The following is a 72,089-nucleotide window of genomic DNA, read 5'->3' on the forward strand; positions in this document are numbered from 1 at the left end:
TCAATTTCGACGAACTTAACAGTCATGCACTGATTTTTTTATATTTTTTTTAGACTCAAACAACTTAAAATCGATACGATGCATATTTGTATATACACTTATTTAAAGATAAGACATTTCCATTAAAATATTAATACGTTGAAATAAAATGGAATATTTATCCATTTTACTATTTGACTTTTTACCGAAATCGAATCTCCTATGCTACCTACTTGGCCTTTTCCAAGAAGCTACGTGGCGAATTAACAGTTACCATCTCCTCCGCCATTTGTCACAGCAGATAAATTAATCTCTCTTTCAAATTTAAACTTCGTCGAGCGCACATTATAGGATTTTAAACCCTCGTCAATTTTAGTATTTTTTTTGAAATTAACCCTCGTCAATTTTAACGGTCGGATTTTCCAAAAAATCGTACTCCCTGTTTCGTAGCTTTTCCTCGCGATCCCAACTTTCGCCTACACAATTTAACAAAGTAAGCATATGTCATTGCTTCTGCTTTTCGATTTTCAGGTGCGCTTGCGATCCTTCTTCTCTCAGTCTTTCGCAATTTGACTGTTACTATATTATTTGCTGTGTATGAAAAAGAATTGAGAGATGTTGAAGTCAGAAACGAGATTAAATGCAGAAGAGGAGAGAGTTATGATAGGGTTTAGGAAGAGGCATTTCGATTATTTGATATCCTTTTTCTGAAATTACAATAATTTCTTACAATGACAATTTCACAACAGTCTTGCGCTTAGACTAGAGATTTACTTACTTTCAGATTCTGGTATTTCAGTCATTAGGTTCTCTCTCTCAGCTGCGATCAGCCAAATCTTCTCTAGCTGACATAGTCATTTTTCAAAACATCACATGATAATATTCATAATTTAAACCGAGCTCATCGCAAAAGATGCATGGAAAAGGTTCTGCCAGAGTCCAGTTTTTCTGTATAAACAACTCTTGAGTTATTCGGTATGAAGTATATCAACCTATAGTGTATATGCATGAATGGATACTTCATACTTAGAAAAGATTTTATATCTAGTCCAATAACTGCAGATTTATGAGTGGCAAGTAATGTGTATATACACATATATTTTTAATCTGAGATCATCGTAACAAACTCACATTCAACTCTAGAAGAAATGAAACATGCTATTTTTGCCAAATGCACCACAAAGAATAATGGTCTATACCGTAAGGGTCTCTTACATAAAGCATTAACTAACAAGTAGTGTTGATATCCAATGTCTTACTACTGTGTAAGAGAATATTTTGTCTACTTTCTAACCTCAAGCACTTACTTCAGTTTTGGGGTTTGGTTGATGTGACATAGGCCTAGTTCTTCTATTACAGGTGTGGTATTGCCTTCTATAGTTGAAAATCCACCTGACTCATTTTTATAACTTTGCACATTTTTATTTCACATTTTTTCCTGGCTGTTGCATTGCATTTATCTTACTCTTTGCCGTGGTAAGTAAAAAACTGAAATTAATGGATTTTTTGGGCAGGTCTAGTCACCTTAAAATGTCAGACTGTCAAAGCAATGTGCTTTTGCGCATGCAATCAGCATTTGGATCTCTTCTATATGAATTGCAGGTAAATATTTATAGCTCTTAGTTACAACTTGCTTATGCAACCCCCTCTTCTTGCCTTTTCACCATTTGGAAAATGCATATTGTTGTGATGTTCTTGAGTCCATTGCTTGATTGGATGGCAACTGTTCTACATTAGTACCAGTGCCACTGTTACAGAATTATATTTTTATCATTTATGGTCTTCTGCTATGCCTGTCAGATGATATGGGAGGAGCTTGGGGAATCTGATGATGAAAGGTATAGGACGTTACTTGAACTTGAACAAGAATCTTTAGAAGTGTTCAGAAGAAAAGTAGATCAGGCAAACATGTGTAGAGCTCAGTTGAGGCTGGCAATCGCTGATGCTGAAGCAGAACTTGCTGCTATCTGCTCTGAAATAGGAGAGCAACCAGTGCATATCAGGCAGGTGAGCCTTTGATCTGATCAATCAGTCTATATATTGAATCTATCTTCTCTTATTTTTTTCACTGCAGATGTAATCTTCTCCAACATCAACTTGTCGACAGTGTCAAAACCATCTGAAGCTTCTATAATTTCAGAAGTTCCACATTGGCATGACTACCTATCTATATAAGCTAGTCACTGTTTAATTCTAAACACCACTTTCAGTAAAGTGAAATAGAAAGACTTGGTGGTCAATGTTTTGAATAAGATTTGGCTGAACAAAAAGCATATATAATGCTGAAACAATTCGATAGCTTTCATTTTATGTATTTTGTTTGCCAATGAAATGGTCTTTCTTTATGCAGTCTGATCGTAATCCTGAAAGCTTGAAGGCTGAACTCAGATTGATCCTTCCAAAGATAGAGGAGTTGAGAAAGAGAAAAAATGCGAGGAAAAATCAAGTGTCTGAGGTCCTAACTGAGATGCAGAGTATTAAGACAGAAATCTGTAGCTCAGATGGCTTTTCTTCAAACGAACCAGCAACCAATGGAGCTGATCTTTCTACAAAGAAGCTTGAGGAATTGCGCAGAGACTTGCAGGCACTTAGAAAGGAAAAGGTTTATATTTCCCACTTTTGCACTCAATTTTAATTCTGCATTTTGCCTCTGGTATATTTTATGAGTGATCTTTGTGTGTAGAGTAAGCGTCTGAAGATGACACTGGACCGCCTGAACTCTTTGCACTCTCTGTGCGTGGTGCTCGGTTTGGATTTCAAAGAAGTTGTCAATAAAATCCATCCGAGTTTAGCAGAAGCTGAAAGCTCAAAAAATATTAGTAACCGTACTATAGAGCAACTGGGAGATGCTATAAAACAACTAAGAGAGCTTAAATTACAGCGAATGCAGCAGGCACGCATTTTTAGACTGCTTATTTCTTAGTCTCTATTCCTCCATAAAACAGCATTTTATGACTGTTTTCACATTGCCAGTTACAAGACCTCACGACTTCATTGTTGGAGCTCTGGGACTTAATGGACACACCAATTGAAGAGCAACAGATATTTCAGAAAGTTACTTGTAAGCTAGCTGCTTCAGAAGACGAGATAACAGAGCCTGACATGCTTTCTATTGACTATATTAATTATGTGAGTCAAATGCCTCATTGTTACTCCTGGCTTGGATTCTATAGGCTGAAAGGTGGTACACCAGAGTGGTAGTGAGCAATTCCACTTTTAATTTTCCAGGTCGAGGCAGAAGTTTCTCGATTGGAAGAGTTGAAAGCAAGCAAGATGAAGGAACTTGTTCTCAAAAAGAAGGCAGAGTTGGAGGCTATTTGTAGGAAGACTCATCTTACTCCAGAAGGAGATAGTGCAATGGGAATAGCAAATCACACTACTGAATCTGGTATTTACTTGTGATCAATATAATGACAATCCTTTCCTTCAATATAATTCCTTATTTTTCTTACTAATTTCTTGATTGGTAAAAGGATTTGGTGATGCTGCTTGCGTGCTTGATGAAATTGAGCTTAAAATAGCTAGAGCTAAAGAGGAGGCACTTTGCAGGAAAGAAATTCTCGAAAAGGTTGAGAAGTGGATGGCTGCATGTGAAGAGGAAAGCTGGCTCGAGAAATATAATAGGGTTGGTCTTATTTCTTGTTTTTAGAGATGCTTTTTTGTACAGCTGCTTAAATTAATCATTATATTCCTGTAGGATGATAATAGGTATAATGCTGGGAGAGGTGCTCATCTTACACTAAAACGTGCTGAAAAGGCTCGTGCTTTGGTCAACAAGCTTCCAGGTATATAGGCATCATACATAAAGAAGCCTTCTTATGCAGCAGTCTTATGATTAAATCACACAATTGATTGTAATGCCTTTCCTTTTCCTATTGCCGTTCTGCTACAACAGCAATGATGGATGCATTGGCTTCAAAAATCATATCTTGGGAAAATGAGAGAGGAACTGAATTCATTTATGATGGCGTAAGTTCAAGTTTGAAATGTAAATTTTCCACTCTCTTTTTCATTTATCAGGATAAATTGACTTTTCCTTTCATCGTCTTTTTCTCCCTTGTCTCTATTTGTAGGTTCGTCTGTTTACTATGCTTGATGGTTATAAAGTTCTAAGGAAAGAGAAAGAACTACAGCGGAAAAGGCAGAGGGTATACATTTTTACAAGGGTTAATGATAGGCTTTTACCCACTCTCAGAGACAAAAACAAAAATATCCACTATAAAAGAAAATTATCAAAACGACCCATTTTGAGCTTGAATTACTTAATAGATTCGAAACTTCATCTCGTTTTTCTATATTATTTAAATCGCGAACTTTGTTCAACATGTTCGACCAATGCAAGTCGAGCATTAGTGGTAAACGCACTAATGCTCGACATACTCCACCACTGCAAGTCAAGTAGTCGAGTATCAATGGTCGAGCATTACTATAAATGCACTAATGCTCGACATAATGGTATAAAAGTCCTAAATGAGTATATTTTGTAAAAGATGAGTATTATTTAGGTTGTCTTTCAAAATGGGTAGATACCATTTTAACCCTTTTTACAATCTAGACTTTCATTTTATGCTGGCATTTAAATTGTAGCTCAACTTTTTTCTCTCTCTCTGCATTTGTTGGCATTTTGTTTTACTTCAGGACCAGAAGAAACATCAGGGACAGTTACTAACAGAGCAGGAAGTTGTTTATGGTTCAAAGCCTAGTCCCATAAAGAACTCCAATGTGAAGAAAGCGCCGAGATTATCATATGGCGGGGCAAGTGATAGAAAAGTCTCTCTTTGTGAACCTATGCTGCAGACTCGTTTGACGCCTGCAGCGAAAGCTACCCCTAATATTCGGACCACCAAGAAAAATGAGTATATAAATCAGAACAGTTGTAAGGATGATAGACCTGCAGCTTCCTCATCGGGTAAATCTTTTTGTTATTTCCAGCACATAAATCCTTTCTTTTCCGTCTTCCCGAGCCTCTGCAAGTTCACTGAATGGTGATGATGAGCATTTCCAGGAAGATAGAGAATGTGATCAATGAATATGGAGAAAAAAAAAAAAAAAGAGCAAAGGTGAAAGCTGATTATATGGGTACATTAAATAAAAATATTTGTAACTGAATCATACTACAGAGGTGACAGATCCTAAACAGTGAGTGGTTTTATGTTTTTTGTAAATTTGTTTCCGGTTCTTGGTTTGCAGTTCAGAGGAAAGGTCTGAATCGGGCTGGCATTACTACGAAACATCATTCTTCCAACTTAGCAAATGCTCGTGAAGCAGAGCGGCGATTGATGCGAAAGCCTTTCTCTCCTCTTTTTTCTGCAACTCCATCAAAATCAACTGCAGCAAATGTCATGGAAGACCTGAACAGAAAACACGATGAGTTGTGTCGGAAGCTGCTTACAATCAATAGGACCCCTCCCAGTATTACCTCAAGAGCAGGGCAAGAGAACATAACACCTCAGAAGACACCCTCAACGGTATCCATTCCAATGCAGACAGCCATAACACCGGCTTCTATCAAGACGGCAGCCATTGCTCGAGTTGAAGAGGAGCTCGAGTACTCGTTCGAGGAGAGGAGAGCTCGGTTTGTGCTGCCTAGAGCACCTCTGATGAATGTGGCACGAGTTTAGAGATATGAACATTGCCCCATGCGTCTTAAGTTATACTGAGTCATTTGCTTCTTTAATGTTGTGAATATAAGGTCGGTTTTACTTTTCTCTTCTTGTGTGCATAGTGTACAGAGGCTCTGGAATTTGGATGTTGTCGTGTTGATGCGAGTTTCCAACTCCAACATTTACTTATAATTTTATTTTTTATTTATTTTGGTGCTGAAACATTTATTCTACTTGTCTATGATGGTATTAGTTATTAACATGTGAATGCACAGAAATTGAATGAACAATATTAAATTCAATATTATGGATATTACAGCATCAACTACGTATAGTATAAATTAATCAACAAGTATGATGTATGCTATACATTTACAATTAGTAGAATGATATGATATAATTAAGTTCATAACATATTAGTGTAGATGATATATTAATTGGTAATAAAGAAAACAGCATAATAATATATAAAAAATGCAATATATTTGTAGCAACTCATTTTTGGCACAAATGCTATGGGCAGTTAAGTTTTCCGAGAGCTAGATTGTGTGTACTATATCATCTGATTACTTTGAGTTTGGTGTGCTGATTGGAAGTTATTGTAAAGAAAGACAGCCGTGATGCTAATGTGTTAAGCTCTCTAACTCTTAAGATCATAAATAAAAGCAGCCATTTCAATCACCCGACCATCCAACCTCTTCAATATTTAATTAATTTCTTTCTCTTCCACATTATTAATTTTCATCCAATTCAATCACATCTATTAAATAAGTAGACAGAAAAAAAATGAATATAAAAAAGGAAAATTATAATTTATAAATAACTTTTATATTTTATTATAATTATAAAATTACCATTGAATTTTGAAATTAATTTCAAATTAAAATTTTGACTTTTGAATAATATAGATATAAATGGTGTTGAAGCCGGCGATGAAGCGCAGTCTGTTGGTATGACGCTTCTCCTCCAATCAATAAGTCGGAGATTCGAGTCACCTAGAATGCTAGAGTCACCTAGAATGCTAGAGTGTAACAAATTTTTTTAAAAAATGGTGTTGAAGCCTTAAAAAACAAAGCAACACGATCTTAGCTTAGTTTTGAATCTTTAAATATGAATTATTATTATTAGTAAACCTTTTGATTGTCACACAATATTGGTCAAATACCTTAGAGTTGAAGGTTTATTTTCACATAATATTGGTCAAATACCTTAGAGCATTTTCAACAGAACTCGCGAAATAGGCGCACGCCCGAGAGAATGTGAGGTGAGCATGCATGTGCGTGCTCGGTGCAAAGAGAAGAGAGGTAGTCACGTGGGGTTCCATCCAATGAAAAAAAAGGAAAGAAATATGACAAAAATCTGCCGCCAAGCCCGTCGAGATGGAGCTCACTGCTATCAAGTCGGTGACTCTTACGGAGAGGCCCACTTCCAAGTTTTGAATGTGGGCTCGCGGCTAAGGTTATAAATGAATCGAATATTTTTGCTCGATTCGAAATTGTGTTATTCGTATTCGAAATTATTCGATAACAAATATTCGATTCGATTCGATTAGTATTCAAATACTTATATGAAATTATGATATTCGATTCGATATTCGCATAGATGCATGATTAAATATTTAAATATTATATATATGTATATATGTATGCGTGTGGAGGGGCTAAAATAAATTATGAACTAATTTTCACCATTTGATTGTAAATTTTATGGTGGATTACTGGATTCATCACTTTATTGGATGAATTTAATTTTATATTCATCAATATCTAATTATATATATAAGAATTATAATATTATATGATAATTGACAATTTTAAAAAGGGAAAATGCAAAGAATCATAATATACATGCATTAAAGTAATTCCCCACAATTTAAAAAGTAAAACTTTACAATTTATAAAATCAAAATTTTAAATTGAAGTCATTCTTTCATCACAAGTCGCACTTCGTCATTGCGATTGTAAACTAATCAAATAATTCGTATTCGATTCGATATTCGAATTTTGATATTCGTATTCGATAAATATTCGATTCGAAATATAAATATTCGATTCGATTCGATTCGGTTAGTATTCAAATACGAATACGAAATTATGATATTCGATTCGTTTACAACCCTACTCGCGGCTGGAAATGCTCTTATCCCACGTGATTTACAAATTTCAATAAAAATTCTGTTTCATTCCAAACAATATTTCGTATAAACCATTTTAGGTCAAATACGTTTATATGCGGCCATGAATCAACGACATCGTCAGTTCAAATAATCCAAATCATTAGTATAGTTGTATAGGTGTGTCGATTTAGCTATAGAATAATTATTCCCTAAAGCAAAAGTCTAAACTTTGAATTTATCATTTCATAATTAAAATATGTACTCTATATATATATATAGGGAGAGGTTCAAGAAAGAACCATAAATAAAAAAAGAACGGACAATCATTTTCAGTCATTCGATCATCAAGATCTACGATGGATGCATCATCTTGTTGGATGAATATAGAATCTGGGTTCGAATCCTGAAGGGAGCATTTTTTTAAAAAAAAATTTAGTGCATTAGTTTTAATAGCGAATGTATTAATTTTTACAGTGAATGCATTAGATTTGATGGTTCTCCCGTTCTCACAAATAATGTAGTTCTCTCTAGAACCACACTTATGACATGTGGCACATCAAGATGCATAAAGGCATTTCAAGGCAAAATCTGGAGAGGGGTAAAATTGGAATGTAATTTTCGGATTTAATAATTAAAAAAATATATATATTTTTTAGATTTTCTCAAAATAGATATATTTTAGATGCATATAGTTTCCCATGAAGATGCATAAAGTTTTCACATGAAATGCATAACTTTGAACATAAAAATGCATTTGATTTTTACAGTTTTGATATTTTCACCACCCCACCCCGCACCACCCCCCAACCCACCCCACACCACCCCCCAACCCTCCCCATTACCACCCCCAAAATAGTCATGTTTCACATGCATATAAAATCAAACAAAAGTGCATAAAGATTTTACATAAAAATGCATTAAATTATACAAAAAAAATGCATTTCATTTTAATAAATCTGGTATTTTCGCCACCCCACCACACCCCTGCCCCACCCCCACCCCCCACCCAATTTTTTTATTTTTTTTAAACTGATTTTCTGACCACTGACCCCCCACCCACCCACCCCCCCAAATTTTTTTTTTCAAAACTGATTTTCTGATTGTTGAGTCGCTGACCCACCCACCCCTCCCCCCCGCACCCCCACCCCAAAATTAATTTTTTTTTAAAAAAAAAAACTGATTTTCTGACCGCTAACCCCCCACCCACCCTCCAGCCCAAAAAAAATTATATTTTTTCAAAAAATGTAATGCATTTTTGTGTGAAACTCTATGCATTTTTGTGCGAAAGTATATGCATTTCTGTGCGAAAGTATATGCATGTAAAACATGTAATTTTTTTATGCATGTAAAAATCAGTTTTTCAAAAAAAAAAAAATTTTGGGGAGTGGGGTGGGTGGGGGGGTCAGTGGTCAGAAAATTAGTTTTTGAGAGAAAAAAAAAAATTGGTGGGGGGTGGGTGGGTGGGGGGGTGGGGGTAGGGGGGGTCAGCGGTCAATAATTTTTTTTTTTTTTGGGGGGGTGGGGGTGGGGTTCTGGGGTGGGGTGGGGGGGTGGGGTGAAATCTTATGCATTTTTATATGAAACTTTATGCATTTTTATATGAAAGTTCATGCATTCTCGTATGAAACTTTATGCATCTAAAATATACCTATTTTGAGAAAATCTATTTTTTTTTTTAATTTCGAAAATTACATTCCAATTTTACCCCTCTCCAGATTTTGCCTTGAAATGCCTTTATGCATCTTGATGCGCCACATGTCATAAATGTGTGGTCTAGATTTGGATCTACGGATCTATTATAAGCATAGGGATCCACATGAATGTAATACCCGGGCTTTTGATGACGTGTTTAATTGCTTGAGTTTGAGTAATTAGGGTATAGATCCCTTGTTTGATTACTTGTACAGAGATGAGGAGTTATATGAAGTTTTCTTGTTTTTTTAAAAAAGATGTTGAGATGTTCTTTTGATGATGTTTGGATGATGTGAGATTTTATATCCGTAATTGAGTTTGAGTATTTGAATAATTCGAGATAATTATTTGAATGAGAACGGTGAACTCAGAAGTGAAATCTGAGTCCGTTAAGACGTTTTTGAAATTTTTGACTTTTTGTCGATGAATAGTAAAATACGGCTATTTCGTCTTTTTGTCGACTTTCAAAATCTTACGTGCACGTCGTCGAGAAATATTCTTAGTTTTTCGATACGAGTCCAATAATGAAAGTTTTTATTTTTGGACGACGAGTGAATAGTAAATCGGGATTTCTCGATAAACGAACCGAGCTCGTTTATCAGAATTTCGAGAACGGGTATGCGTTTTCTATATTTATATAGAATTACGAGTGTAATGAAAGTGAGTAGGAGTTGAGAGGGCGAGTAACGAAGAGTATGGGTAGTTAGTCGTTAAGACGAGACGAGACGAGACGAAACGAGATATTTAACGACTAAATATCTAACCTACCCTACCCTTAACCACCCCCCAACCGCCCAAACTCATTTCCCCTCACTAACTCACGTTGATATCAGTCAAACACTCTAAACTCACACACACAACACCTAAAACACACACTATTTACACGCATAACACCATTTTAGCTTGAGCTCAAGCTTTTGAGCTCCGTTTTGAGCACCGAGACGAGCGCCGATCATCTTTTCGATCACGTATCTAAGTAGGTAAGATCTCTACCTACGTTTTGATGGTTTTCTTTTCGATTTTCGTCGACGTCGAAAAACGTCGATTATCGACTTTATTTTGAAACGACGTCGGATCGTCGTGAAATTTTAGTATGTTGTTCTTGGGTAGATGTTGAGCATGTTTAATGAAGGGAGTAAGAACGGAACGAACCGTAGCTATGAAACCCATGAGGGCAGCCCCGTTTTTCGTCCGTTAGCTTGTCTTTCGATTTTTGTTTGATCGTTTTGACATGATATTTGTGCTTAGGGGCATGCTAGGATCGATATATATTAAATTCGTATTTTTCCAAGCTCGAAAATTGTATAAATTTTTAGAATATGATTATTTAAATTCGTGAAGTTTGGGACGTTGCATGATGAATATTATTGCATATATGTGTTCTACGATATCACATGAGCATGCTAGATTAATTTGGGAATTTTCGAGGAATGTTAGAAACGAGAAGCATGAGGACCGAATGGTTTGATGCCCGGATGTGAATATTTGATTTTTATTTGAATGATTTGAGTTTATATGTGTTTATATTTATTAAATATCGCACGTATAATTTACTTAGATTAATTTGAACACCGAGGTTCAAATTTGATGAAGGCCGTGAGTCATAAGGCCAGAGACGAGCGATGCTCGATTTTAAGTTGAGATATGTGGCGTCTGTGAAGTCATGTAAGTGAACTAGCAGTGCATATGAGTTAATGCAATGTTAGTAAGACTTTATGAATTATTTGAGTATTTATGAGATGAGCATGATTAGTAAGTTATCGAGGTTTTTGAGTTGCATGAGAAATGCATATAAAATGGCTAAGTATGAGAAATTAGCATGGATTAGATTTATTAGTTTAAATGAGATAAATAAGTTAGAGAAGCATGTTAATTAATTAAAGTTGGAATTTAGTATTTTATTATGAGCATGATAAATTGTTAAGATATAATTTATTATTTGAGTTTGATATCGATTATGTGTCTAAATGGAGTGAGTGTGAGAGTTATGATTAACGCACATAAATGTTGGTATCTGACACTCGAACAATTGGTTTCGAGTATAAATGATAGTTTACTGATAAAGAGTTTTGATGATTTTTGAATTGTTGGGTTGCGTTGAAGAGATGTCAAGATGTTAAGTTTTGAGTTGAGAGACGAGTTCACGTAGTGAGATTCACGCGTTGAAATCTCGTGGCTGACATTATGTATGAATAGGTCATGCCGAAATTTTTAGTGAATACTTTGATATATCATCAAATAATCATTATAATTTCTTAGTGAAATTAGGATTTGAGCATAGTCAAAAGAGAGATGAACATTAGAGATACTAATGTTTCATAAAAGAGATTAGATTATTAATCGAGTTTTCTTTAATTACTTCTCACTGATTCTTCATAACGATGAAGGTCCTTTTGGGAAGTAACGACTTGAGGGAGAGAGTGACGATACTCATTGATACAGAGACACAACGAGGTGGGCTTTCTTAAACACGTATATAGAGATCCCCTGCATGCAGGCCTCTTATACGAAATGAAATGAATGACATGATATAATTGTTAAGTTTCGATTTTATGAAAATGATCAAATGATGGATGGTTCTTTATGAAATGAAATGAAATGAAATGAAATGAAGGGAATTATTATATGAAGGATGTTATATTGAAGTTATTGCATTGCCAAATTTTTGATGTTTTGGTATGTTATCTATCTGCTTGAGATGAAGAATTCGGTCCTATGCTAGTGTAGATACTAGTAAGGATTTGTGTACACTGAGGTGGTCGTGAGTCATCGAGCGGGTTGGCCGATCACAGTGCTGCAGAGGGAGGCCTCCCTCTCAGTACTTGATGTTATAACAGATATGATACATACTTGATGAGAAAAGTCTGCGCAGACAACTTTGAGGAAATGAAAATGAGTTTAGCTAATACAAGGCCTTTCTACAAATTCCTTGTATTATGCATATGAAATGGCAATGACAATATTTACAGCTTTATAAGCATGAGATGAGATGAGATGTTTGGCATGTGTTCACTGAGTGCTTTTTGTACTCAGCCCTGCATATGTTTTCTAAATGTGCAGGTTGAGCTGATGTGGTGATGGTGCTGCAATGAGCGGAGTTTCCAGGGTTGTTAATAAATAGTTAACCTGTCTAGAATATGTCTTCATACATATGTCTAGCTACTTTCCGCTGCAAGATGTTGTTGATGTTATAGTATGTTATGTCATACTTTGAGTCTTAAGAGAATGGTTTCATCTGATGTACAACTTGATTAATGATATTTATTAAGTTTTTATGTTGTCTTTCATAGACTGTTTTCAATGGAGTATTAATGAGTAAAAATGACGAGTTTTATCAAGGTGAGTAAGTTTTACGGTTCCAAATGACGCCCCTTTCTTCCCCTTATTCTTTAATCCCATCCTTAGTCGTAGATCACTCGTCTTAACTATCCTTAGTTAGGGCGGGCTGCGACAATGAACCCAACCCTCTATATATATATATATCTATATATATATATATCTATATCTATATATATATATATATATATATATATAAAGTAGATTTATTTGATGGGTTTTGTCAGTTAATTTTTGGTTGATTCGGATGCAAGCCCCTATCATAAAATCTTCAAAATTACATACCTCGATTCAGGGATGTTAATGCAGCCCAAAACCCGTGGGTCGACCCGAAGAACCCGATAAAATTAGAGAGTTAGGGTTGAAAAATCGCAATCCGAAAAACTTCCAGCCCGATTAGCCCGCACTCGACTAACCCGGAACCCGATAGGGCTAGCCCGAAAACCCGGTGGGCTGACAGAATTGTGACTGATGCATCCAGTTACAACTTCTGCTATGTTTAGATCTATGGTATTTGCTTAAATATATATATGTAGCCTTATTAAAAAAAGTGAAATTAATTAGTTAGAATATATATGTGTGTGTGCAATCTCATTAAAAAAAGTGAAATTAATTACAGATTTTTTGTAGAAATTGATTATTAGTATCTCATTAGTTAGAAATTAATTATTAGTATCGCATTTTAAATTGATACCATTTTTTTTTTCTGTCAATGAGACGTGCATGGCAAATCCACTAATTATTCAGTAATAATCCAGATTGATTCTAATGCATTGATACATGTTAAATTTTACAATCCCATTTTAATATAATTTTGTTTATGTAATCTTGAATATCTTATATTTTTGCATTTCATGCTTTGCTATATAATTTATATCTTTAATATCTATGTATATTTTATACATTATACATTAGATCATTATGAATAATAAAATACAAATGATAATTTTATTTTTACGCCTTTAACCTGATTAGCCCGATGGGCTAGCCCGAAATCCGAAAGTTTAGGGTTAGGGTTGAAGATTTACAACCCGAAAAAATCTCCAACCCGATTAGCCCGCACCCGACTAACCCGGAACCCGATAGGGCTAGCCCGAAAACTCGATGGGCTGGCCCGATTGACATCCCTACCTCGATTCAACTCGTTGCTTTATTTCTTTTTCAAATACAAATCTCATTACTTGAACAGTTGAACTCCACCAACATGCTTGAAATAGCAGCTACAACTACAACTACAACTTCCCCCAAAAAATAATTAAAAAAACACTGCTTCGTGGGCTACCGGTTAGGCTAACCGGCAACCAGTTGATGGAAAACTAAGGGACATGATATCTTTATTTTCTTCAGTGTTTCTCTTTTAAAAAGAAAAATCGTCACCCTTATTCTTTATCCTTTTGTCTTTTAATTTACAATTTTCTTTAGAGCTATGTAAGCCATCCGAGTTGTCATATGTTGTGATTTTTAAAGTGGCAGCGACAGTAAATTATAGCTAAATTCGAGGGCACATCTTTTAGAAAATGGTCAACTTTTATTTACCCAAAAAGACAAAGAACAGGTCAGAGCTTCAAAATACTTACAATACCTCCAACCTTAACTTTACAGCTTTAAATAATTAAACTGCCATTTCAATATTACATGATAATAGTACCTTTTTTCCCGTATTTTCATATCTATATATTCCAATTCATTTAACTTGTCCTTTAAAAAATCAAATCTATTAAATTTCCAAGACGGACCTGAAACCATTTTATTAACCGTAATTAATACTCCGAATTTTCATATTAAAATATTTTTGCTGACCTAATTAATTGGTTTATATCTAATCGACTCCAACATTATTATGAATTTCTTTAATTTTCTTCAACTTTATTTCCTTCCTCCACCTTTTATTTCTCTTACAAAAACCCTAATTTCATTACAGCTCAGAAAAAATAAAAGTCTGCAAGAAACCCCCAAAAAAAAAAAATACAAACTTTTTTAAAATTTCCATTCCATTTTCTGAAGCTACGTACTTCTCTGCAACGCCAGAGATTAACCCTGTGATTAGTTAAGAAATCACGGTAAAAATAGACTCTTGCACCGGAGCTCTGCTGCACTCAACTGATCTTAGAATATTCAGCTATGATCCTTGAAATACAAAATTAGCAGAATTCCAGAATTGTGTTTTCTGTGACTTTTCTCATTGATTCATGCTCACTCTCTACATTCTGTAAATTCTATTTTGCTTAGATTTTACAGTTAGCTCTGAGTGTTGGAGCTGAAAAAGATCCCAACTTTTTCCACTCAGTGAGCCTAAGATTAAGTCTTTTTGAGGGTTTAAGGATTTTACAGTTGAACTGTCTGTTTTAGTACATGAATGGAGGAAAAAGAAGGGTTGAATGGTGTTGGTGTCACTGTGAAAGGTGATGAAGCTCCCGAGAGCTACAGGGTGGAGTCGAGAATCGAAAGCTCGAACCCAGCTGGCGGATCAACCGCCCCTCCCACGGCGGCGGAAGGGAAGAAGAAGAGGGGAAGGCCAAGAAAGTATGCAGGGGATGGCTCGATCTCGGCATTGTCTCCTATGCCGATATCGGCCTCCATTCCGTTTACCGGTGACTATTCCGCTTGGAAGAGTAGTTCCGAACGACCTCTCAACTCTTCAAAGAAAAAACATAAATTGGAATTTTCGAGTCCAGGTATGATTTGTAATGTTAATGTGTTGATCTGTTTTTTTTAATTGATATTTATATAGATGATGCTTTGTTGCAATTGTTGCGAGACTAGATTGAAACGAAACGCACTTTTTATTTTGTGGGCTGCATTTTGCTGAGTGCTCTGTTGTTTCGGAGTCAACTTTATATGACATATGCTTATCCAGTTTTGGATTGGGACACTTGTCAGACGAATTTAGGTTGTTTAGTGATTTTGGCACAATGAGTGAAAAATTGCAGAGAAATCATTGGTGTTTGTTTTCAACTGATGTTACTTGAGCTGATGTGACAAGGCAAAAGATCTGTCTTTACTCAATAATTGCAGTGTGCATTTGGCAATCGGAGAATAAACAACTCCAATGAGTGAAGGATGATGTAACATGTGAGTCTGACCCCATAAAACAGTTTGGCTTTCTTCAGTTTCAGAATAGACTGTGTTATACTCGCAACCAAGAAGTTTAACCGTAGAGCATACCCCAAAGTCGTTATTTGCGCCTCTCTTATCCTTTTATGATGTATCTATTTCATTCTCTGCTCCAAGCGAGCCTCTAACCTCGTGCACTTTTTGCATCCGTAGACATCAAACCGGAGTATCTTTCTTCTGATATCGAGAATAAAGCATGTTCACCGGTTCTAGAATGGGGAATGTATGTTTCACGTCTAATGCACATTGGGATTAAAATACTGAGGGACTGAATCTGTTGGAATTCCTCTGGCTACTGCCGGATCTGTAAAACTGCATTATCTTGGTGCAGTTCTGAAAAGTTAATGAGGATTCATAATGTGACACCTGTGTATTTGGATAAGGTTGCTTTCATGGTATTCCAGTTGGTGAACAAATCTGTTAAGTTGACTTCCAGTTGAACACTTTTCTATTGTCCGGGTGTGTCTCGTCCTTGAAGTGTGTGGGATAGATCATAGAAGTATTTGGCAATATCTATTACCTACAATAGATTTTAGTACTTCCCAATTGTTCTTAAAAATTTCACAATTTTCTGAATCTGATCCTGCAAATGCCTTAATGTTTCTATATTGTAGGGGGCGAGACAGCATACTCAGTAGGGGGAAGTTTTACACCTCATGTGATTACTGTTAATGCTGGCGAGGTACTTCTGATTATGACTAATTAATATTACAGTATTGATTTAGTCTCTTTACACCTCAATATGTTTCTCATAACAACTCATGTGATTCTGTACATATTTGATTATGATAAACAATATCATCAATATCATCTTTAGATGAATAAAATTCATGAAATTGGAATTAAGATTAATTACAACTAGGGGTGGTGTGGGAGGGTGGAAATATATTCTCTTTAGGTCCTTTACTGCAGTAGTTAATGTTGTTGGTGATGCTATTTTGATGGTTAAAAGAGTTGTGCTTATCGACTTAGTAAGAGCGCATGTCTTTACTCAATCCAAGAAGTATACCTTATATTGTAGCATTTTCCGAGGATCAACCAGAGTTCCTCTTTACTTGCTGCTCTACCAAGAAGTATACCTTATACTTTGGTGAGATATTGCACTATTTTGTGGATTTTTTGTAAGCTGTATGATTCATTAACTGAAGCTTCAATGACGACAACTGCCTTGTAGGGGAGAAGGATGCTCGAAGGGGAACGGAGTGGAGAGAGAGGGGGAGGGTGGTTTGGGGATAAGTAGCGGTCGGAAAAGATTCTCGTGAACTAGTAGAGTAGTGGCTTTTTATGAGAACATTATAATACTTTACGAGGTTTGTATCAAGTAAATACTTCATTGTAATTGAGTAGTCATTGCTCGATGAGTAGTAAAATATTAAGTCTTTGAGTTCTGGATGCCGCATCCTGTTCTGTTTCTCTTCCTGGAGCTACTATGCCTGAATAAAATTTGGAAATCGTAATATCCGTACCCAATTTTTAGGAAATAAAGGGGATTAGCAGTTGATGAAGATGGTCTTTCATTATTATTGTGATAATATTATGATCTTGCAAGTCGCTTTATCTCGTATGTCCCAATTTTACTAACTTTTAGCTTCACTCTTTTATAACAGGATATTAATATGAAGATCATATCTTTTTCCCAACAAGGATCTAGAGCAATTTGCATTCTGGCTGCAAATGGTGCCATCTCAAATGTTACATTGCGTCAATCTAATTCTTCGGGTGGTACTTTAACATACGAGGTAGCAACTGCTCGCTTGTATACTGAAATCACATTCTAATTAATATACAATATTGCTGGAAGAAATAGCATTCTACTTTTGAAATATAACTATATTGCTTTCCACAGGGGCGTTTTGAGATACTTTCTCTGACAGGATCTTTCATTGCAAGCGATAACGGATTGACAAAAAGCAGATCGGGAGGGATGAGCGTTTCTCTAGTGGGCCCCGATGGTCGTATATTTGGAGGAGGACTGGCTGGGATGCTTGTAGCAGCTGGCCCTGTTCAGGTTAGATGATTTTTCCATTTGAAAATTTATGTTATGAGATAATATTCAATCTGATGAAACTGGTGTGATTATTTTAATGATTGGCATAAATCGGGCATTCGTAATCAAATGTTTCTACAGACATTCAATTTAGCCTGTCTGCCAATACATCAAAATAGATTCTTCAACATTTGGTATTTACTGAGATGTCTTGCAAATTTGTACTGAATCTTGAAAATGCAACAAACAGGTTGTTATCGGCAGCTTTGTTCCTGGAAATCAGGTGGAGCAAAAGCCTAAGAAGCCAAAATATGAGCACACAATTTCCTTTGGCGCCATCCCTGCTAACCCAATTTCTGAAGAAAGATATGAAGCAGGCTACAGCAGAGCAAGACCAAACCTCACCTCCTCGGCTTCATTTCATGGCGACAACTTGCCCTCGGTAAACTCTGAACATAATGCTGACGATTCTAGAGTGCAAAGCCATGAAATAGCCTGCTGATCACCTCACATGTGTATCGTAGCCGTTTTTCATTAGAATTACGGAGTTTAGGGTCGTGCCTTCACGCGGAGTGTCATCTCAGAGCAAAGCATGATTTGCCTGTCTGAATCTGCTTTCTCTTTTTCCTAGTTTAGTTGCTGAGTTAGGAACTTCTGCTGGTTTGCAACATGTAGTAATCAAATTGGAGACACCATTTTTAGTTCACAATTCCAAGAAATTACATTATATTTAGGATCTTACAGCAGTCTGCACATTCTCTGATAAAAATACTAGATTATATTCTCATTCTTGGATACTGCACCTTAGTTTAATACTACTAGTTTTAACTTACAACTCTATGAACCTCAAAATCTTGAAAAAACATGTGACTGCTTCTAACTTTGTCATCCCTCCACCCTTTGTTCATTTTGTGAATAAATTCTTCCACTCTTATCTTCAAATCTTCATCGTCTTTGTCTTTGTCTTCGTCTGTGCCTGCTGCCTCAACCAGTATACCAGTAGCCTTCTCCGGTAAAGAAACTGAACTATGCTCTCCATTTTCATCGACGATGGAGGAGATTGGTTTACGGTTTTGGTTGTTATTCGACTTTGAGCTGCTGACGACGACGGCAGCGACGAGGAGATTAAATAGACAGAAAATCATGTGGGAATTGGAAGCTGCGAGGCTGATCAGCTCAAATGTGGACTGCAACATTATTTGGGATTGTGTTTTAGTTAGTGTGGAAAAAGTGAAGTGTGGGAGGATTTTGTGACTACAAATAGGCACTTATTTTTGTCAAAGCTTTGCTTTGAAGGAAACAAGAGTGTGGGAGAAGCTAGTAATTGGATACTTGTTGATTGAGGTGTGAAAGCTCTCCTAACTTGAAATTTTGAATTATTATTAGTGGTATATAACATGAACTATATTTGGCAGCATTCGAGAAATTGAAACTAGTGTTTGTGCAATAATTTCACTTGTTTCTGAAGTATTTAGTGATTTGAAGATGATTTAAAATTGACTACCTAATCCACTACTAGAAAAAGGCAAAAGGCTACCAAAAAATTTGTAGCGTCAACACAATTATGATCCAAGTGCTATTACTGGGAGAAGGGTTGGTTATTAATTCGGCATTTGGAAAAGGGGGGAATATATTAAGAGCATCCGCATCGCCTACATGATAGCGGCCTACTCGTGTAAGGCGATGCAGCCCTCCCTTACACGAGGGCTACACGTTCTAACGTGTAGTCCGTTCGGCCGTTAAAAATAGACACGCGTCATTAAAAAAATAATAATAAATAAAATTCGAATTTTGAATTTGACTGCTTCGATTTTCGTGATTTTTTGACCGTTCAATTTTTTTTTCTTTTCTTTTTTTCTCTTCTTTATATTCTCTTTTTTTTCTTCTTCTTCTTCCTCACTTTCTTCCTTCACCTTCTTCATCTTCCTCACTTCGTCCTTTCTTCCTCTCTCTACACCCTCCATGGATCCACACAACCCAAATTACTATGACCTAAATTGGTGTCCCGATCTATCCGACGACTATCATCCCGATTTGTTGGGATGTAACTTGGGGGATGCTCCTTCATCTGGCGAGGAGATGCTTTCGGCAGCCATAGTGCCGCCAAACCGAAGAAAGGCAGCCGGAGGAAGGAAATCACCCACAAGATCCGGCATGACAGGCAGGCGCCGGTGGCGGAGGAGGAGGAGGATGACGGAGGAAAGACTGTCCGTCACACCTACACCCCGGAGGAGACGGATCTCATTGTCCAAATTTGGACGGAGGAGACAAACGACGCCATCCGTGAGACAAATCAGAAGGGGCACGAATATTGGAAGAGGATTGTCGCCCGTGTCAACCCCCTCATCGGCGCCAACCTCAAGCACCGCCAGATTCAAGGGCACTGGACGCGAGTGGCCCAAGATGTGCGGCTCTGGGAGAGTATTTGGGTGGAGACGCGCACCCGGTGGCCATTCGGCCATTCTGACGATATGCTCCGGGACAAGGCCCAAATCCTCTTTAAAAGTCGGACCGCAAATAAGGCCTCCTTCAACTACTGGAACGCGTGGAAAATTCTCCAGCACAACCACAAGTTCAAGTCGATGTACCTCGAAGGGGACGTGCATTCCTCCAAAAGGACAAAGACTACAGAGGAGGGCGCCCTCACCACCTCGGCGTCGGGCGAGGAGATCTCGTCTGCCCGGCCGATTAGGAACAAGGCGGCGGCGAGGGCAGCAAAAGCGAAGGGGAAGGGGAAGACGGCAAGCTCCGAGCAATCATCGAAGTACAAAGAGGCATTGGAGCGATCCGAACAGAACTTGAAAAAAATCACCGCCGAGTATGCCAAAAAGAACGAGCTCAAGGAGAGGGAGCTCGATATGCAACTCCTCAGTCTGGATACATCGCATATGAGCGATGCACAAAGGATGGCCCACGAGCACATGGTCCAAGAAATGCTCAAGCGTCGTGGGCTTATCTAGACTAGGATTTTAATTTATGTAAATGTTTTTAATTTTTTTATGTAATTTTTAGGTTTTTTATTTTAATGGAATTTTAATTATTAGTAAAATGTGTTATTTAAATTTGAGTAATTAAATTTAAGTGAAAAACATAAAAATCAAAACTAAAAAAATCATGTAGGCTATCATGTAATCTCAATGCAGCCTCTTTACATCATGTGGTCCCCCCCATAAAATAAGCTATCATGTAAGCTATCATATAACACCAATGTGGATGCTCTAATACAATATCTAAATGGATTACTAAACCCTAATAAACTCTTAATTAACATATTTTTCCCTTTTCAAATGCCGAATTAACATATTTGAAATTGAAGGGCTGATTAATAATTTTGCATTTTTGGAGGGGGGGGGGTAATCTATATTATATACTCCCTCCGTCCCTGAAATGACTATCTCTTTGGGGGCGGCACGGGTATCAAGGAAAATTGTAAAATGTATTGATAGTGGAGAAAAATTGTTATAATTATTATTGGAAGTTGTAAAAATGTGTTATTTGAGGGACGTCTCAAAAAGAAAAAAAAGGAAAATATTTCAAGGATGGGGAGAGTATAAAGCAGGAGTTTAACGGTAAAATATTACCGCCTGTTTTTTAAATTTTAGTTTTCTTTTCTACTGTAACTATCTTTCGCTATTCATACGACAAAATTATTTTCGCCTCTCTGGATATTCCTATATCAACTTTAGCCAATCTATGTTGGCGGTGCTCACATTGGCTGGTGCATGGACACATGCATAGGGGCTGCTACAGGAGATTATTGCTTATCAATAACAGAAAGATAGTTTGTTATGATTTGCGTTTTATTCTTTTAGCTTTTAGCCGTTTTTGTGGCACGTGTATAACAGAGTTTTCTTCTTTCTTGGAGAGTGATTCATTCCTTGTATAGTGAGTGAGTTTTAGAGAATTTACAGAGAGAGTTTTCAGTGCTAAGCGTAGCTAATATGAGCTCGAAGCACTAGTTCTGTAATCTGTAAAACAAATGAGTAATAGTGAGATTTCCATCTGCCGTGGATGTAGGTCGTTAGTGGCCGAACCACGTAAAATTGCTGTTGTCTTCTCTTTTGGTTTTGCTTTGATACATTGTGTGTGATTCGATTCTGTTAAGCCCTACAAAGTGGCGCCGTCTGTGGGAAGGGCGTGACGAAGGAATCAATCTCACGGCGGATTTTACAATCAATTCAAATCTGTGGCTCTCAAATCTTGAAAGTATGAGTTCGGCAAGATTTGATACTGAAAAGTTCAACGGCAATAATGATTTTGCCCTTTGGCAAATCAAGATGCATGCGCTTCTGGTGCAGCATGGCTTAGATAAAGCATTGATGGCATCATCTGCATCTAAATCCAAGAAAGAAGATCTCTCATCGGAGCAAAAGGCGAAGGTGGAGCAGATCGATAAGAAGGCTCGAAGCATGATTATTCTATGCTTAAGCGACAAAGTTTTGCGAGAGGTTTCGAAAGAGAATTCAGCCGCTGATGTATGGGCGAAGCTTGAGTCACTATACATGACCAAGTCCCTTGCAAATAGGCTCTACATGAAGAAGCGGTTACACTCAATGAGATTCACATAAGAGAAAAGTCTGGAAGAGCAGATGGAGGAATTCTGCAAATCAATCGATGATCTAGAAAATGTAGATTCAAAGATTGATGATGAAGATAAGGCGATTCTTCTCTTGAATGCCTTACCTAAAAGCTTCGAGCACATGATGGATGCGATCATCTTTGGGAGAGAAACTCCCATATCCTTGGATGAAGTGTTGACTGCTCTGCGTGCAAAGGAGCTGTAGAAACAGAATGATGGTAGGCCAAATGCAGCATCAGAGAGCCTTCGCATCAAGAAGTTTAAGGGCAAAGGCAAGAAACCAACTGATGATTCTAAGAAAAAGGATCAATCAAAGGCAAAAGATACTGGGGGAAAGGAAACAAGAAAATGTTTTGAATGTCAAAAACCTGGACATTTAAAGAAGAATTGCTACATATGGAAGAGGAAGATACAAGAATTGAAGGGAAATCAACCCAATGCTACTGATAATATTCAAGAAGAAGCAAATGCAGAGGTTCTTAATATTGTTCAAGGAAAGGCTGAAGAGCATTGGATCCTTGATTCTGCTTGTACATTCCATATGTGCCCAAGGCAAGATTGGTTCTATGATCTGGAACTGAAAGATGGAGGATCAGTTTTACTTGGCAATAATCATATTTGCCAAGTGAAGGGTGTTGGGAAGATCAAATTCAAAATGCATGATGGCACTGTCAAAATAATCTCTGATGTAAGATTCATTCCAGATCTTAAAAGAAACCTGATATCCTTAGGAACTCTTGAATCTAAAGGCTGCAGATGATAATCATCTGATGGAGAGCTGCAAGTCTGGAAATGAGACCAGGTGGTGATGAAAGCTAGCAGGAGACATAGCTTATATTACTTGGATGCTAAAGTCTTAACAGCAGAAAGTCATCAGAGCCAAGAAGATGAGTCAGCAAGGTGGCATGCCAGGCTTGGGCATGTCAGTGATAAAGCCATGAATGAGCTGCTCAGACAGAAGTTGATTAACCATCCAAAGGCATTCAAGGTGACAAATTGTGAGGTGTGCATTCTTGGGAAAAGCACCAAATTACCCTACCCTAAAGGCAAGCATACATCAAAGGGACCACTGGACTATGCACATGCAGACCTATGGGGGCCAGCCAACTCACCATCCATGGGTGGAGCGAGGTACTTTCTGAGCATAATAGATGATTATAGTAGGAAGGTATGGGTATTTTTGTTAAAACAGAAGTATGATGCTTTCAAGTTTTTCAAAGATTGGTGCACTGAAATGGAAAATCAGAAAAGATTAACTCTTAAATGGCTTAGGACAGATAATGGTTTGGAATCTTATCCAATGAATTTGAAATGTTTTGTAAGGATAAAGGCATAAAGAGACACAAAACTGTTGCATCCAATCCACAACAAAATGGAGTTGTGGAAAGGATGAACAGAACTTTACTTGAGCGCATGAGATGCATGCTTATAACATCATGTTTACCAGAAAAGTTTTGGGAGAAGCTTTATCCACAACAACTTTCTTGATCAATAAATGTCATTCTTCTGCTGTTAGGGATTGAAGGTGCTCACATTGGCTGGTGCATGGACGCATGCATAGGGGCTGCTACAGGAGATTATTGCTTATCAATAACAGAAAGATAGTTTGTTATGATTTGCGTTTTATTCTTTTAGATTTTAGCCGTTTTTGTGGCACGTGTATAACAGAGTTTTCTTCTTTCTTGGAGAGTGATTCATTCCTTGTATAGTGAGTGAGTTTTAGAGAATTTACAGAGAGAGTTTTCAGTGCTAAGCGTAGCTAATCTGAGCTCGAAGCACTAGTTCTGTAATCTATATATTATATAAAAAATCAGTACAACGGTAATTTTTTACCGCCAAAATTTCTCTCTCCCATTATTCTCTAAATTTAACCAACTTCTCTCACTTCTAACCAATTCTCTCTCTCTCTCTCTCTCTCTCTCTCTCTCTCTCTCTTTTTTCTTTTCTTTTTTTTTTCTTTTCAAGTTTTCAATTTTTGTTTTCTTTTCTTTAATTTTTTTACATTTAAAATTTTTGTTTTTCCTAAAATTTATACAGTTAAATTAATTAAAAAATTTAATACGCATATCAAATTAGATATCATTGCATGAGCTTTAATTTAATTTATAAATGTATATAAAAAACTTTAAAATAAAAAGACGACATTCAAATTAAATTTTTTAAAATTAATTAATCTCTTTCTTTCTCTTATTTTATAAAGGAAGTTAGCTGAAATAGAAATTTTATTAAAAAAGAAAGAAAGAAACGGGACCTAAAAACCCATGAGAGCACAGAAGCAAACAAGGAGTCAGATCACAAATGAGCCACGAAAAAACAAAACAAAAACAGACGAAAGACACCCGCAAGAGATCAAAAATCTAAAAGGTCATCCTCATCCAAAGAAGCTTCATCGTCCAACATATCACCCCATTTTTTCAGTCATCCTCATCCAAAGGAGTCGGAGTATTTTATAAAGGAAGTTAGTTTTTCATCTTTTTTGTTATTTGCATAAACTATTTTATGAAATCATGGAAATTATGTACATTTTATTATGCAAGACTGCAATTATTTTTATTACTCTTTTATTTCAAGTTTTTATTTTATTTTTTCACTATATTCATGTTTAAACTTGCATGATTTTTTCATAATTTCTTTTTGTGTTATACTTATGGTTTTTTTATTGTTATTAGTGTAGAGAGATACGAACCATGGTGCATTTAATTATTTTCATATGTTTTGTCGTATGATGATTGCTTCAATAGATTATTTCGTATTGGCTGTATATAAAAATATGAAATTTAATGATATACAATTGAGTTTTACATGAGTTTTAATTTTAATATTTTTTTTAAATCCAACTTGGTGTAGGAATTTATATTGGTTTATTTTATAATTCTTTAATCTAATAGAAAAAAAAAGATGAATTCATAGATCTGTAATTTATTTTTCATGTAAAAAAAGTAGAATTGATCATATGATTTATATTTATTTAATCTAACAATAACTTTTTTTGTAATATATATATTTTTAAATGCGATAACTTTATAAATTCAATACAATATATATTCTCACATTCTTACGGAAAAATATAATTTTCACAAGAACCAATCCATATATAAACTAGGCATGTAAATAATTTTCATATAATATTTGAATCCCCTACATTATGAAGAATGTGTATTAAAAGATTATTCATAAAATTATGTGTATTAAAATATTTTTCATAAAATTTAAGGATATTTTTATTTAAAATTTATCAACCTTCTTAAATTTTATAGTCTGAATACCTCTTAATTTCGATGTCCGTCGTGCATCGCACGAATGGGCGTATACTAGTCTGTAAAACTAGTGAGTAATAGTGAGATTTCCATCTGCCGTGGACGTAGGTCGTTAGTGGCCGAACCACGTAAAATTGTTGTTGTCTTCTCTTTTGGTTTTGCTTTGATACATTGTGTGTGATTCGATTCTATCAAACCCTACAATCTAAAAACTATTTTCGTCTCTATTTTCACTTTAGCCAATCTTATCCCTTTTCAATTTCTTTTTTGAATTTCTTTTTTTACTTTTGCTTTCTAATAATTGTACCGTTTGATCAATGATAAAATAATTTTTGTATATAAAATTAAATATAAGAGATAGATGATAAAATTATTCATTAATATCTTCATCCTCATTTTTTCATTTGTCAATTGTACTAAAATAAAGGCAAGACAATAAACTATCGAAAAATAAGAAGAAAAATAATCCTTTTATTGATAAAAAAAAAATACAAGAAGAAAAATAGATTACATTATCATGATCTGTGTATATTGCACGAGAGGACGTAAAAAATATGTCGTTGAATTTCGATGCTATGCTCTCTGTGCATCGCACATGCGGGTGTACTAGTAAATTGTAATGATACAGAAGTTTTGGCCTCAAAACATTTCAAATCATTTGAAGCTCGGAATGATCAATCTTTTATTTCAAATCCCAAATTGTTGCTTGGCTAATAGCTTAATACATAGTTCAAACCTTCAATATACAAAATTCACTGTCTTGTATATTTCAACCAAGTGACTTTTGTCATGTGTCTTTATTTCCGTAGAGATTGTATTGTTTGTTGGGTTAAGTATAGTTTATAGTTTTTGAATTTCAATTTGTAGTCACAATTTTAATTAATTTTGTATATATTTTGAAATTTGAATTTTTTTTTAATTATGATCACAATTACGCCGAAGATGTTGCAATAGTTATTTTTTTCAATTTACACCTAAAATGATGATCAATCACCGCAAAATTAGAGCCTAATTTATTCTACCCTAAAGGAGATTTTAGAGCGGGAGATAGTCCATTATCATCATAGCAGCATAGTGATCGAAATCACGTTTGAAAGTTGGCGATGTTCCTACTACACTAGGTAGCCCATCGTCAATAGTAGGTTGCATTAAATTTCAAGCGCAATTCCAATCTTACTAGTGGTCTGATGACGATGAGTTACATACTGTTAGAAATTTGTTTTAGTTTAAAATACATTAGGCTCCAATTTCACCGCAATTGACCATTGTTTTAGGTGTAATTTGGCTAGAGAATAATTGTTGCCATATCTCCGGCGTAATTATGGTCATAATTAAATAATTTCTCAAAATTTATGGTACACAAAAAAATATAATTTAGGTTACAAACTAAAATTTACTTAAAGTTCTGGTTAGAAACTATAACTAACTCTTGCTTGTTTCAAAAGGTTAAAATTAATTTTCAACTCGTAATTGTATTGTAACTGAAAGATTATCCCAATAATGAGAAACACCAAATGCAAGATTTCCCATAAATATCTTATTGATCCTGTGAGTGTGGGCCTTAAATATCTTCTGAGCCCTATTAATTTGAAGGAAGGCCCAGTTAGGTGGCCTTTAAAGAGAAACCTCACATCGAATACTTTTTTTCAGCAGGTAACATGAAAAATCCAATTATATCACCACTGTATTGGTTAATGGTTAGTAAAAGATAATAACCAAAACTTTGCCTCCGATTCCAAGAAAATAAGTATTTGCACATTTGTGTGTGTCCAAAAGCATCTGCAACAGAAGAGGGGTGCGTGCAAACACTGCCGGAGGCATGCGGCGAGCCCAACTGTGAGCTGGGACTCGCGCACTCTAGAGCTCTGTGGCTAGGACAGAGGGGCTCACCTGCGAGCCGGCTCGCCATTGTGGATGCTCTAAAGACACTCCAATTTAACTATTCACGATCTTTTTCTTTCTTTAAAAAAAAATAAACTTTGTTCACAATTTTTTATTCGGGTATTTTTTTATTCCATATTCTTATAATTTATTATCTCTTCGTCCCTCATATAATTTTCTAATTTTTAATTTCCTTTTTTTTTTTTTTTTTTTTGATCAGTTCCAAAAACATTGCTTTCTATTTTTGGGCACTCATCACAATTGATTCTTCATTTACCCTTAATTTTCATTTTTTCAACACTCTTATAATATTTTTTTCATAATTTTCAACACACTTTTATATTAAAATTTGTGTCCCTCTCTCTTATGTTGTTTTTCCGGGAACGGAGTATTTGGTAAGAGTCTGGGTGGGTATAATGTGAAAAATAGTTGTATTATTCAAGTTTTTTTATAGTTTTAATTTTAATGAAGATTAATAGTAACTAAGTGATGTCAGATCACTTTACTTACATTTTATGTTTAAGTTACTTTTAAAAGACTAAAAGAGAATACGCTTTTAATTTTATATTGCATATATTAAAACCATCTAGCTGATTCATAAGTTGGAATGAGTGTTATATTAATTAAATTGAAGTGGAGTATCAAATAATGTGGATTTCTTTTTGTGGCGAGAAAAGTTTGTGATTGCTATTAAATGCGCACTTAAAGTAAACACCATTTATATATAATAAATCATGAAACATACGTATAAATAAGAGTAGCGTTATTTGGACAAAATTTATTCAGAGATTAATTACTGTAAAAATCAAATTTAAAAAGGATTTAGTAAGTTTTATTATTTTCTCGACAATGTAGTTTTTGTAATTTTTTATTATTTTTTTGTAGTTTAAAAATAATAAAAATTAAAAAGATTATTAAAAAAATTACAATTTGGAGAAAACAATAACATTAACTAATTTTTTTTAACTAAATTTTTTAAATAAATTTATTTTTTTAATGTATTCTACCATATTTCGTTCGGACATATTTTGTCCAATAACATTATTTTATAAATAATACAGTATGTATATAAAAAAGTTTGTAAGAATTTAAAAGGGCGTTGACATTCAAACTCCATGGCAACCTGCAGTTTTGCAAGCGGAATGCTTTTTAGAGTGGCTAAGTGGAGATATAGGTGCAATAATACTCTAATTTTCAACCTCACTTTCCTTTTTAGTTAAGCTAAAATCTGTTTACCGACAGAGCAAAGAAAACGGGAAATAACCAAATCCTATTTCTTCATAATAACGTAGCAACTGTTTCTCTCTTTATTTAATTTTAATAATACTAATAAATTTCAATTGATTAAGCTAATCTTCTTCAGCAGTAATTGTCTAATCATGCTGTGGGAGCCTCGGTAGTATTTTAATCAACCACTTCATTAAATTTTATGGGCTGATTTAGCTAACAACTTTTATTAACATTGCTTACACTTGTCCCACTAATTTATTACACGAAATTAATTAAAGCTCAAACCAATCGACTCAAGCAATATTTTGTGAAATATTCCAAAAGTTTGATGGCGTGTTTGACATTCGTGTGAATACATACCACTTTTTTCTAATTAATAATAAGTTTGATTTCCATTACCATTTCTGGTGTATTCTTAAAATCCACATACTGATTATCAAAACCTAATGAATGCTCAAATACTCAAAGGGGGGAGATACCACATGCATGAGTGATGGTCAAATAATTTTTTTTGGAGGTAATAATTGTAGGCGTTTAGTCATCATTCTAGATCATTATCAATTATAAGCAATAGATTCTAATTTTAATTTGAGGGTGTCTTCTCTTTTATGAAAAATCGTGGAAATATACATTTAACTTATTTTATATTCTATCTGTTCATAAAAAAAAATATTTTTTTTTATCATTTTGGGATGTCCATAAAAAATAATCTATTTTTATTTTTGGAAATTATCTATCACATGGTGGGTCATATTCTCCACTCACAATGCAATTAATTATTATTATAAACACTCCTTCCGTCCCACGAATCTTGACATGTTTTCCTTTTTAGGTCGTCCCACGAATCTTGACACATTTCCATTTTGGGTAACAATTATTACATTCTCTCTTCTACTTTATCACTTTTATTACTCTCTCTCTCTCTCTCTCTCTCTCTCTCCTACTTTATCACTTTTATATTTTATTAACTACACACTTAAAACACTAATCTACAACTTCTCGTGCCGAATCCAAACGTGTCAAGATTCATGGGACGGAGGGAGTACTACTTTTAAGTGAGATCATTTCTCCACTCATAATACAATAATCATTTTATTAAAACATGTGTCGTCTCTTACTAGGACTATTTTTTATGAATGGATTGAGTAAATTTTTATACTCACTCCGTCCCATTATATATGTCTCATTGATTTTGAGCACGGATATTCAGAAATATATAATTAGTAGATAAAACGGGTTGATGAAAATTATTTAAATATTAGGTATAGAGAGAGAATATGTTGCCAAAAAATGAATGAGTCATTTGTAATGAGACATCCCCTTATGAAAAAGTTGGACATTTGTAATGGGACGGAGGGAGTATATTTTTATACAGTGAATAATTTTTTTCAGATTTAAAAATAAAAATAAAAAGTTGGAGCAACTTATTTCCCTTATTTTCACTCTAATTTATGATAATATTTCATGGAGTGCCGGTGTGATAATATTTTCTCATATTTTCCTCCCTAGAGAACATAAGATAGAAAAATATGATTAATTTGTTTCACCTTTTCTTATTCTTCATTTTATCATGATAAATTTACAATTAAAGAGAACACATCTTAAATTAAATTGTCATTTGATTATAACTAGCGTGTAACCCATCAAAAAATTCGATGAGAATCACTTATATTGTGATTTATAATTACTTTACATTATTTTTATAATTATAGCATATGAAACAGTCTTTACATAAATCATTTGTTTAATTAATTTAATTTGATCAAATTAAATTGATGATACATTTTATATGATATTAATGCGTTAATAAAATATTAGAATTTTATTGAAAAAATATAAATATATTTTTTATATAAATTTATATTAATGAACTTTCATAGAAAGTTGACGTAGGATTAGAGAGTTTAGAAAAATAAGAAGAAAAAATAAATAAAAAGAATTGATGTAGGATATGATATCAGATTGATGAGCCTCATTCGTTGTTAATCGTATATAGAAAAAAAAACTATTAATTTTGTATATATTTTTTAATTTTTTTTATCAGAAAAAGTAATTTATTAGAAGAGAAAATGGTACCAGAGGTACCACTAAATTAGACAAGAACAAGAGGAGTTTCACAAGAGAACCAAGCTTGAGAGCTAATTTCCTTAGCAAGTAGTCCAAAAATTTTGTTCCAACTCCACATCCTCACTTTCACTTCTTCGATCACGTCATTGATCTCCCAATTCTTGCCCTCAAATCTGCTCTCGTTACGTCGTTTCCACAACAGCCAACTGGTACAAACCCAAACTGTCGCAAGAAAAAGTCGACCTTTCTTACCTTTGTCAAGATTTGTGAACAAATCGTAGTGAGCCTCAACCGATTGAGGCCATGCTGCTTTTATTCCCAGCCACCAATGAATTCCAATCCAAACCTTTTCAGTCTTCGGACACGACAGAAGCAGATGATTTGTCGTTTCTAAATGTTGACATGAGCATGCATTACACATAATCTCCTCCTCTCCAAGTGGGATATTTCTCTTTCTCAAATTTTCACACGTTGGCAGTCGGTTCCCGAGGATTCTCCATGCCGTTATTCTCGTCTTCTGTGGAGCCTGTATGTTCCAGATTTTCACCAGCCTTTCCTTATTGCAAATCTCCACCGAAGCTTCGTTTCCTAACCCTCTAATGACTTCATATGCAGACTTTGTTGTATACATGCCCTCCTTTGACGCTCGCCAGATCCAGCCATCTGCACAACCTGTAATTGGAGAAGTACAAGAGATGAAAGATACCAGTTCATTTGAAGCTGTTACTTCCCGATCGAGAAGCGCCCTTCTCCATTTCAATTCCCACACCCAAACACCTTCCTCCCAGTTCCCCAATTCACTAATGGCCGCATCTTTATTGTCACTAAGGTAGAAAAGTCTAGGGAACAAAAACTTTAAAGGTTTAGAACCCACCCATCTATGCTCCCAGAATTTTATATCTCTCCCGTTCCCAATCTTGCGGCCAATGTTACCCACAAACCATTTCCCTAGACTGCCCACCGGCTAGGGAAACGACTTTAGGCCACCAACCGCCCCTAATCCTGTTTGTTCCAACAAGTTTCAGCCCCTCCTCGTCCCACACGATCTCCCCATATAAGGATCTCACCGTATCTGCCCACAGCCTACCTTTCCCAGTAAGATATCTCCACAGCCATTTCAAAACAAGAGCTTTATTGAACCATTTAAGGTTCCTAAAGCCCAACCCTCCTTCCCGAGTAACCGCACATAAGTCTTGCCACTTCACCCAAGCAATCCCTCCATGACCCTCATCCCTTCCCCAAAGGAAATTACAAAACAAGGATTTAAGAGATCTCACCGTTGTCTTGGGTATTATAGAGAAGGAGAGATGATATAAAGAATAGCCTGCAAACCGCTTTGACCAAGGTGATGCGCCTCGCCAACGCAAGCTTATTCTTCTTCCATCCTTCAATTCTTTTTTTAACCTTTTCAACCAAGAAGTTCCATTCTGTCACCCGACTTCCAATTTCACCTATTTTCTGTCCGAGATAGGTGAAAGGGAAATTGCCGACTTTACAATTGAGCTCCTCAGCCATCCTCTCAATCTTCGAGTTATCAACTTTGATTCCGATCAAACTACATTTATTGAAGTTAACCCCAAGTCCGGATAAAAACTGGAAGATCAACAGAATGTTTTTCAGCGCCGTTGCATTGGTATCACAATCCTCCAAGATGAAAATAGTATCATCTGCGTACTGCAAATGAGAGAGTTTGATTTTGTCTTTACCAATCTCAGCTGGCATAAGGAGAAGTTTCGCCACTGTTCTTTGTATATTTTTTTTAATTGATGGAAGAAAAATAATTTAAGCCACATCCGTCATTCGAGCATCATCTAATCTATAACTTATAAGATCATATTATCATCTAGAGCTCGTAAGATCATATCTTATTTTTTAGCGTCGAACTTCTGAGCATCATCTTGTTTGAAGCTTAAAAGACAAGATAAATGTGTATTGATTGGATATCCATTACGAGTGAAAGGTTACAAGTTGTGGTATTGTGAAATTGCTAAGATAATAATTAGCAAAGATGTGCTGTTGAATGAATATATAATATAATGTCATTGCTGAAATCTTCTAAAAAGGTCAACAACAACAAAAAGACTTGAGTTTGTAGAAGTTGAGGAGAAGCCACAAAAGCATGATCGATATGCTAACATGATGAAAAATCTGAGAAAGAAGGTCAAGATATTGTTGAAGATGCAATGATCCTAAAAGTCATTGGCTCACAAGAGGTAGAGTTAAGAGAAAATTCGAAAGGAAAATTGAAGTGACTGAATCTGGAGAAGAGACAATGAGATACAAGACAAGGTTAGTAGTAAAAGGCTTCAATTAAATACAAATGAAGTTTTTTCTCCAGTTGTCAAACATACTTTTATAAGAATTCTATTGGCTTTGGTTGCTCAATATGGATTAATACTTGAACAGTTAGATATGACGTCAACTTTTCTACATGGAAATTTAGAGGAAACTATCTACATGGCTCAACCAATATGTTTTGAGCTACAAAAAAGCTTAACAAAGTCTTCCTTGTTAAAGAAAAGTCTGTATGGATTGAAGTAAAGTTAAAAAAAATGGCACAAAAAGTTTAATTAGCACATGCTGAAAATGGATTATTTGAGATCAGAGTTTGATATTTGTGTGTGTTTGAAAAAGGTTGATGATGTTCTAGTGGCATACCTTCTACTATATACAGATAATATGTTGATTGCTAGTAACAGCGATGAGGAAATCATAATACTAAAATATGATTTGAAAGTTAAATTTGAAATGAAAAAGCTAAAATTACCTAGAAAAATACTTGGAATGGACCTAATCTAAAATGCAGGAAGAAGTTATTTATGTTTAGGACAAGATTACTATGTTCATAAAATTTTGTGCAAGTTTCATATGAATAAAGCAAAAGTTGTGTCAGTTCCTTTGGCACAATATTTCAGGCTACCTAGAGATCAAAGATCAAAGACCAAAGAACAAAGAAGAAAGGGAAAAAAATACTGAAAATATCATATGCAAATGTTGAAGGAAATATATATTATGTACATAATGGTATGTACATGGCCTATTTTTCCTCATGCTATCAATGTTGCAATTAGATATACGGCATTTAAATACATACCCATATACTTGAGAGGCACTTCAAAAGTGAGTATTACATTTTGAAATAAATGAGAATTCAAAGTAAGACCTTTGTTAAGATTTGTGGACTGGACTCTGATTATGCAACAAACTTGGATAACATAACATCACAATTTAGATATATTTTTACTCTATTCAGGTCAGCTATTAGCTGGAGATCGACATTTCAAAATGTAGAAGCTTTGTCAACAACAGAAGTAGAATACATGACTATGATAGAGGCAATGAAATAAAGTATTTTACTACAGTGTATTCTGGGAGAATTTGGCTTACATAAAAAGTCAGTCACTATAGTAAAAAAAGAAGGCCATTCACTATATTATGTGATAGCCAAAGTGCTCTCCACTTAGCTAAACAACAAATCTTCTACAAAAGAAGCGAATGTATAGATGTGACAGGTGTGTATTGATGACAATGCAACAGACCATGCTAACTAAAGCTTTACCATCAGCAAAGTTTAGATATTACGCTTAGAGTTAGTGAACCTCTTATCTCATAAAAGAGGAAAGAAACCCCGTGATGCGGCATTTTGAGGGAAATTGGAAATTTATTTGCATTATAAGCTAGTGTTTCATAGTCAATGTGGAAATTATGAGAGTGTATGATTGTAAAACATTTATAGTTCAAAGATTGATTGATAAAATGGAAAGGTTTGAAGGGATAAATTGCAAAGTATGTTACAATAATAATTAGAGTAACAAAAGTGCAGTTGATGCGGTTATCAGCTCAACACATGAGCCGATATCTTTGTACAAGCTGATATATAAGTTGCAATATATTTGCATAGATTCCATTCATATATTCATCAAGTAGCTATAACACATACACACACACACACAGAAAGAGAGAGAGAGCTTGTAAATTGGGGTAATTTTGGGGAAAGTTCATCAACTTCTAAAACCTTCGCTTTCTTGATTATATGGTGTTGAAAGATTCACAACAATAAGATCTGGATCACCCTCCATAGACCTAGGTAATTTCCCGAGCCACGTAATTGATTGTCTTGTTTATTATGTTATTGCATATTTTAGAAATTAATTCAATATTGTTTCGTTAGTGTTTCTTCATTGCTGAATTTTTGAACAAAGAATCAATAGGAAAAAACACAGTAAAAAAATATGTTGAGCTGAGTTTTAAGCTCAACATCAAATCCTAACCATTTTTACAACAGTTTCTCTTTTTTCGTTATTCTGCCTTATTGTTTACCAACCTTTTAGATCTGCATCTTTTCCTCATCTTCTCACCCATACATCAGACCTGCCTACCTTGATTCATAGTCGTCCACACTACTGTTATGTCCTCGTGTTCCTTTTGGCCGTATTTGTTCTCTCTTGGCTCTAACTCCTTTGCAAATATGAGTTGATTCTTATTATGCCAAATATCATCCCCGTCATAATATATTATCAAAAGAAATATGACGGATGTAGACAAATTCCACAATTATTATTAATTCACAAGATTAATATGCAAAATACATATACGATATGTATTGGGTTGTAAATAAAGTCATTCTAGCATTTATATGTACAAAAATATTATTCGATACATTATTTGCACATAAATTGAAAATCATGTATCATGATATTAGAGATAGAAAAAGTAAAACTGTTTAAATAAAGGGTTAATTGCCGCTAAATCCATATACTTTTCCAGTTTTTTATTTTTTCTCATGACAAAAAAATCTAATTTAAAATTAGGGCTGAGAATCGGGTCGGGATCGGGTACCCTACCCGAAAAAATTAGGTACCCGACCCCGAACCCGATTTCTTAATCGGGTACCCTAATACCTGACTCGGGTACCCGAGTCGGGTATTCGGGTACCCTAAATTACCCAGTCAAAATGGTAATTTCCAATTGTTTGTGTGCACTGCTGAAAACCTTGGCGGCAGCCCAGCAAGAAGGTTTGCATTTTGTTGCTGGTATTGTGGAAACCCATTGTTTCCAATTTCCATTTGGAGCAGGAAAGGCCGGTGCTTGAGGTCTGTAAAAATAAAAAATAAAAGAAGAAGAAGAAGAAGAAAAAGAAGAAAAAGAAGAAGAAGAAGAAGAAGCATACCTGCTGTGCTGTCGGAGCTCGGAGGCGGTGTCGCCTGGAGTGATGCTGGCTGCTGCGCGGTGCGGTGCGCCGTCGCCTGTGGGTGGATTTGATGGAAAACGGCGACGGGAAGTGGGAGGCGCGCGTAGGGACAACCGAACAGGAGGGAGGCCGAGTGGAGGCGTAGGAGGGCGACGGTGGGCGGGCGAGGGGCGCCGCTGGGCCTGGGTGGTAGGCCGGAGGCGGGAGGGAGCAGGACGCGGGAGGGCCAGGGAGTGGGCTGTGGGAGTGGGGGGCGGAAGTCTAAGGCTGGGGCGTGAGGGTTTGGACTTGATTCTCAAAGACTGAAGTCAAAGTCAAAGGTAATTAGTAATTAACTTTAAATAATATAATTAATTAAATAAAATATATATAATAATAAAAAAATCGGGTATTCGGGTATACCCGATACCCAATTTTTAGACCACCCTAATACCCGAACCCGACCCGATACCCTAATTTTTTGGGTTTCGGGTACCCTATACCTAATTTTTTCGGGTCGGGTAATCGGGTACCCGATACCTGAACCCTATCTTCCCACCTCTATTTAAAATCCATGAATTGAAAACTCGATAGAAAATTTTTCCCTCGTCCGATTTCCGGCCTTCGGCGAAATGAGTCATCCTACGTGGCACAATTCAATCCAAGTGTTAAGTTTAAAGAGTGACATGGGCGCCACATAAGATAAGTATTCACACTGATTCAAATCCAAGGCTGAATATCCAGCGAGGCAGCGATAAGTTGAAATTGTTCCAGGAAAGATCAAGAACACGAAGATGTGTGAGATTTGCGACATTGCTCGAAATCATGGATTGTAAGCCGCAACTCGCGAGGCGCAACTCCAGCAAAGAAGGCAGATTTTCGATTCTCGCAGCTAATCATTCGCCTTGCTCACATAGACTCCTGTCAAATCCAAGTGCTCCAATGAAGAAAGATGCCAAAGCCACTGCAAATTATGAACCCTAAGTTTATTATCCTAGAAAAATTGGGTACGGATCTCCGAGATTCAGATATCGGAGGCCCGAGAGATTCTCAATTTGCTGAGGAATCGCGTCGTGGAATCCGCAGCTGGAGAGATCGATGTACTGTAGATTTCTCATGGAGGAGGACGCGCCCGCTTTGAAAATCATTGCAGCTGAGATCCAAGTGATTTAGGAACTGCAAATTGAGGAGAGTTGGATTCAATTTACCCCCAATTTGTGATTGTGATAAGCTTCGGATTCGACTGCGTGTAGCTCCGGTGAGCGCAAGGAACGTTGTGTGGGTTGTAGAGCCGGAGCTTGCGAACTCCGTCGGTGGCGTTGTCGCAGATTACTCCTTCCCATTTGCAGCAGTTGGCACCGCGCCACGATGAGAGGCGGCCGCTGGAGTCTTCTAGATTGTTCTTGAACGCTGAGAGGGCGCTTCTGTCGCTCTCCCTGCACATAGCATTTGCAAATGCGTCGTTGAATAAGCTAAGGAGAGCTGTCACGTTGAAGAAGAGAATGAAGAGGACGATTTTCATGGCTTTAGTGGGTATGATTTTGAAGAAATATTGCACAGAATCTGGAAGATGACATTGATTTGGATTGACTGATTTTATAATTCAATTGCGCCACATAGGATCTGACTCATTTCGCAGATGGCCGAAAATTGGGCGCGGAGGAAATTTCTATCGATTTTCCAATTCAAGGATTTTAAATCAAATTTTTTTGTCATGGAAAAAAATCGAAAATTGGAAAAGTATATGGATTTAGTGGCAATTAATCCTTAAATAGTAGTACATGTTTTTGGAGGTAAAGAAATAATTGTACATCATTAGTTAAGGCCGTGTATGTACAATTTTTTCCTGCTTGTCAATTTAAACGGAATGATTGATGGTGGATTTGGTGGGTAGTGAGAATTTGCTGAATTTCAATTTCACGCCTCCTCAATTTTTGAGGAATAAAGAATTGAAGAAGCTACAGTTTGAAAGTAAGTAACCATCTATTACTACTATTTTAAATATTTCCTTCTTAATTCCAATTTCCCTTATTTGAAGACCCTTGTCCCAAACACTCCCTAAATTAAATGCCTTCCACGTAACCGCCTTGTTCTCGTGTTGACCAAATAGTCAATTTGATTGGCTCATTTCAAGTGGCCCCACATATTGACGAATCTGCAACTTTTCATCCGTTGATTCCCCACACGCGCCTTAACTAGCACGTGGTACAAGGAAAAAGTACTATAATTTCGTCAGCGAACCAGAATAATTTATTATAAAATAAAATCCCCATTTCGATTTTTCTTCTTCTCCACCACTTTCTCCACACAGACAGACAAATACAATTACAAACAAGTCAAGAACACCTCACTCACTCTCTCTCTATATATATGTCACCCAAACCCAAATTTTAATTTCTGTTTTCCGAGCTGACAATTTGTCCCACACCTTTGCTCCAATTTTGTAGCCTCAAAATTCTATACTGCCATTTTTTTTCCTTCCACCGCCGCCGGTGAGAAAATGCGGCGGAACCAAATTCCCACCTCTTAAAAGAACTCATCCTTCATCACTTGAAAGTTAGTCAGCTCGAAATGGCGAAACAAGGGTCATAAACCACAAAAGAGAAGGTAAAAAGCTCCGATTTTTAGGAGGAGGAGACGAGCCAGAAAGCCCTTGTCAATGTCTAATGCAAACTCATCTCCAGTGGAGGCGGCTGATGATGTGGCGGTGAACAAGCGGTATGAGAGGCTACTGGCGCTCCGTACGAAGGCGGTGAAAGGGAAAGGAGCATGGTACTGGGCTCATTTCGATCCTATCTTGATCAGAAATCCCGACACCAACCACCCAAAATCAGTGAAGCTCAAGTGCACTCTTTGCGATGCTGCATTCTCGGCGTCAAACCCATCAAGAACTGCTTCGGAGCATCTCAAGAGAGGAGCTTGCCCCAATTTCAGCATGATGCTCAAGCCTATCACGCAGTTACCCCCCTCTCGCCTCGCCCTCGTCGCAGTCGCAGTCGCATCGCAAGCGGAGCTCAGAGTCTCGCCCGGCCGCCGGCACTTCCTTGGACGTGTCTCCGATAAACATGTTTGATTCCTCTCGATTCGCCTCTGGAATGAGCTTTATGCCTCACCAAAGTGCGCAATTGCAAGGCCTGAGTCCTAAGCCGCCGATTTTGTCTGGTGGTAGAGATGACTTGAGGCCATTGGCAATGCTGGAGGAGAGTGTGAAGAAGCTCAAGAGCCCCAAGGCCTCGCCCACTTATGCATTGAGCAAAGAGCAAGTCGATGCAGCCTTTGATCTCTTAGCTGATTGGTTCTTCGAGGTGTGTGGGTCGGTGGCGTTTTCGAGTCTTGAACATTCCAAGTTCGCGGCTTTTCTCAAGCAAGTCGGCTTGCCTGAGGTGTCAAAACGGGAGCTTCTATGCTCGAGGCTCGATGCCAAGTTCGAGGAAACTAGAAGGGCGTCGGAAGCAAGAATCCGCGATGCAGCTTTCTTTCAGGTTGCTTCTGATGGATGGAAGAGCAAACTTTGCATTGAAGGGAACAAGCGTCTCGTCAAATTTATGGTTAACCTTCCCAATGGCACCAGAGTGTTCCATAAGGCGGAATACTCTGATGCTGGAGCAGTGCCATCGCAGCACGCCGAGGAGGTCTTGTGGGAGACCGTTGGAGAAATTTGTGGTGACAATGCACAGAGATGTGTAGGCATCGTTGCAGATAGGTATAAAGGAAAAGCATTGAAAAGCTTAGAACTCCAGAACAATTGGATGGTTAATTTATCTTGTCAGATTCAGGGATTCTGTAGTTTGATCAAGGACTTCAATCGGGAGCTTCCACTATTTGGGAGTGTAACTGAAAAGTGTCTGAAAATCGCAAATTTGTTTAACTCTCAACCGCAGGTTAGGAATTCTTTCCTCAAGTTTAGGTTGCAAGGGGTTGAAGTTCCTTCCTTTATTACAGTCCCTACTCCTAAATGTGACATTTCTAAGAATTCGGGTCCTTTTATTGCCATGTTGGAAGATATACTAACCTGCTCACAAATTCTGCATTTAGTTGTGTTGGATGATACATTTAAAGTCGTTTGCTTAGAGGATCTTGGTGCTGCAGAAGTGGCTGATGTTGTTCAAGATGTTGGGTTTTGGAATAATGTAGAGGCTGCTCATTCATTGATAAAGTTGATAATGTCGATGGCTGAAGAGATTGAGGCAGATAGGCCTTTAGTTGGGCAATGCCTTCCCCTTTGGGAGGAGTTGAGGTCTAAAATCAAGGAGTGGTGCACCAAATACAGTGTTGCAGAGGGGCCCGTTGAGAGGATAGTCGAGAGGCGGTTTAAGAAAAACTATCACCCGGCATGGTCAGCCGCCTTCATTCTTGATCCGCAGTATTTGGTTAGGGATGCCAGTGGGAAGTACCTCCCCCCTTTCAAGTGCTTGACACACGAGCAAGAGAAGGACGTTGACAAGTTCGTTACCCGCCTCGTTGCAGGGGAGGAGGCTCATATCGCGTTAATGGAGCTTATGAAGTGGAGATCAGAAGGGTTAGACCCACTGTATGCTCAAGCAGTTCAGCTGAAGCAGCAGGATCCCGTCACCGGGAAGATGAAGATTGCTAATCCACAGAGCAGTAGGCTTGTGTGGGAAACTTGCCTGAAAGATTTCAAATCACTTAGTAAAGTTGCAGTAAGGCTTCTTTTCCTTCAGGCAACCTCATGCGGGACCAAATGTGATTGGTCATTCACAAGATTGTTTCGAGGCCAAGGAGCCTCAAGATTAGGGTTCGACAAGGTACAGAAGCTCGTTTTCGTTGCAGCTCATGCGAAGCTTGAGAGACAGGACTTCTCCAGTGTAGAGGAGAATGATGCAGAGCTTCTTAGAAGCGCGAATGGTGAGGATGAAATGCTTAATGAGGTTCTTGCACATACGTCATCAATATAATGTTTTTTTGATTAACTCCCTAGAATTGTTGGTGTAGGATTTGTTAATTTTTTTATTTATTTTTTTCACTTTCTCAATCATTTTAGTGAAGGAAGGATAGATAGATAGTACATTATTGCAAGAAATTGCTAAATGGACCATCTCTTTGTTCTATTTGGTGTGTAGAGAGGAAGCGCATTCTTGGTTATGCTTCTGTTTTTTAATCAGAATGAGAGTGGGAAACCTCAAACTTTTGTAGCATATTTAGTTGCTCCTGACTTTTTATCTTTTGATATTTGATGAGATAGGAACCTCTTAAAATTCACCTTTAAGCCTATGGTGCAGTGATGATTATTTGTCAAGGTTGCAATCAAGTTATTTATGTTGCTATTAAACAAAGATAAACAATTTGCTTCTTCTGGTTTTGATCTAATTCCCTATTCCAATTCCGGATCTGTTGTTTTTATTTGAAATCGATATTGCTTTTACAGAAAGCTAGTCTACCGTGCTCTTACTTAACCACTCAAGGCAAGCACTCAGGAATTTCCGTTATACCATATGAATAGTGAATCTCATATAGCTTCAGTTCAGCCCTATGCTTACAAGTAGTGATGTCTGTGATCACAATTATAGTTATGTTGGTTATTTTGTAAAATACTACTATGATTTTGTTTCATCTATAGTGTGCTGCATAAGTTTTTTTAAATGATATGTTGTCATTACTCATCTTTTGATCTTCTAATTCATGGTGAGAGAACTTATATATGCTTGTTGTTTACTTCCAATGGCCACTCATATCTTTCCTCTTTACTTAATATACGTACTTAATCTGTTTGAGACGTCAATTGATTTCCTAAACAGCCTCAGCTAGCTAAACATGTTTGTTCTCAATAATATTCTTTGATATATCTCAGAGCAGACGCGTTGAAGGTAGAAAAGTCGAGAAACACAATTTTGGTGGTGTCTCTGATCTTGTAACAACAGCAAACTCTGGAGGTGTAAGAGAAAGAGTAAGAGGTGTTTGCTCTTCTCCTCTTAATTGAAAGATTAAAGTTACATGCTTGTTAACACTCAGTAGAATTAAAGATGGTATAGTTGTAAATATGTGTTGCGTTGTTTGAGCAAAGTGAAGGGTGTGATGAAATAGACGTTGCAACGAATTTTGTAAGCAGTTAGCAAGGCAGGAGCAGTATAGATTCATGGGGTTTGCATCAATTTCTCATTGTTTGTGTCTAATGCAACAAAATGGTTGGAGAGTGTTGCTTGGATATTTTCATGGAAATGGAAAAAGGTATGTGCACATGCAAGACTAACGAAAAGGATGCTCCATTTGTGCAGGTATCACGGCATCTGTCAAGTAAAAGCTTCTAATCACCTAAAGATGGTGATGATTACTCATTAAAGACTCCAAGATGAAATTGTACAGTGTTGGAGAGAGAGAGAGAGAGATAGCAACAGCAACACCACATATGGGAGGAGGCGCTTATCCCATTCCACAACTATAGGTGTAAAGCTGATCGAGCTTGTCCTTCTCTTTAGCTACTCAATCATTCCCATCAATCCCCTCCAATATTAGCTTGCTACTCTCATCTTATTTTGTAACTTTGTACATCTTATATAATTAATGTTGGTAGCTTAATTATTGAGGATATACATAATTCTACACCAACTCTAATTTATCTTGCTTGCTTTGGTTGTGCTTCTGCACATCAACTTTCAAACTTCTCCACTGTATTTATCAATTTTCTCACATCTTAACTCACATGGTCAAGATTATTGTTTGGTTTTGTGGTTTAGAATGAGTTTTAAAGTTGATGTCGAAATAAAAAACAATTGTATTATAGGCTATAGGTCGAGGAATCTCAACCCCTCATCCTCTATCTAAAAAAAACCCTAATTCTTGGTTTGGTGCTGTAGGTAAGGATTAGTAATACTGACTGCTCACCAAACTTAAAAAGGAGAAAAGGTGTTTTTGAGTTGTCTAGAATATGGCTCCATTGCATATTGATTTGGGTCACGTTCTTTGTTAACAATGTAGGAGATATAATGATTACTATAGTACACAACAAACTTCGCTTTTTCTCTTGGACTTGGAGATCATATATATAATTCACCTTCTCTTTCTACTGTAGTCTGTATGTATTGAAATTCCCATTCAAATTTCAAACAGGTAAAATTGGCATATTTTTACTGGAAGAATTGAGAGCTTGGGTATAATGATGGCGAGTGGTTTTCACTCGAATTCGTGAATTATGTGTTGGACAATAAATATATCAGTGATTTATTGGAAAAGTAGAAAATTATGGGACTACTGGGAGAGGATAGTGACTGGAATCATTTCGCAACCACAAAATTCCGTGAATTAGAGTATTATTATTTTTTTTAGATCCGCCAATTATGATACATGAGTTTAACTTTCATTTTCCTAACTCAATTATGTGGGCGCCCCCTTTTTAGCTGTGTAAAATTTACCCTAACCCTAATTTGTTACCTATTTACTCTCTTTCTTCTTTTATTGTTTTCATGATTCCAGAGATGTTCCTTTCATGCCTTGAAATTGAATCAAGCATTATTGCTGAGGTTGTCTGAGTCAAGCCCAGGATTCTTCTGGAATCATTGTGGGATCATATTTTACTCTCTGTCTCTTCCACTGATTGTGGTCTTGAGGCCTCAGGGGGACCAGACCATCTTTTGCATATTGCTTTCCATTTTCCGCAACGGAAATTAAGTATCAAATCTATAGCATAGATTTACATTTACTCATAACTTAAATAAATTGGTCCAACGCTAAATTGATGTTACTGAATCCAAGATTTGGTGTCAAAAATGAAATCTTCTCACTTCTTGATCACCAAACCAATAAACAGGGAATTTTAATAGGGGTTGTATTTTTAAATTTTGAATTTGATTTTTTTTTAATAATTTTCTTAAAGTTCAATTTTAGCATAAAAATTCTATGTTTTTAGGTTTTAAAGACTAAACTAAATGGTCTGATCTTAAAAATGATTCATAGTTGTGAAACTTTCGACAACACAACAAAATGTTATAAGGAATTACAGAGAATGACAAGCAGTTCTTTTTTGGGGGGGCATAATTTAGTATATACATAATTACGCCAAGATAAACTCAATTTTCTTTTTATGTTAAAAAAATTATTTACCTTATACTAGAACATTTGAAAAAAATGGTATATTCTGAGTTTTACCATCAAAGAGAAGTCAGCCCAAATGGGCAGATATATTAAATTAGAGGCAGATATATTAAATTAGAGGCCCAATAGGAAAATCGGAAAACCAATGATGAAGCAGCAAGATGATGTTAAAGCCCATCACCTAAGTTAATTGTGGCCCAAAGAAATTAGTGAAGTACCTAAAACAACCCCATATACTTTGTAATATTACCATCTTACCCAGTTTCCGCAAAGATGATCAGATTTCTCCTTCTGAGAGGCGCAGGAATTGAATCAGACAAAAGTCAATCGCAAAAGATGACGAAAAATGGGGCTGACCGACGACCAAATAGCATCGATGAAGGAAGTGTTTAATTTGTTCGACGGCAAAATCGCAGCTCGGAATCCTGATGCTTTCCCTCGATAATAACCCCACGCAGGCGCAACTAAATCTCACCGCGCCCTTCGATTTGACAAACAGCTCCGCGACGCCTTCCAAGTCCTCGACAAGGAGGGGACTGGCTTCATCGTAGTGAAGGAGCTCGGGCACGTCCTCACAAGCATTGGCCAGAAATTGGAGCCCGCCAAGTTCGATATATTATTTTATATATTAAAATTTTAAATTATCATAACTTGAGTATTTTAAATTTGTTTTTTACATATCTTCTATACATATATAAAAGCTGGTCCGTTGGCTAAAAAATTTTCCCGCCTTTTTACTCAATATGTATTTAGAAGGTTGATTAATATATGGAGCAGTTACAATTTTCAAAGCGGTTACAATATATCTAACAAAAGCTACCACCATTAATTATGCATAATAATCAATACTAAATAATTTATTGTGGAAATTAACATCTCAATTTGTACTAAAATCACTCTAAATAGTTAAATATAGATATTTCGTTAAACAATCCAGCTCACTAAAATTGTTTGAGTCTCTTATTTTTTATTTATATCTGACTTGGCTCTAAGAGTTTAAACGATGTCACACCTTTTTGATTATATGATCTATGATTTTTGAAGTTTTTATTTCCATCTATAATGTTCATCTGGTTTTTAATTCTTTTGGATGATTGACTTCAATAGTATTGTAACTCATGTATTTATTATCTGGTGCTTTTTTTTCTTCAATTCATGATTGCAATGTCTGTGACATTGTAAAGACTTTGTGATTTTGTGTTTCTATAGACTTCTATAAAATTATTTTTAGGGTTAATTTGCTATAAATACACCAACTTTCGCCGATTTTGAATTTAGACATGAGCTTCAAAATCTGCCTGACAATACATAACCTTTGCACCCATTTTAATTTTTGGCCCGAAAAAATTATCCGGCGAAATACGTGGCATAATCATCCGACGTGTTCAATTCTTATCTGACATGGCTTTTATTGACAAAAAAACGGCCTCGTTTTGTATACTAAGGCCAGACTTGCAACATTAGTTTCTTTTCCAAATTAGGGCTACGACCAAAAACTGAAACTTTGAAGAATTGTTGAGGAAGGACGAAGATGGCGGAAAGGTAAGTAAAGTAACATATTTTCTATGAAATTTACTGAATTGGGTGTGTGAATTTGTTGATTTAGCTGAGTTTTTTTTTCGTTCTATTTTTGAATTTGCAGTGCTTTTAGATTGTTTATACAACATGGTGGTCGATTTCATCAAATTAACAATGGGGGTGAAGCGTATTATGGTGGAAAAACCGAGTGTCGTAGTGGGCTAGATACTGATTTCTTTGGCTACTTCGATTTAGTTGAAGAAATCAAGAAATTAGGTTATGAGTCATTTGAACACATTTGGTGTAAGGATATGGATGGGAGTTCTTTTAGCTTACTTGAGGACGACGCTGATGTCCTTGCTATGTTAAGTCAGATGACTCCAATTCGTAGATATGTTAGAGTATATGTTGAGGGCTGTAAAAGAGCTGCTGCATTGACAATTTCAGAGGGTGGTAATATGGTCATTGAGAATGAAAATGGGGATAACTTGGACACACCATATGAGGCTAGCCCAGAAGTGCAACAACCTACAAAAAAGTCTAAGGGAAAGGAGAAGGTTCAGGAGAAGAGTAAGGTTAGAAAGAAAGTTGTAGAGACAGTGAAGGAGACTATCAATGAAAAAGTTAGGGAAAAATCAAGTGATAAACATGTTGAGAGGATTACTAAGAAGGTGAGTGAAAGCATAGATGAGCTTATGACTGAAAAGATTACAGAGAAGGTAAATGAAAAAGAGACTGAAAAGGTTAGTGAGAAGGACACAAATAGAGTAACTGAATCAGAGAGGGCCAAATTGTGTAGAGAAGAGAGTGAAGAAGAATCTGATGATGAGTATTTGCCTAAGGATGGGGAGGAAACTGAGGACAGCCTAAGTGACAGAGAATTAGCTGATGATGATGAGGAGTACATGTCAAGCCGTAGGCAGGTAAGAATTGATAGGGATACTTTCAATGATATTGGTAGATACATTGGAAATGACAATGATGATGTTGTTGGGGAGGACCAAGATATAGCTTTGTCTGATTATGAGGATAGTACAGATGGGGTCTGTCCTTATGAAACTGATGAGGAGTTTGATGGTGTCAGAAGCAGTGTTAGAAAGGTTACTTATGATCCAAGATGTGATCATAAGAACTTGGTTCTTGAACTTGGGATGAGATTTGAGTCTGGGCAACAATGTAGGGATGCTTTGACAACCAAAGCCATCTGTGAGGGGTGGAATTTGCATTTCAGTAGAGTGGGTAAGGAAAGATGTGAGGCAAGATGTGAGGATCCATGCAATTGGAGTTGCTATGGCAGTGTAGTGAAGGGAGAAGGCACCTTTGTAATCAAATGCCTTTCATCAGAGCCTCATACATGTAGGAGGAGTAGGGATAACCTGCTGGTTAGTTCCAAATGGATAGCAAAGCAATATTTGAATGTTTTTAGGATGAGGCAGAATTTTGCAATTGATGATTTGAGGGCAGATATTTGCGAAAGGTATGCTACAGAGGTGAAACCAAACAGGTTGTACAAAGCAAAGACGATTGCTTTGGAGACATTGAGAGGGTCAGCTGATGCTCATTATGCCAAGTTGAGAAATTACTTGGCTGAAATGATGGTGAGTGACCCAGAAGGTAAGTTTGAGCTGTTGTGCAGTGAGGGAGGTGTGTTTAGGGGGTTATATATTGGGTTTAGTTCCATCATGAAGGGTTTCAAGTCCGGGTGTAGGCCAATCATAGGATTAGATGGGTGTTTTTTGAAAACACATCTTGGGGGGATGCTACTGTGTGCTGTGAGCAAGGATGGGAATAATCAAATGTATCCACTATCATGGGCTGTGGTGGAGGTGGAAAATGAGGCCAACTGGAAATGGTTCATAGAAAGGTTGATAGAGCAATTGAATACAGAGCAAGGTGGTGGGTACACATTCATTTCTGACCAACAAAAGGTCAGTTTATACTAAAGCTTAAATCAATTGATTTCCATATATTTGTTGTCTAATATCCTTCCAAATGCAGGGACTGACTAAGGCATTGGCAGACCTAGCACCTATGTCTGAGCATAGGAATTGTGTTAGGCATGCTTATGCAAACTGGAATAAGAAACATAAAGGAATCAGCTTGAAGAATATGTTTTGGAATTGTGTGAGGAGCACATATGTGGAGGAATGGCAGGAGGCAGTGGAGGAGATGAGAAAGGAGTCAGAGACAGCATATGTGGACTTCATGGAAAGGGAGCCTAATAAATTCTGTAAGGCTTTCATAAATACTCATTGCAAGTGTGATATGGTTGACAATAACATAAGTGAAACATTTAATGGCTATATTGTTAGGTCTAGAGGTAAGCATATAATAACCATGTGTGAGGAAATTAGGTGCTCTGTAATGGAAAGACAATTTAAGAAGTTTTCTGAGGTTGGGAGTGTGAATGACAGTTTGTGTTTTAGAATTAGGAAAACAGTCGAAGAAATGAAATTTAAAAGTAGATATTGTGAGGTGCACCCTGCTGTTGGTGGATTGTTTGAGGTTCATCTTTATGATGACAAGTTCATTGTGAGTCTAGATGAGGGACACTGCTCTTGTAGATCGTGGGAATTGACTGGAATCCCATGCCTTCATGCTACTGCTTCTATTATGTACACGAAAGGAAATGTGGATGATTATGTGCATGATTATTTCTCAATAGAGCGGTACAAGAAGTCATATGATGTAGGTATCAAACCATTAAGGGGAGAGAAGATGTGGCCTCATGCAGATGGATGGCCAGTTAAGCCACCATCCTATACAAAGAGGGCTGGAAGGCCGAAGAAAAAAAGGGCAAGGGAGCATAATGAGAAACACCCCACCAACCCAAACAAATTGAGGAGATTTGGTCTGAAAATGACATGCAGAAAGTGTTGGCAGCAGGGGCACAACACAAGGGGATGCAAGAATGAGAAGTGTGATCCACCACCTAAACAAAAGGTAATATGTCGAGTTTCATGTATTTATATTTCTAGTTCAGTGAATTCAAAGATATTTGATCAACATATTCATTCAATACAGAGAAGAAGAGGGCGACCAGCCAAAGCTCAATCAGAGGCTCAATCAAGCCAAGTAACTGGTACAGGGACTAGCTCCCTTACAAATGCAGCTTCTCAATCTAATCCTCCACCACTTTCAGATGCAGCTCCCATGTCACTGCCTAACCCTCGGGCTCCCACATCACTCCCACTTCAAGTGAAAAAAACAATAGCAAAGGAGAGAGCACTTGCAAGGAAAGGAATTGGCACAATGGTGACAGAGTTAGGAAACATCTATGTGAGGGTAAGGATTAAAGCATAAGTTTTCTTTGAAAATAGTCTGAAACACAATCTAATTAGTATCACATTCACAGGGTTCAACCAAACAAAGGAGGTCAACATTTATCAATCCAAGGAAGGCATATGAGCTACCAAGCACTCAAGAAAGTGGAAATGATGGATTGTAATAGATGTAGTCTGCATTGTGCTAGTTTAGCATTTTCAGCTCCCATGAGCTTTGAGACAACTTTTTTCAATTATTGTAAGAATTGTGATGGTTAACAATGAATTGTGGTCTGTGCAACTTTTTACCTTCATTTATGTATGCAACTATTTTATTACTTCCATTTTATGAACTATTTGCAGGATATTATATTGAATTTGAAGGTTAAAATCTGCAAATTCATAAGTTATTTGATCAACATTTGATCAACAACCACCATTTGAATCATCATTTAGCCATTTGAAAATTGATTCATTTAGTACAACTACAAGCCATTCCTGCCAACTACAAGCTTGCAACTACGGTCATTTCTTACAACTACAAAATAAGGTTTTTTTACATTCCAGAAACCAAGAACCCTAAGCAACTATCACAATAAGCAAAATCAGCAAGAGCATAGCCAATGTCACCATCTTCTCTAGCCACCAACGCCTTGATTTCAAGGCAGCCAATTCCTCCTCCAATTCGTGATTGAGAACAGTCATATCTCCAGCTTTGCCCCAAGCCTCCTCCTCCTCCTCATCCTCCTCCTCCTTCGCCTGCCTAGCCAAGCAAGTTTGGATGCGGAGTTGCTCGCGGGCCTCATCCCTCTCCCTTTTCAGTTTAGCGATGTAGTTTCGTTGAAGTATGGTTGGCCTTGCGTCTATCCATTGGAAGAAAGCACATCTTCCATCCTATGTACATAACCCTAGGTCAAATGCTGTAGAGACACAAAAATGAAAAGGAAGAAAAATCAGGTAGCTAAGTACCGGGCCTAAGGAGCATCCGTAGTATCTTGTGGCCGGGTTTGCATCGGACCAGGAGATCTTGATGGCAGCTTCGATCTTGTGCACGCAAAGTGGAGGAGATGATTCCATTTTCTAAAAAAAATCGGTCGAAGAGGTAGGAATGAAGAGGAATTAGGGCTCACCCCTCTAAATTAAAATTTGAAATCTCACTAAAACGACGTAGTTTTAGTGTGTCTTAAACGGTGTAGTTTCATTCACCGGATGTTTGTGACACGCTGGATCTTCCGGTTGCCACGTAAGAAGAAATTTCGCCGGATAATTTTTTCGGGCCAAAATTTAAAATGGGTGCAAAGGTTATGTATTGTCAGGCAGATTTTGAAGCTCATGTCTAAATTCAAAATCGGCGAAAGTTGGTGTATTTATAGCAAATTAACCCTTATTTTTATGATATGCTTGTGTAGGATGTAGATAAGTCACTTACTTATGGATGTTCCTTGACCAAAATTTTCTTTTAAAATTTGACTAAATCTGCTTTTTGGTATATTTGTAGTCATACAATTGAATGAGTTTAATAGATTCTAAAACTTGATGAGAACTGACAATGGGATCCGAAGCAGTAGCCAAAAACAACAGCTTTATACATTGCACCCAAAACTCGATATACATGTTTTGGAATGAAAAATTCTCACGAGTCATAATGCAGAACATCAAGTCCTGATACCAAAGATGACACCGAAACCAGCTGATCCAAGACTATCGTTCAAGTTTCAACGGCGGTAGTTTGTTATTATAGTTTCTTATGCAATGACTATAGACAAAAGTCAAGGTCAATCACTTTCTCACGTGGGTTTATTTTTTAAGAAGCCTATTTTTAGGCATGATCAATTTTATGTAGCTGTTTTTAGAGTTACAAGCTGAAGAGGTCTAAAATTTTAATATGTAATAAAGACAAGGTAGGTTATTCGTCTACTACAAATGTTGTATGTAAAGAAGTCTTTCAAAATTTATAATAATAAGATGTTGTAGTTGTCTTTTGATATGTTACCCCCCTATCCTGTCCGCCAAAAGTATGACACTTTTGATTGGCACAAAAATTGATGTGATTTTTATACACTTGAGAAAAGGTCCCACCATTATATGAAATGAGTGGTTGAGATTGAATTAAGGTGATCTTTTTTTGTAAATAAGAGGGGTATTTGTAATGTAAAAGATAAGAAAAATATGTGGAATCATATTCTAAAAAGTAGAGTGTCATACTTTTGGTTGACACGAAAATGACAAAATTGTCATATTTTTTCATGGACGAAGGAAGTATTATTTTTATATTTTTTTTGAGAAATTTAAAATGTTAATCTTAAAATATATTTGTAGTATTAATATAAATTGTATTAATAATTTTATAAATTTTATTTGATGTCTTACTCGACTACTTATAAACGTACTATGAACTTTTATGTAAATAGATAAATTTTAAAATAAATTAAGAATTTTTTTTATTATCTTATAGCTTGTATTTAATTTTAATAATATTCGTGTATATTTTGACAAATAAATTAAATATATGAAATTTCAACAAAACATGTATCCCGTGCATCGCACGGGTGAAACGCTAGTTATATATCAAATTAAAGGTCATTTCATGAGGTTTGATTCAAGATGTACATTAGATACTTTATCTAAGACACACTTACTTGAAAATGAAAAAAATGGATTCTATCGGTAAAATAAGAAAAGAAAGAAATAAAAGATTTAAATAATATATTCCACAACAAATTAATTTGGTGGTTTTGTGTTCCTAGTTAGTTATCGGCAGTTTTTATTTTTATTTGTAAGTATAGTTAATATATTGAATTTGTTTTAGTTGTCGGCAGTTTCTCATTTTTATTTGTAAGCGTAGTTAATATATTGAATTTGTTTTGTAACTACTCATTTTTTCAATTTTAAAATTACCCTTCAAATTGAATTTATTAACATTTACTTCTCTTTATATATATATATATATATATATATATATAGGGTGTGGTTCTAGAGAGAACTACATTATTTGTGAGAACGGGAGAACCATCAAATCTAATGCATTCACTGTAAAAATTAATGCATTCGCTATTAAAATTAATGCACTCAAAAAAATAAAAAAAATTGCTCCCTTCAGGATTTGAACCCAGGATCTGCATTCATCCAACAAGATGATGTATCCACCGTAGATCTTGATGATCGAATGGCTGAAAATGGTTCTCCGTTCTTTTTTTATTTATGGTTCTTTCCTGAACCTCTCCCTATATATATATATATATATATATATATATATATATATATATATATATATATGGAGGGGCTATACAGAAAACTCCCCTTAGACTATAATATAAGAATAAATCCTAACCATTTAAATTTAATCTTGGATGACCGAGATTCGTTCCCTGTTGTGCGTTTTTAATATTTTTTGTAATCTTATAATTCATACATAATATACGGTAGAGGGTATAATTGGGGCTGCTGATTTATTCTCTCTCTTAATTAGTTATCTGTTTCCGAAAATAAAGCCTCTTTATGGGGAAAGAAAATGTTATCAAAGCAAATGAATAATAATAAAATATTTCAAAGAAAATTCAAAGATAATCCCATATGAGATCGTTTAAAATGAGGGTAACTCGAAAAATTGAGTTTTAATTATCATTTGTTGTGCGAATTAGTTGAGAGTATGTAGATGTATAACTGTACGAATTATTTGTGTTTTATGGGTATGTGATTATGTACGAATTATTATGTTTGAGCTAGTGCATTATTGTGTTTTATGAATGCAAATATTTTGTACGAATTATGTTGCTTGAGCTAGTGAATTATTGTGTTTTGTGAATGTAAATATTATGTACGAATTATGTGATTTGAACTAGTGAACTATTGTGTGTGGTGAATGTAAATATTATGCACGAATTATGTGGTTGAACTTGTGAATTATTGTAATGCATGTGTATGTGCATTTGGCATACTGTTATAATTCGTACTTGTTCTTTATGTGAAGCGTTATAATTCGTACACAAGCGATAACAATTAATCTTTTTTTTTGTATTAATCAAATTGGGTTGCAGAAATACAGAAATAGTCAATTGTTGTGTTGATTAATTTGGGTTGTCCATAATTTCCGACGTGAAGATTTCAATTTGCTAATTACTGTGTTTTAATTTTGATTTAGGTATAGAGAGAAAAAGATACACCCTTAAATGTAATCCCCACAATTAAGGAAAACATATCTATTAAAAGTTTAAAATTACTTGTTTACCCACTAACACAAACTACCGAAAAAATGGCTGCATAAAGTATTAAAATGATCCAGCCGTTCATTCATACATATCTAATGGCCTATAACAGTTCCTATTTTATAATCTAACATTAGTTTTTATTTTAGCCTCACCCTATATATATATATATATATATATATATATATATATATATATTATTGGTGCGATCTTTCCTCTCTAAATTCTTATATTATTTAGAAAATATATTTGACAATGGTAACAAGAATAATGTAAATAATTATGATGATTTAGAACATAATTTAGATGAAATTTTCAGGTGGTGAGAATGAAAATGATAATGTTATGTTGCAGGAAAGACTAAATTGATTTGCTTTGATAGCGATTGAATGTGATATTTTGGAGAGAAAAAAAATGATGCGAAAGTGTTGTAAATGATTTTGTTTCAAAACTTGCAAGCAGAGCAACACTTTTTAAGTGAATGATAATTTTTTATATAGTTATTAAATAATTTGACAAAAAGATGTACTTATCTAATCAAATATTTTTATAATATATTTTTTCTCAACTAAAAATAATGGGCCCAAATTTAAGAATTTGCAGAGGGCCTAAGTTCTCCTAGCCCCGCCCCTCTTGCTACTTCAATGTGTTAAATTAGAGTTTATGTTTAGTGATATAGCAAATTGTATTATGTATGGAGGCTAAGTTGAATCTGATTACATTTTTTTATCCCGGTGTATTAGTCTTTGAACAAATGCATTTCAAACACTGTCAGGATAGTTATTCTAGTATTAATCTTGTATAGTTACTGCAAGAATATTCTATTGCAGTTTCTTGTATCGGATCTTTGCAAGAGACCAAATCATTTCTTTTGAATATTACAAATAGGAAAGAAAATACTTGTTATTCATGATAGTACATCATATATGTTACATTTTTTATTCGTTGCACTTATGTATGACCCTTCCTTGGATCCTCGTAAATTTTGGAACTTTAATTTAATCTCTTTCTAACTTCTTGATGTTAACTTCATTACTGCAGTGAATCGACCACTGCCAGCACCCTCGTTGCTTAGGCTAAGGAATTCTCTGTGCACTGTCTTTATGAGAAGTGGAGGTGTAGCTTCTCAATATGACAAATCCATTTTGTATTTTAGCAAAGAGATGTTTATTTGGAATTTTGTTCCTTTTATTCGACAGGTTTACTTATAAACATATGGTTGATAACAAAATTCATTTCTTATTGGTTTCATTAAGTTTGGTTGCTCCAATAACTTCGGTTAATCCATTGTGATGTGTGCGTATAGATATAGTTTTAGTTGATACGGTATTTGCTTCATCTATGCGATTGTTTAAGTTATTATTGGAATTAGGGATGTCAATACAGCCCGAAACCCGTGGGCCGACCCGAATAACCCGACAAAATTAGAGGGTTAGGGTTGAAAAATCGCAACCCGAAAAAACCTCCAGCCCGATTAGCCCGCACCCGACTAACCCGGAACCCGATAGGGCTAGCCCGCAAACCCGATGGGCTGGCCCGGTGGGCTGACAGAATTGTGACTGATGCATCCAGTTACAACTTCTGCTATGTTTAGATCTATGGTATTTGCTTAAATATATATATGTAGCCTCATTAAAAAAAGTGAAATTAATTAGTTAGAATATATGTGTTTGTGTGTGTGTGTGCAATCTCATTAAAAAAGTGAAATTAATTACGGATTTTTTGTAGAAATTGATTATTAGTATCTCATTAGTTAGAAATTAATTATTAGTATCTCATTTTAAAGTTATACGATTTTTTTTTTTCTGTCAATGAGACGTGCATGGCAAATCCACTAATTATTCAGTAATAATCTAGATTGATTCTAGTGCATTGATACATGTTAAATTTTACTATCTCATTTTAATATAATTTTGTTTATGTAATCTTGAATATCTTATATTTTTGCATTTCATGCTTTGCTATATAATTTATATATTTAATATCTATGTATATTTTATATATTATACATTAGATCATTAGGAATAATAGAATACAAATGATAATTTTATTTTTACGCCTTTAACATGATTAGCCCGATGGGCTAGCCCGAAACCCGAAAGTTTAGGGTTAGGGTTGAAGATTTACAACCCGAAAAAATCTTCAACCCGATTAGCCCGCACCCGACTAACCCGGAACCCGATAGGGCTAGCCCGAAAACCCGGTGGGCTGGCCCGATTGACATCCCTAATTGGAATGTTTTTGCATGTAACATAGTTGTATTTGGCTTTTGATGCCCTCACATTTCTAACTGGTAGTGTTGGTAGTTAATCGTTGGTTGTATTCCCTCTAAGTATGTCCCACCAATAGTTGATATGATGATATACAAGAATTCAGTCGTTGCTTAGATTTAGGACTTCCATTTCATATAAGAAGATAGTGCATCTAAGAGCACTCCCAGCAGATCACCTAAATACATCACTAACTCTAAATTTAGGCTAAAACAATTGAAAATGAGATAAAAAATGCATCCAGCAGATCCCCTAAATTGAATGGGGCCCACAAAAAATTTTACACCTACCTAAATTCAATCTTAAATTTACACCCACCCTAAATTTATTTTAAGCTTATAATTAGTAGGGCCCACACATAATTATTATTTTTATATAGAAAATAGGAGATCTGGTTTATGCATTTATAAAATCGAGATCATAAAATTAAATAGGGAAGCTTTAGGGAGGAATATAGGAGCATAATTTTGATATTTCTGCTGGGAGTGCTCTAACTTTAGGTTTTTGGGTTTTTACACCAATTGTTGACAAGATGATTGGTGGAAATATTTTCCAATATTTTCTTATCTTTTTATTTCTAGCTATCGAAGTAACGGATGCTACCGAAAAATATCGTATATTACTACAACCGTGGACGGAACGGAATTGTTGATAACGGTCACTACTACAAAATCCATGTGATCAGTCTAATGGAACTGACTGATCAAGTTGAACTTGCAGTTGTAAAGCAAGGAACCCAAGTTAAGGGATTATCTTGTGAACCATGATCACAGACGTATGAGTTTGCTCAAAACCACATAAAATTGATGTGTTGTTTATTTTCTGCATCTTCATTTCAGTTACATCTTGTTAAACTGCTTTGCAAACTGACCTTACGCTGCACATCAACACACTGTTGGGTCCCGGAGGGTTAACTGAACAGGTGTATAAGGGGGATAATACACGTGTAGGCTATTTTTGCGGAAAACAAACAAACCAAACTTCAGTTGGAAAGTTGTTGTAGACTAATACTGAGGTGACTTCAGTATTTTGATTTCAGTCAAGCACAGAGCTATAACTGATATCCACGTAAGGCTTCAGTCTAGAATTTGTAAAACAGAGTAGAGTTGCAAATCTTACTAACTATCAGTTGATTGGTCAGTTAGACTAATAACTCAGCAGCGAAAATTTAAACTTAATCCAAATAGCCTTTAGAAAGATTTATCACTTAATAAAATCCTTAGTTACACTTTTCAGTTAAGCAAGTTCAGTTGTAAACAAGTTTAACGCAGATAAGGAATAACCGAAAGCAAATAAAGAACACAAGGATTTTTACGTGGTTCAGAAAATAAGTTCCTATGTCCACGGCCAGATGATCAATCTGACAAACACTTTGGGTTAGTGCTTACGGGTGCACAGCAAATCTTGAAATGAAAATCAAATTTTCAGTACTAACATACTAGGTTGGATTTCTCGCTTACTCTTAGCACGCTAAGATACGCAAATGCCTTTTCCAGCGCTTGGCTAAGATCTCTGAGTCAGAACACTGGTATAAACTCCCTTAGCTTGCGGGTGCCAAGGAACCTAATTGTTTAGTTTACTTGTACTAAACAACCACTGAGTTCGATCTTAGTCTCGAACTTGATTACAATCGCTCTTCTCTCTCTAAAGAAAAGGTTATGTAATAAACCGACTAAGATTATTGAGAACAGACTCTCAAGTAATTAAAAACTAGGCTATGGATATATCTTGTTTAAATGTCTAAATGTTCTAAGAGAGTTTATGTAATCAGTTGCACTGATTGTATTATCTCTGATTGCTCTCTTCTTCAATTCAATGCTTATGGAGGTTAAGCTCGAGTTGATCCTTTCGATGTAGCTTTGGCATTGATGATTGAATCGAGTTCTCTCTCTCTCTCCTCCCCACCTCTTCTTGGGTGTTTTCCTGAGCTATTTATAGGCAGCTCTGAAGAATAGATCCATTGGTGGAAATCCTTTCTTCAAATTCTGCCATTGTGAGATGTAGTCCAAATCTGCTCAGGATCTTTTGTCTTCATTCTCCTTTGAGGAATGGAGAGTTGGTCTTCTTGTCCTTTAGAAAAGTTGTTGTAGACTTTTTACACGAAAAAGGAAATTCTGTCCTTTTAAAGTCAATGCTCTGATTTGAGCATTAAATGCAGCGTGTCTTGGAATCTATCCGTGTGGCTGGAGGTAGTAAGACATCCTTTCTTTCTTCAGTCCGTCATAGTCTTTAGCGTAACTAAACTTGTCTCCAGTTGAAGTGCTTGCTATGACTCGTGGATTCTTCAGATGTTTCCAGTATATTTTCTATCAGTCAGGACTTCAGTTGGATCTGCAACTCCGAAGCATTCAGAACTTGCAAGAAGCTTTTAGTCGAACTGTTCTTCAGTTGAGTTGTCGTCTTCAGTCTTCAAGACCTCAGTCTTTAATCTAGCTACTAGAGGGACTAAAACATTTAAGTCCATAAAGATAATTTCTAGCTATAATGTGCTTTCTAACAGTTTTGGTATCATCAAAACACAAAGGTTGGATATATATTTCATTTCCCAACACACGCCAACATCAACTTATACATAACACTAATTATCATATTTCATCAACTAACTCAAGTTATTGATCTTTAAATTGAACATTGATGAGCTTAAAAGATAACGAATAAGATTTTCTACAAGCGAGTTTATTAACCAATACTTTCCGCATTTCAGTTACTGGTCCAATTGATCAATTTTCAAGCAGCGAGTAGGATTGTTAACTGATCCATCAATTAGAACAGTTTACTTTCACCATTAGTCAACTTGATGATCTGTATCGACCTAGCTGATTCATTATCAACTAAGTTGTTCTAAATTCTAATACTCTGATAAAACGAGCGAAAATGCCAACTGGTGTATACCCCTATACACCATCTCGGGACCAATATTGTTTTTCGGATTGTCGCATTTATTTATGAGTAAAGCAATTTGGACAAAATATGTTCGGACAAAAAAAGGTTAAATGCTTTTAAAAATTGATTTCTTTAAAAATTTTGGTTCAAGTTTAAAAAGAATTTAGTTCAATTTTTTTGGTTGAATTTTTTTTTATTTGTTGTAATTTTTGTACTTAAAAAAATAATAAAAATTTAAAAAACTACCCCCTCCGTCACAATATTAATGGCTCGTTTCTTTTGGCATGAGTATTTAGGAGACTAAAATTAGGAATAAAGAAGTGTGACCTACATACTTAGTGTTATTTTTAATTAGTAATTGTTAATTAAGGAGGCAAAAATTCTTTCTTCATCAAACCTCCAACCTCTGCACCCAAGCTTTGATACGCCATAGACAACACCCAAGCTCTGAACTCAAAATACGAAAATTGCGCCAAGCTCTAAACTCAAAACACGAAAATTGCACCCAAGCTATGAACTAAAACTCGCCATAGACAACACCCACTTCACCATATTATGAGAAAGAAAATCCCGAAAATAAAAAATGAAATTTTCAGCAGCAAGAACTCAAACACGAAAATTGTTCCAACAAATCAAGAAAAAAAGAAGCCTTTTAGAAAAATACGAAGAAAGGGATCGTAGAGAAACGCCTCCCGACTCGTGAAACTATTCAATTTGTTGAAGATTATGTGTTAGAGATCGGCGGCCAGTTCTCTGAAGAAATGATAGTTGAAGTATCGAATCGTGCAATACTTGTACCAGGTGACGGCTCGAGCTAGTTGGGGCACTACAAGAGGACATCTGCGACAGTGATCTAGATGCAGCCGCGAAAAGTGGTGGGCTGGATGTCGGGGCGGCAGAGTGCAGCGGTGTTGGCTTGTCTGGCGGAGGGAATTTTCAGTGGAGGCACGATGGTGAAGGCGACGCAGGAGAAGAAGGCAAGCAGAAAATGGAGAAGATAGTGGAGGTGGTGGAGGCGCTAGGGTTTTTGATGAGTGGAGGCGGTAGAAATGGAGGGAGCCGATGAAGAGAGAGAGAACCGAAATGAGGGTTGATTTTAGTTTTAAGGAGTATATATACCCGGCCTAATGACTTTCTTAATGAAACCCTCATTATTGCCCTAAATAGAAACATGCCATTATATTTGAGATAATCTAATAAAAAAAATAGCCTTCAATAATGGAACATATGGAGTATTAAAAAATTTAAGAAAAACTACAATATGTAGAAAATAATAAAACTAACTAACTCTTTTTTTTAAAGGTATTTAATCATTTTTTATTCGAATATATTTTATCCAAATAGTATTTTTTTTTATAATGTCTCAGAAATAAATTAGGGCCTATAACACTTAGGGGTGGTAATCGGTCCGGTTCGGTTATAACCGATTTTCTGATTAACCTGAACCGATTACCCATAAAATTGATAACCGATAACCGAACCGAATTTTGATTCGGTTAACCGATTAACCGGTCCGGTTGATTAACCGAATAAAAATGGCAGATCAGGCAGATAGATTAGATGATTTAATTGATAAGATATATGAATTAATGTTACTTTAGACATGCTGCTGTGTACTTGACTAAATGAAGGCAACCAAGAATTAATGGCGTTAGCATCGCCCAAAACGTCATCAACACTTATTTATTAGAATTTGGAAAGTTTAAACTGTGTGTAGAGGTGGTAATTGGTCCGGTTCGGTTATAACCGAACCGATTTTCCGATTAACCGGAACCAATTACCCATAAAATTGATAACCGATAGCCGAATCGAATTTACCGGTTAAAAATGACAGATCAGGTAGATAGATTAGAGGATTTAATTGAAAAGATATATGCATTAATGTTACTTTAGACATGCTGCTGTGTATTTGACTAAATGAAGGCAACCAAGAATTGATGGCGTTAGCATCGCCCAAAACGTCATCAACACTTATTTGTTAGAATTTAGAAAGTTTAAACTGTGTGTGTGTTTGTGTATTTACTATATAGTACTCCCTCCATCCCAAACGAAATGTCCTACTATTTCTTTTCGGCACGGAGATTAAGAAATATGTATAAAGTAGATAAAGTGGGTTGATGAAAATTATTTAAATATTAAGTATAGAGAGAGAGTGTATTGCCAAAAAAGGAAACATGACATTTCGTTTGGGAAGACCCAAAAAGGAAAACAGAACATTTTGTTTGAGACGGAGGGAGTACTATATTTTTTCAAATTTTCTTCTATTAATCATCTATTAATTAATCATGAAATGCTAAGTTCTTATCCCTTCCAACTACTATCAAGCTGAATACTTTTCCAATATACATGTATATACTAGTAATACCCATCAACCTAAATGAAGGCAACCAAGAATTCTAACTAATGAGATAAATAATTAATTACAAGACAAAACTACAAGCAGATAAGTATTCGAGAAGATCTAATAATGGTTAAGTTTTTCTTTCTAAACTGACAGATAATTTTCAAAGATCATTAAGGAGATGATTGGTATGATGGAATGGAATGAGGGTGGAATGGAATGAAGGGGGGAAAAGAATGGCAAACCTTGATGATTCCTTTGCTTGGTATGCATAAGGAATACAAGAGGAATGGAATTGTAATTCCTTGTTTGATTCCATTCCTATGATTGGTATCTAAAAATAAATTCTAGGAATGGAATGAAATTATTTTGTTTTACTAAATTAACATTTACATCATAACTAGCATTTGCACTCGTGCAACGCACGAACTTTTTTTATATTTTTTATTATATATAAAATTTATATTAATTTGATTTTTATATAAAAAATTCTAAATATAATAAAAAATATTGTAATTTAAGATAAATATTTTAGTTTAATATGAAAAAATAAAGAATAATTCACATTAATAATTTTATTATAATCACAAATTTGCCGCTCAATTTTGTTTGAAATCAATTTGAAATTGAGAACTCCATTTTTAATATAGTATAGATTTATCAAATTGGCATTATTTTGCATCTCTCATCTCTATTTTGTGTTATATTTGTAGGGACAAACCAAAATTTGCACTGGGGTAAAATCGGAAAGAAAAAAAAATTGAATATTAATAAAATTATATTTTAAAAAAAATTGACGTATTTTCCATGCATATTACTACACAAAAACATGCACCCCCAAAAAAATTAAGTTTTTCTTGCCACCCACAACCCCCCCCCCCCTATCTTTTTATTAAATTTTTCTTGCCACCCCCAACCCCCTTCCCCCAAATTTTTGTATATTTTACTCGCCACCCCCACACCTCCTCCCCCCCCTTCCCAATTTTTTTAGGGTAAATTTGGTTTAAAACAATAATAAATTTTCAAATTTTGATTTTTCCCACAAATATGGCTGAACATCGGTTCAAAACCGAACCGAACCGACCCGATTTATAAAAACTGAATTTTCTATTTTTCAAATCATAAAACACATGCTACTGTCATTTGACTCATTTCAAATAATTACAAAAAAAGCGAAAAGAACAAGAAAAACATGTTGCTGCCTCACATCTCGAAATCTGAAGAGAAAAAAATCCATAAACATCAGCGATTCAATTTCACACATATCAGTCAATTCATAAAACAAGAAAAACATATATTAACAATTCATTCTTAAAACAAGAATGCTACTGCGTGGACGTGACGACGCAGATCGCGGGCTGCTGCTGTTGCGGAGGAGAGGCCGGGGAGCAGTCATCGTCGCCGACTCGCCGATAGGGTGCTGCTTGCTGCTGCTGTAAGACGGCGGTCTGCTGGCAAATGACGGGAGGACGCAGGTCGTGGGCTGGGCTACTGCTGTTGCGTGGACCTGGCGAGATGGCGCCGGTCTTCTGGCGTGGCGACGGAGGGGAGGCCGGAGCGGAGAAGGAGTAGTTCTCTAAGGTTTCACTTTGAAAGTTCAGATTCTAGAATATGGGTGTGCAGCACAGCGGTAGTTCACTTTGAAATTGAGAACTCCATTTATTTTATTGCATGTTCAGGTTCACCAGCAAACGTTTCCCTAAGAACTGGATCTTGAGTTGCAATACCAATGAGACATGTGTCTTCGTGTCATTTCTGCATTATGATGGATGGGTGTGGGTATGGGTGGCGAGTAAAATTTAAAAAAAAAAATTGTGAGGGTGGGGAGAATTTTTTTTTTAAAAAAATAATAATTGGAGGGTGGGGGTGGGTGGGTTGGGGTGGGGAGAAAAACAAAAAAAAAATTGGGGGGAAAGGGAAAGGTGGGTGAGGTGTGGGGGTGACGAGAAAACTTAAAAAAAAAAAATTGGAGGGTGGAATGGCGAGATTTTTTTTTTTAAATAAAAATATTTTTTTTAGGTAGAGGGGGTGGGGTGGGGTGGGGTGGGGTTGGGGTGCAAAATATATAAGGATAATTTTGTCAAAACCTAAATTTAGGTGAATTAGAAATGGAATGGAATGGAATGGGTAATACCATGTGGAAGGGAAGGAATGGTGATTCCTATATGTAAAGGAATGGTGATTCCCTTAAGAATGTTGATTTCTAAAATAAAAGTATACCAAGCATAGGAATGGAATGGAGGTAGGAATCACCATTCCATTCCCACCTCCATTCCATCATACCAATCACCTCCTAAGACTCTGATACTGATTTTCCAAACAAACCGAAAAAAATATAATGAAGCTACTAGAAGTTATCATCATTCATTAATCATCTAAATATGTTGCAAATATTACCGGTCAGTGGGTGTTCTCTCAACCCAGAGCATTCCTATTTTAAGCAAATATTACATAACTTAATGAAATATAAGTTATTATTACAACCCTAAACCCTAAACCCTAAACCGGTTAATTCGATTAAAACTGATCGGTTATCGGTTAAACCGATTAACCGGTTCACAGAGAGTGTGATAACCGATAATTGAATCGAACCGGTAATTTTCGGTTATTGGTTAACCGATTAACCGGTTTTTTGGTTCGGTTACGGTTATAACCGGATAACCGAAACCGGTTTACCACCCCTCATAACACTACTCCTATTAATTTTTTTGAATTTGTTTTTGTTGGGTGCGTTTTGTAATTAAGTCAAATCGCAGGGTACGCAAACGCAAATACCTAAAACAAAAAAAAACCCTAATTTTGTTCGCTAGGTTTAAAATCTCAACTACTATCAGCTCGAACTCTGCTCAGTTTTCTAATACCTGCCGCCGCAATCTCCTATCCTACGCCGGTAAATTCACTCGCTAAAGTTGTGATACTTCATAATAGTATAGCTATTTGAAATTTCTTTTGTGAATATGTAAATATATTGCTGATTGATTTATTGTGCTGTCATGTGTGTTTGTTCGGGCCAGACAAAACAATGGCGTTCGCAACAATGAAGCCGACGAAGCCGGGATTTGAGGAGCCCCAAGAGCAGATTCACAAGATCCGCATCACTCTGTCTTCCAAGAATGTCAAGAATCTAGAGAAAGGTACAACCTTTTTTTTTTTGGGTATTACAGTTGAGTTTCCTTACTCGATTGCTCTATTGTATCCTTATTGTTGGAAACGCAAAATTTTCTGGGGCGATCTGTTCCCGACGTTTGTATGTTTGAAGAGAATTTCGTTTTGTTTGTGGCCCAAATTGCAGAATTGTTATGCCTGCCCACCATATTTCTACTAAGTGCCTTGTCGTAACAAGTGACAAGTGGTGCGATGTAATCTGTTTTGTGAAGTAGTCTTGCATCATCAGATCAGTTGTACCATTGGCTTATTGTTGGAACATAATAAGAGCATAGAAAATTATTGTAATTACAATGACAGATTGTCTTTGCTAATGGGGATCAACTTTCCACGTTAGGTTTAGTTACAGTACTTTTGGAAGGAGCTAACAAGTTGCTAATAACATTTTAGTTTTTGCACAAATTAATGTTTCTTTTGTAAAATGATTGCTTTAAGGAGCTTATAAGTTCAAATTCATCATGTAAGTTGTTTCGAAGAGCCTATAAACTGAGTTGCACCCTGAGTTCTGTTGCAATCTCTTTTACTTGTTTCTAGTGACATTGAGTTTTGTATGCTCATCTATTAGTGAATCAGGCAATTTCATATTTTTATGGACTCCATTATTTAGAAAGTGTTTCTGTTAGTGTACTTCAGTTTGATTGATTTGATTATTTGAATATGTTAAGCTCTTGGCTTCTTATTCTTTTTTTAATGAACATAAGGAACGTAATTTCTTTGTACTGTTTTCTGGGTTTATTTTGTCCAATGGAAATGCACATCAATCAATGAGGTACTCTTAAGCTATTACGCTTAAGGTGAGACAACAATTTTGAGATGGTGATTTCTTAGTAGTACTAGTTGAAATATTGTCGCATGGAGCTATTCCTGAATCTTCTGAGTTATGATGCTTCCCAACTTTTGGTCTTTCTTCTGTGTCTGAGGGTTCCGATTAGATTGAGGCACTGTTGACCTGAAGTTTTTGTTAACAGTTTGTGCCGACCTGGTACGTGGTGCCAAGGACAAAAGGCTGAGAGTCAAGGGACCAGTGAGAATGCCTACCAAGGTTCTCAAAATCACGACCAGGAAGTCTCCTTGCGGTGAAGGTAGGGATCCTATATAAAGCTGTAGAAATTGTATTAGATCATTGGCCCTCAATTGCTTGCTTATGTGAAGCTGTCTCAACTTTAATCTCACTCAGTTTCTCAATTCAAACTGATGTCTATCGTTTTTTCTTCATGTATTGTACTCTCTCCGTCCCCCAAAAACAAGCGGCTATTTTGGTAATACGGGTTTTCAGAAATGTTAGGTGGGTGTGTTGTGAGTGAAGAAGGGATCCTACTTTGTTGTGAGTAGAGTGGTGGGCCATGGGTGTTTCTTTTTTTGAATAAGTTGTGAAAGTAGGTATAAAAAATAAGGGGTTTGTAGTGGGGCAGTGCCCAAAAGTGGAAAGTGAATGTTTTTGTCGGACAGAGTGAGTATATAAAATTTTGGTGTGGTTGGTCACTTGATTGTAAGAAAAGAAGATACTTGTTTGTAAATTCTTCTTTAACATTTTTTTTTTTGATAAATTACTTAAAGTAAATAAAGAAATTCAAAGACTACTCGATGGAGGACTCGAACCTAAGACCTTAGGTCTTGGGCATTAACCTCCTACCGTTAGGCCAACACACGCACACATTCTTTAACAATTTTTTTTTTTCAAATGATGGTGATGAACTGAGAAGGTAGTCAAATTGTTTTTCTGAATTTCCTTTTGTATTTTACTATTTCTGTTATGATATTGTCCTTTGGCTCACTTGATAACTTATATGTCCTTGTAAGATGCTAGTCTTATCTTTCTTATGATATCTTTCAGAGTTGGAAAGTGTTGAAACCTTTTTGTGCCTTTGTACCAAAATTTTGGATTTAAGTTTTGACATAGCAGATCATCATTAGTTCCTTTGATTACTACTGGTTACCTCATCCGTTCATATAATCTTGATTCTGTTTATATTTATTTGAAATACTCACGTATTGTGGAATTTACTCTTCAGGAACAAACACATTTGATAGGTTTGAGCTGCGGGTGCACAAGCGAGTGATTGACCTTTTCAGCTCACCAGATGTTGTGAAGCAGATTACTTCAATCACCATTGAACCTGGTGTAGAAGTTGAAGTTACCATTGCTGACTCCTAGATAAGCTGCTGTATTTCTGCATTTGCTAGTTAAGTTGAGAACTTGTTTATTTATCGACCTATTAGATGTTTGAAATTCGAATATAAGGGTGTTGCTGAACTGATGAATTTAAGTTTTGTTACATGGTTTTGTGAGGGCATTTGAGAAAGGAGGTTTGTAGGTATTTCTTTTATCTAGCTTGAATGCATAATACGTTAGTGATCCAGGTTGAGTGTTGGTTTTGCTTAAGTTATGGTGTTAGCCTGCCTATGTCCTTACTACTATCAACTGCACTTGATTGGATTTTCTTATAAACTCGAATTATTAAAAACCATTTTCAAGGTTTACTTACAGTATCACAGCACGGGAGTTTTAACTCGTGGTTCGGTTTCCAGTTTCACATGCTTTGAAATGTATCGAGTTCTTGAATAATTGAAATACAAAATACTTTATTTTTACTTTATTGTAAATATTTCAACTGTTTATGTTCAACTTTTTAGGTTTTACTATTCCTTTTCATATTCCATGTTTAAATCTTCAATCGATATTTTAATTTTACGTGGTAAAATTCATTATGGGGTTAAATGGACTTAATGCGATGGTCTTTTTCCCCTTATTGCGAAGGACTTTTTCCCCTGATTACGATGGATTTATTACTAGGAGAGATACATGGGCAAGTGGCAACTCCCTCATGAGTAATTATTTTTGTTTTTAATATAGTATGGTAAATCATTGTTCTAAAAAAAATATAGTATGGTACAGTTTAGCTCGACTTAAGATGGTGTTTGATTGAGCTTGTAAGAGCACATGCAATGAGGTTCATTTTTAGGGCTTCGGCCCCCCAATTGCGCGCCTTATTGCCAAGCCCTGGGCTGGCGCGCCCGGCTCTCCCTAGTGCACCGGGCTCACATCCCGTGCGTCACTACACCGCCCAATTAAAATGCTTCGGGCAATTAAAAAAAAATTAAGAGCCAAGGGTTGGTTCTTCCAGTGTTGGGGTGGGCTCAAAAATGGCGGGGATCACGTTTTTGAGTCAACCCTTGCTCTCAATTGTGGATGCTCTAAGTTTTTAAAAATAATTTATAAGCCTCTTCGAAATGTTTGGCAAGATAAACTTTTTAAAAATTTATAAATTTTAAAAATAAACTCTCTAGAAAATAAGTTGATCTATTCCAACTTATTTTTTCATTATCTTATAAGTAGAGCTGCTAAATGGATCGGGGCGGGCCAGCCTGGCCCAACCCACTGAGCTTTCAAATTATACCGGGTCGAGTCGGCTCGGTCCGAAATATGATCGTGTCTCAAAATAGCAAGCCCAACCCAGCCCCTATCGGACCACCAGGTAGTCGGGCCAAAGCCGCCCAATAATTTTTTTCTCTTAAATCCTATTTTTTTACTATAAAAATGATAAAAATAAAATAAAATAAATTAAATCGACTAACATCAAATCAAATAATCAATTCACAAATATAATTAAAGATAAAATAAAAATATTAAATTATACTATTGTAACTCAAAACACAAAAGGAGCTAACTCACATCACGGCAAAGTCGAAGACAAATGGTAATACTCATTATATAGAATAAATAAATTAAATGAATGAAATATATATATATATATATATATAATTAATTTATACCAACTATTTAATTCAAGATACAATATTTTTTATATTTAATTTAGAAGCTAAAATTTCTCAATTTATGAGCTAACATAAGAGTGAAATCTGAACATGAATCTATTTTTAATTCTTCTTTATTTTAAGTTTCCAAAAGCCCAAATAATCCCGGGCTTATTAGCCCCTAAGCCCAGTCGGCCCAACGGGCCGTCTGGGCGGACTTTTTAGTCCCGATTATTTTTGAGCCTCTATTTTATCGAGCCCAACCAACCCTAAATTCGGACGAGTTGGGCCGGCCCATCGGACTGAGTTAATTTTGACAACTCTACTTATAAGTAATACTCATTTTATAGAAATATTTCAGCTTTGATATTTTATTTTCATCATATATCATTCTAATTTTATCTTTTTTCGATTTTCTCTTTTTAACAGAGATTTTTTTTCTTTAACTAAATTTTTTTCTTTATCTTATAAACTTGATAAACTAACTTGATCAATTTTCATATATAGAATAAATATAAGTAAGAAAACATTTAATCACTTATTCATTTAATTATCAAACACAATTAAAATAATACTCCCTCCTTTCATGAAAGAACTTCCTAGGAGGGAGTGACACGAGTTTTAAGAAAAAATATTGTGAATCGTGAATGAATGGGTGAAGATCTAATCGATGAATTATTATTGAATTATAAATTATACCTAGTGTTTGATCGAGAAAGATGAGAGAGAATAGTTGAATTGCTTGAAAACACAAGAGAAGCTGCTGTTGTATTCAAAAGTAATGATAGCGTATCCTACAAAGCACGAGTGCATGAGTATTTATAGATTACATGCTAGGGGTGAAATAGTAACTTCGCCTCTAAGGACATGCTCCCTGCGTGGTCGAGGGCATAATGGTAAACTCGTTCACGGGCGGGCGATTCCTCTGCTCTGGTGCATGGGCAAACCGCCTTTCTGCTCCTTAGTGACTTCTCTGGCGAGAGCCATTCCTCTGGCAAGGGCCATTCCTCTGGCGAGAATCATTTCTCTGGCTACATCCGTTCCTCTGACGAAATCCGTTCCTCTGACAAAGATCGTTCCTTTGCTCTGCATATATTACTCCTCATTAGCTACTCCCCCTGGTCTGACTAGTTTGCTCTGGAGCAGAATAACTAGTCAGAGTATTCGCCCGCGTGGCTGACGTAATTCGCATTAAATGCCCGCCCTTTTGCAGTGTACCTTTCCGCTTTTCGAGATTACTTTTTAACCTTTGCGTCTTTACGTCTTTCCGTAAGAATCCTCGACCGTCGATTGTTTCCTCGGTGCCACATGTCGTTCATCCCGCTATTTAGTAGTTGCCCGCGTACGTTATACTTAGGCGGTTCAAATTTCCACTATTCATCTTCTTCATTTTCACTCCGCGTAATTTCACTTGTCCTCTCGATTTTTGGCAATCTTTCTCCTCCCGTTCCGGCGTATACCTTGCGACCTTTCCGCTCCAGTCCCCTCCGTCGACCTTAAAGAACCTTCAACTTAGGTAAATCGTGTGCTTCCCTCTCCTGGTGCTCTGATTTGGTATAGATTAGTGTTTATTTTGTTGGTGCTCTGATTGAGCGTGCGACCCCTAGATTTTTTTTTCTTTTTTTTCGGCCATGGCTTCTACCTCCGGCGCCCAGCCTGCTTTCTCCCCTTCCCCTTCTCCCTCTCCTCAAGCCTCTCCACATTCTTCCCCTCGTCCTCAAAATCCTCCCGCCCTTCCAACTCCTTCTACCCCTCCGAACCCCCAAGATTCTGCGGCCTCCTCTGAGTCTCCTCCGTCCACGCCCTAAATGCCTAAGACTATTCCCGATTCTAGATTAGGCGTCGAGGACCTTCGCAAAATGCAGGCGAAGTGTAAGAACCCTGCCAACATAAGATTCGAACTCCAATCGAAGTCCTTAGAGCCCCTCCGTAGAATGCAACTGAACACTGTGGCCATCTGGCGAGCCCACGTTGAGGCTGGTTTAAGGCTTCATCCTCCTTTCTTTTTGGTAGGAGTTTGCAACTATTTCAAAATCCCTTTTTACCAAATAACTCCCTCCGCCATTCGGAGGTTATATGCTTTCCATATTCTTTGTACAGGACACCCACGGTGTTTAGGACACCCAAAAATTATTTTGTCAAACCCAATCTCTTAGATACCAGGGCAGCCCTCTGTACAGCTTTGCTGGCCGCAAAACTTATCCTACCTCCTTCCTCAATTCCCTGCCCTCCGTTGATAAGGGCTTCTTGTCCTTCTACTGCTTTGCAGTGACCTCCGAAGGCACTTGGCGCCAGTATGGTGCTCAAGAAATAAGGTGGCACGACACCCGGACCGCCTACAAACCTCCTTCCCTAGGAAAACCTAGTGATTTTGATCTGGAGGTAATGGGTTTTCTTAATACCCTGAATAGGGGGGATCCCCTCCCTTGTAAAGAGCTTGTCATCGACAATTCGGCTTTAGCAGCCAACGATCTGTTTCCCTTGTTCCCACGCAGATCTATAGGTAAAATTGAACGTTAGCATGTATGTATAAATTATTATTACCTTGATTCTAGTGATAAGACTTTATTTGCTTGCAGGGATGTCGTGGAGAGATAAGTGAAGGGCCACGCTTTTGGCCGACCGTCCCTCTAGCGCTGGGGGACAAGGTTCTGGGGATGCTGGCTCCAGAGCCGATACTGCAGAGCAACCAGCAGATTATGGGGTGGACACTTACCGGACAGTGTCGGATGCGGCAGGGGTAGTCACCCCTGTCCAGCACTTTCCCCGGGGCAAGGGGAAGGATATGGACGTCCTGTCCATATTCAGCCCCGACAACCAGGGGGCTGGTGGCTCTGGCCCTGGCAGGGCCGAGGGAGGATCCACCGCACTCGGGAGTAGCATCCCCGTGGTGGACATCTCCGAGGATGCTCCTGTTCCCGAAAAAGTCCAAGATATTCCTACTCCTGCATTCTCCAGGAAGAGGAAAGGCACCCTGATGTCCCTTGGCGAGAAGAAGCGAAGGGAGAGTCTGAAGAAGGGTAGCAAGTTGGTGGACCCCGAGGCTGAGCCAGCAAGTGAAGTGGAGGCCATCTCCGTGGATGCTGAGGGGGGGCAAGGCTCTGGCCCTGCCCGCAGGGGTGTCAGAGGCTTCTGGCTCCATGCCAATCTTGTCTCTGAAGGGGCGAGATTTCATCCGCACATTACTTTCCCATATCCATCCCCGGGATCGGGAAACGACAAAAAAGATGAAGCGGGCGACACTGGCTAACAGCCTCGGCCAGCTGTGTCTGCAGGTGCCCTGCATTATTTAGCCTGCTTTAGTGATTTTGTTACTAACCTTTTGATTTCTCTGCTCTGATATTTTTCCTCTGACTTTCTGCAGTTGGAGTCCCGTGTTGGTGAGGCGATCCAGTGCATCGACGATTATGATGCACTGGAAAAAGACCTCGAGAAGGAGAGGGAGGCGCAGGTAAAGCGCGATGATGAAGTTGCGGGCATGGTGGAGCGCTACAGCAAAGCTGAAGTGGATGTGGCTGCGCTGCAAGCCCACATTGCCCAGATGGAGGTGGAGAAGGCCTCTCTGGCCTCGGAGCTAGGCAGGGCCAAGAAAGAAGGCTATGATAACCTTGTCAAGTTTCGAATGAGGTACGAGGAGGAACATAGGGAATCCAGGTGCCGCTGGAAGAGGGCCTGTGAGGGTGCCCAGAACCGGGGCTATGTGATGGGGGCCCGGGACCAGCGCCTGGAGTTCTTCATTTCTCCCCAGGGCCAGCAGTTTCTGGACTTGATGTTGGAGGGTACCCTGGCAGCCTTCCAGAAAACTCCCGATTATTTGGAGGGGTTCTCCTAAATCTTCGCCCACGTGATAAAGGAGACAGCGATGAAAACGGCGGAAATGTTGGGAGCGTCAGCGGAGCAGGCCGCTGCTCTGGATATGGGGGCCTTGATGGATAACATCAAGGATGAGGATCTCAACAATCTGTTGGGCATCACTGCTGAGTCCCCGAAGAAGCCCGAGTGGTGGTACCAGGTCTTGGAGAAGGCCCGTCCCCAATTCGCCTTTGGGGTCTGCCCTGACCCAGTGCCCACGGCTCCGAAGTACCGGCCCTTCTTTTGCGCTTCCCTGGCGAGGTTCGTGGACAAGTTGAGGGGTCAGGCTGGTGCTAGCTCTCGGGATTTCTTTCAGTACAGCATGGAGTCCCCTCTGCCTGCTGGCTTTGCGACCTCCGCCTTCGAGAATCCAGCGTCTTTCTCCGCGGCTGTGGACCAGCTTTATGCCCTGTACAAAGATGAGACAACATATGCTCAAGAGGCATTGAAGCTGTTAGACGTGGAGCAGCGTCTGCCGGAGGTGAATGATTCAGACACTTTGCCAGTGTTTGAAGAAGGAGGTCCCTCTGGCGAGGCCTCTGATGTTGTTGCTCCTGCTGCTGTGGATCCTTCTGCCCCTACTGCTGTGGCCTCCTCTGTCACTACTCCTCCAGATTCCGCTGCCCCTGCTCCTCCCTCCTAGCTGCCTCTGCCACTTCTTCCCTTTCTTTATCAAAATTTTTGTAATCTTGAATTTATAAATACTTTGTTATGCCTGATCGTAATGTACAGCTTTATCGCTTCTGACTTATTAATGAATTTTCTTCGTAACTTCTTTA

The 72,089-nt window shown here is 36.8% G+C and overlaps 3 protein-coding genes and 1 pseudogene across 5 annotated transcripts; all 4 read left to right on the plus strand.

Moving 5' to 3' along the window:
- Positions 1-249: 249 nt before the first annotated feature.
- Positions 250-5,804, plus strand: LOC130993552 (65-kDa microtubule-associated protein 3-like). 3 transcript variants are annotated; one of them, XM_057918481.1, is made up of 13 exons: positions 250-510; positions 1,494-1,581; positions 1,780-1,986; positions 2,330-2,581; positions 2,663-2,872; positions 2,953-3,108; positions 3,208-3,367; positions 3,453-3,604; positions 3,677-3,764; positions 3,875-3,948; positions 4,053-4,127; positions 4,618-4,888; positions 5,170-5,804. In XM_057918481.1, exons 2-13 carry the CDS (start codon positions 1,510-1,512, stop codon positions 5,598-5,600), a joined length of 2,148 nt encoding a protein of 715 aa, XP_057774464.1. In that variant the 5' UTR covers positions 250-510; positions 1,494-1,509; the 3' UTR covers positions 5,601-5,804. The 3 variants fall into 3 exon arrangements, with proteins under 3 accessions (XP_057774464.1, XP_057774465.1, XP_057774466.1); XM_057918482.1 differs by having other exon boundaries at positions 252-472; XM_057918483.1 differs by lacking the exons at positions 250-510; positions 1,494-1,581 and having other exon boundaries at positions 1,847-1,982.
- Positions 5,805-14,537: 8,733 nt separating this feature from the next.
- On the plus strand, positions 14,538-18,568 carry LOC130993553 (AT-hook motif nuclear-localized protein 1-like). Its single transcript, XM_057918484.1, has 5 exons — positions 14,538-15,401; positions 16,455-16,522; positions 17,448-17,579; positions 17,687-17,848; positions 18,078-18,568. The coding sequence occupies exons 1-5, from the start codon at positions 15,083-15,085 to the stop codon at positions 18,327-18,329; spliced, it is 933 nt and encodes a 310-aa protein (XP_057774467.1). The 5' UTR covers positions 14,538-15,082; the 3' UTR covers positions 18,330-18,568.
- A 19,724-nt stretch (positions 18,569-38,292) lies between these two features.
- On the plus strand, positions 38,293-41,167 carry LOC130993554 (uncharacterized; annotated as a pseudogene).
- Positions 41,168-63,312: 22,145 nt separating this feature from the next.
- LOC130993556 (40S ribosomal protein S20-2-like) lies at positions 63,313-66,062 on the plus strand. Its single transcript, XM_057918485.1, has 4 exons — positions 63,313-63,427; positions 63,552-63,671; positions 64,671-64,784; positions 65,715-66,062. The coding sequence occupies exons 2-4, from the start codon at positions 63,560-63,562 to the stop codon at positions 65,855-65,857; spliced, it is 369 nt and encodes a 122-aa protein (XP_057774468.1). The 5' UTR covers positions 63,313-63,427; positions 63,552-63,559; the 3' UTR covers positions 65,858-66,062.
- The last annotated feature ends 6,027 nt before the right edge of the window (positions 66,063-72,089 follow it).

The sequence above is a fragment of the Salvia miltiorrhiza genome, chromosome 7 (assembly GCF_028751815.1).
Source record: "Salvia miltiorrhiza cultivar Shanhuang (shh) chromosome 7, IMPLAD_Smil_shh, whole genome shotgun sequence".
Taxonomy (NCBI): Eukaryota; Viridiplantae; Streptophyta; class Magnoliopsida; order Lamiales; family Lamiaceae; genus Salvia; species Salvia miltiorrhiza.

What these genes read in the sequence shown, in the direction of transcription:
- LOC130993552 (XM_057918481.1), top strand. Translation starts at nt 1,510, where the DNA reads ATGTCAGACTGTCAAAGCAATGTGCTTTTGCGCATGCAATCAGCATTT. An exon ending in CTCTTCTATATGAATTGCAG is followed by an intron (nt 1,582 to 1,779) that starts GTAAATATTTAT and finishes TATGCCTGTCAG; the next exon opens with ATGATATGGGAGGAGCTTGG. An exon ending in GGCTCGAGAAATATAATAGG is followed by an intron (nt 3,605 to 3,676) that starts GTTGGTCTTATT and finishes ATATTCCTGTAG; the next exon opens with GATGATAATAGGTATAATGC.
- LOC130993553 (XM_057918484.1), top strand. Translation starts at nt 15,083, where the DNA reads ATGGAGGAAAAAGAAGGGTTGAATGGTGTTGGTGTCACTGTGAAAGGT. An exon ending in ATTGGAATTTTCGAGTCCAG is followed by an intron (nt 15,402 to 16,454) that starts GTATGATTTGTA and finishes TCTATATTGTAG; the next exon opens with GGGGCGAGACAGCATACTCA. An exon ending in TTACTGTTAATGCTGGCGAG is followed by an intron (nt 16,523 to 17,447) that starts GTACTTCTGATT and finishes CTTTTATAACAG; the next exon opens with GATATTAATATGAAGATCAT.
- LOC130993556 (XM_057918485.1), top strand. Translation starts at nt 63,560, where the DNA reads ATGGCGTTCGCAACAATGAAGCCGACGAAGCCGGGATTTGAGGAGCCC. An exon ending in TGTCAAGAATCTAGAGAAAG is followed by an intron (nt 63,672 to 64,670) that starts GTACAACCTTTT and finishes TTTTGTTAACAG; the next exon opens with TTTGTGCCGACCTGGTACGT. An exon ending in GAAGTCTCCTTGCGGTGAAG is followed by an intron (nt 64,785 to 65,714) that starts GTAGGGATCCTA and finishes TTTACTCTTCAG; the next exon opens with GAACAAACACATTTGATAGG.